Source organism: Lissotriton helveticus, chromosome 8, assembly GCF_964261635.1.
Source record: "Lissotriton helveticus chromosome 8, aLisHel1.1, whole genome shotgun sequence".
Lineage (NCBI taxonomy): Eukaryota > Metazoa > Chordata > Amphibia > Caudata > Salamandridae > Lissotriton > Lissotriton helveticus.
In genome coordinates this window covers 1,281,235,367-1,281,307,455 of record NC_136069.1, presented here as the reverse complement: position 1 = coordinate 1,281,307,455, position 72,089 = coordinate 1,281,235,367, and positions in this window count along the sequence as shown.

Here is a 72,089-nt window from a genome sequence, read left to right as displayed (position 1 = left end):
TAAGTTCTATTGAACTTAGTTGTTGTAGACCAAAGGGCCTACCACACCCTGACTACAACTCCTAGAGAGGTTCTAGTAGGAAAACACATAGTGTAGGTAGGTGCACACACCACACCTCACTAGAGTCATGTCTACCACAGGTGAGCCAAGTATGACCCTCCCTGTGGGGTCATACTACCCCCACCGTATTCCCGAAACGTTGTTAGTTATTTGGTGCAGTTTGTTAGGTTCTGCAAACTTAACTTTCTTTCCCAGTCTATTTATTTTGCTACATATTTTTTGTCTAGCAATGAGAAAAACGCGCCACTAGTGATGAACTGCAGCCCAGAAGTCTACCTCGTGACTGCATTTATTGAGATCTGGTCGATGCGACGCGCCTTCACATACTCACTTTAATTCTTTCAAGAAACAAAACTATTTCTTTGGACCGGTGTTGCTACTTCACTAGGTATATAATTCTCACCCTTCAGTCACGCTCAGACTTATGTCATGAGGTATTCTTACATCTTACCTTGTGTTTTTATTTTTTATGTTTATCTTTTCATTTGTTTCTCTAGGGAATCTGTTATCTCCTTTTAACTGACCGCTACAACAGAATTAATTCTGCTTACTGCTATTTATCCTGATGGGTCCTTGAACAGAAAATAGGACCATCTAAAGTCAGTCCTGCTCTATTATTACTTCAGGTAATTCTTAGACAGTGAAGCCTCCTCTTATCCCATGGATAGGGTATCTTGTGTTTATCTGTTGTGTTCTGCACTATGTCACTCTTTATTAGTTTCACTCGATGTCTGTTTCTTTTTTATAAAAAAAATGTTTTCTATGTAGGTATATTGTTCATGTTAGTGCTCTCCTTGATTGCCTAGGTTTCATCATTATTGGGCCTTCTGGATGTCATGTTTCTCCTTTTTTAAGTATCTGATTATCTTGTACCCTGAACCCTTGTAAGGATTAGCTTTAAATTCAAAATTATTGTTTTTAATATATATCATTACATTACAGAGTACGTCCTTACTTCGTGGTTCTTCCTGCTCCTCCTCACTCTGCCCTGATGAAGGTGTAGCCCCGGACGGGGCCACACACCGAAACGCGCGTTGGCGTTTGTTCCATCTGTGGAACCCTCCGAACCTATCCGGATCTCCCACCATCGGTTCCTATTCCACCAAGAACCATCTCTGCATTGTGCTGTGTGATGTATGAATGTTGTAGTATGATTGGAGGTTTGTTATGTGTGTAGTTGGAACCACTATTTATTGTGCCCTGCTGCTCTTTTCGTCATTTTTGTATATATATTTATTATTATTAACATTGTCTAAAAGCCTATATAAGAAAAATGAACTTAAAAATAAAAAATAAAATACCACGTTTATAAATCAGAAGCTATGGATTCTTGAAGTGTCCTTCATGGGTTCTGGGTACTATTTAGAATATAGCGGACCTCGTTGAGCCCCTTTTTGAGATTGTACTGGGCAGGTTTCCTCACCTTGTTTGAGCTTTTTCTTTCCCCGTCCACCTGCCTTAAATTGATGTGGGGTCCCCCTTTTGATTTGAAAAATCTTCTCTCCTGGTCGCCTGCAGCATCTTTTCTCCAAGGATCCATAGAACTCCACGACGAACCCTACACACTTTGGGACCTATGCACCCGCTTCCTGTGTGTGAGGTAACGCGAGTACTGTGGTGCTCCTGTAAAGATTAACTCGCCTAGTGTCCTAGTTTCAAGTGGTTAGCTTCTAGTCCAGTCGGAAGACTCCTAAACCTTTAACTTTCTAACTTTACGCACCCATTGACTTCTATGTGTGCACGCGTGTGCATTTAGACACTGCACCCACATCCCGTGGGCCTCCTGCTTCCTAACAACTGTTAGTCCAGTGTAGTCCCAGCGATTCCCAAGGCCCTAGGCCTTTCCATTGTTCGTGACGTGGTTCTTATACCACTATTTTAGTATATGGTTTAGCGGGCCACCAGGGCCTATCCATATTGTGCAACTTATTGTATGTTATATTGAGTTACTTGTTATGCGCTTGTGCTTCTGTGCTCATAAAGAGTTCAGGGGATTGATTTAGAAATAAATACACATATATTTTGAATATATAACCTGTGTGGTGTCCTTTCATTTGGTATTAAAAGGTTTGCATTTGGTAAAACAGCTGGCTTCACATGCCCTCTTGAGTTTAGCCTAAGACTGCTTTTGTCCATGCTACCCCTAGGATAGCTGGTCTATAAGGTTGACTTTACAACCATCACCATAAGGGTTGTTTGGACTGGTGCAAGGTGCTCACTAGAATAGTGAACATCATATACCAGGCCAACTTCTCACATTGGTGTGCAGCGGTTGGGATTAGAGCTTGCTGTTGTTTTACCAATTGTAATCTTTGACATATCATTTGAAAGATCACATTAGATACCATAGGTACATTAGAATACATAAGTTCTATTGAACTTAGTTGTTGTAGACCAAAGGGCCTACCACACCCTGACTACAACTCCTAGAGAGGTTCTAGTAGGAAAACACATAGTGTAGGTAGGTGCACACACCACACCTCACTAGAGTCATGTCTACCACAGGTGAGCCAAGTATGACCCTCCCTGTGGGGTCATACTACCCCCACCGTATTCCCGAAACGTTGTTAGTTATTTGGTGCAGTTTGTTAGGTTCTGCAAACTTAACTTTCTTTCCCAGTCTATTTATTTTGCTACATATTTTTTGTCTAGCAATGAGAAAAACGCGCCACTAGTGATGAACTGCAGCCCAGAAGTCTACCTCGTGACTGCATTTATTGAGATCTGGTCGATGCGACGCGCCTTCACATACTCACTTTAATTCTTTCAAGAAACAAAACTATTTCTTTGGACCGGTGTTGCTACTTCACTAGGTATATAATTCTCACCCTTCAGTCACGCTCAGACTTATGTCATGAGGTATTCTTACATCTTACCTTGTGTTTTTATTTTTTATGTTTATCTTTTCATTTGTTTCTCTAGGGAATCTGTTATCTCCTTTTAACTGACCGCTACAACAGAATTAATTCTGCTTACTGCTATTTATCCTGATGGGTCCTTGAACAGAAAATAGGACCATCTAAAGTCAGTCCTGCTCTATTATTACTTCAGGTAATTCTTAGACAGTGAAGCCTCCTCTTATCCCATGGATAGGGTATCTTGTGTTTATCTGTTGTGTTCTGCACTATGTCACTCTTTATTAGTTTCACTCGATGTCTGTTTCTTTTTTATAAAAAAAATGTTTTCTATGTAGGTATATTGTTCATGTTAGTGCTCTCCTTGATTGCCTAGGTTTCATCATTATTGGGCCTTCTGGATGTCATGTTTCTCCTTTTTTAAGTATCTGATTATCTTGTACCCTGAACCCTTGTAAGGATTAGCTTTAAATTCAAAATTATTGTTTTTAATATATATCATTACATTACAGAGTACGTCCTTACTTCGTGGTTCTTCCTGCTCCTCCTCACTCTGCCCTGATGAAGGTGTAGCCCCGGACGGGGCCACACACCGAAACGCGCGTTGGCGTTTGTTCCATCTGTGGAACCCTCCGAACCTATCCGGATCTCCCACCATCGGTTCCTATTCCACCAAGAACCATCTCTGCATTGTGCTGTGTGATGTATGAATGTTGTAGTATGATTGGAGGTTTGTTATGTGTGTAGTTGGAACCACTATTTATTGTGCCCTGCTGCTCTTTTCGTCATTTTTGTATATATATTTATTATTATTAACATTGTCTAAAAGCCTATATAAGAAAAATGAACTTAAAAATAAAAAATAAAATACCACGTTTATAAATCAGAAGCTATGGATTCTTGAAGTGTCCTTCATGGGTTCTGGGTACTATTTAGAATATAGCGGACCTCGTTGAGCCCCTTTTTGAGATTGTACTGGGCAGGTTTCCTCACCTTGTTTGAGCTTTTTCTTTCCCCGTCCACCTGCCTTAAATTGATGTGGGGTCCCCCTTTTGATTTGAAAAATCTTCTCTCCTGGTCGCCTGCAGCATCTTTTCTCCAAGGATCCATAGAACTCCACGACGAACCCTACACACTTTGGGACCTATGCACCCGCTTCCTGTGTGTGAGGTAACGCGAGTACTGTGGTGCTCCTGTAAAGATTAACTCGCCTAGTGTCCTAGTTTCAAGTGGTTAGCTTCTAGTCCAGTCGGAAGACTCCTAAACCTTTAACTTTCTAACTTTACGCACCCATTGACTTCTATGTGTGCACGCGTGTGCATTTAGACACTGCACCCACATCCCGTGGGCCTCCTGCTTCCTAACAACTGTTAGTCCAGTGTAGTCCCAGCGATTCCCAAGGCCCTAGGCCTTTCCATTGTTCGTGACGTGGTTCTTATACCACTATTTTAGTATATGGTTTAGCGGGCCACCAGGGCCTATCCATATTGTGCATCTTATTGTATGTTATATTGAGTTACTTGTTATGCGCTTGTGCTTCTGTGCTCATAAAGAGTTCAGGGGATTGATTTAGAAATAAATACACATATATTTTGAATATATAACCTGTGTGGTATCCTTTCATTTGGTATTAAAAGGTTTGCATTTGGTAAAACAGCTAGCTTCACATGCCCTCTTGAGTTTAGCCTAAGACTGCTTTTGTCCATGCTACCCCTAGGATAGCTGGTCTATAAGGTTGACTTTACAACCATCACCATAAGGGTTGTTTGGACTGGTGCAAGGTGCTCACTAGAATAGTGAACATCATATACCAGGCCAACTTCTCACATTGGTGTGCAGCGGTTGGGATTAGAGCTTGCTGTTGTTTTACCAATTGTAATCTTTGACATATCATTTGAAAGATCACATTAGGTACCATAGGTACATTAGAATACATAAGTTCTATTGAACTTAGTTGATGTAGACCAAAGGGCCTAGCACACCCTGACTACAACTCCTAGAGAGGTTCTAGTAGGAAAACACATAGTGTAGGTAGTTGCACACACCACACCTCACTAGAGTCATGTCTACCACAGGTGAGCCAAGTATGACCCTCCCTGTGGGAGGTGGCCCTCCCAGGGCACCCTCTAGATATGAAATGCTCAATTTCCAAGAGATGAGACACTTGTGTACCTCAAGGAGATTGAAACAGGGTTCCAACCCTACCATTTCCCATCTCATAGAAGTCCTAGAGAGGGCTAATGCTGAGAAGGCCTCTAGACAAGGTCCCTCAGTTCATGCAGAAGAGGTCTTGCCATCTACAGATGATGCATCAGACCCCACTATAGTAGGTTAAAAAGGAGATGAACAAGAGGAAGAATCTGAAGAAGACGTTTTCCAAGATAGCCAGGTCCAAGTTGGGAGGCTTAGCCAGGCTAACCTAAGCCTACATGGGGCTGACAATGGGCTAGCCCCATACAGACCTATTAGTAGACTTAACCAGGGGTATGAGAGGAGGAGGTCTCACTCGGGTGACTCCCACCACTCTAATGCCTCTAGGGGATCTAATACCCTTGCTCAGAGAAGAATGACTTCTCCTGAAAGGAGAGAGCACCAGGCTAGGATGAGGGAAGCTAATCTAAGGATTGAGAGGCAAGAACTAGAAGTTGCCCTTGCCAAAGAGAAGCTTGCCTGAGCTAGAGAGCAGAAATTGGGTGGGTCAAAACACACTGGTGGCAGCAACATCCCTAACGATAAAGACAGGTCCCATGACAATAGACACCTGAGTAAGATTGTGCCCCCCTACAAAGATGGGGATGACATCCACAAGTGGATAACTGCTTTGGAGAGGGCTTGCAAAGTACAGCAGGTACCGCAAAGTTAGTGGGCAGCAATCTTGTGGCTTTCCTTTTCAGAAAAAGATGAGATAAGCTCCTCGCAGTTAGTTATGAGGATGCTAACAATTACACTGTCCTGAAGAGTGCTCTGATTGATGGGTTTGGCTTAACCACTGAACAGTACAGGTTGATGTTCAGGGATACCCAGAAGACACAGACTCAGGACTGGACTGATTTTGTAGATTGTGCTACTAAGGCTCTGGAGGGCTGGTTATTGGGAAGCAAAGTACAGGACTTTACAGGATTGTATAATTTGATTATGAGGGAGCAGATCCTTAGTAATTGTCAAAACCAGCTTCTACACCAGCACCTGGTAGACTCCGATCTGACCTCTCCACAAGAATTGGGTAAGAGGGCAGACAAATGGGTCAGAACCAGGATTAGGTCTACAAATCAGGGTGGTGACCAGAAGAAAGATTCTACCAAGCCTCAAGAGAAAGGTGGGGATAAATCAAAAGACAAGTCATCCACAGGGCCCCAAAACTCAAATGGTGGGGGTGGGTCCCAAAACACTTCCTCTAACCAAAAGAAACCTTATTGCCATGTCTGTAAACAGCCTGGCCACTGGAAGACTGACAGCAGTTGCCCAAGGGCCAACAATAACGAAAACATTCCCCCAAGTAATACTCCCAGACCTCCTGTTACTGTTAGCAGTAATCCCCCAGGTGGTGGGAGTGCCCCCAAGAACTTGGCTGGGTTTACTTTGGGTACTCAGGTGGACTCTGGCCTAACCAGGTCCCACTACCACAGCTACTCTTGTCTGTGAGGATGGCATGGGGTTTGCCAACTTCACTGCGTGTCCCAACACTTTGGGCAAGTACAGACAGGAGCCCCACATCAATGGCCAGAAAGTTGAAGCCTACAGAGACACAGGGGCTAGCATCACTTTGGTGACTGAGAGTCTAGTCCCCTCAGAACAACTTTTACCTGGGTTCACCTATCAGGTGACCAACATTGATGGAGTGCAGAAAGATCATCCCATGGCAGTAGTAAATCTGAGCTGGGGAGGTGTCACTGCCCCAAAGAGAGTGGCAGTGTCTACAAACTTGCCTGTAGATTTTCTACTGGGAAATGATCTAGAGATCTCAGCCTGGGCTGGGGTAGAACAAGAAACCCATTCCAAAATGGTAGGCCTTCCAGAAAAGGTTAGTGGGGCTGTGATGGCTACAGCCCCAGCTCAAGCAGAATTCCTTCCTGCAGAGGTTGGAAGGGCTGTGATGGTCACAGCCCAAGCTCAAGCAGACTTCCCTGAAAAGGCTGGCAGGACTGTGATGGTCACAGCCCACACCCAAACAGAGTTCCTTCCTGAAAAGGTTGGTAGGGCTGTGATGGTCACAGCCTAAACTCAAACAGATTTTAGTGTTGTGAAGCCTGAAACTATGGATCACTCCACTCAGACAGAGAGCATTGGGGAGGAAGAAAAGTCTCCCTCCCACCAGACATTAGGTGAGAGTCAGCCTCCTCAGGGAACTGACCCTACCCCTTGTGAAGAAACTGCCCCAGAGGTAGTCAGGCCTAGCCTGGCAGAGCCCCTGATGCCAGTGGACCTTCCAAGGTGGGACCCAGTCTGGAGCAGGTAACCTGCCCCTCTCTACCCTGCCTCAGTCAGCCCAGGGCTGTGGAGGACAGGGAGGTCAGTGGACCCCAAAGGGCCCCCTGTCCACAAGAACACCCCCCTCAGCAGATTAGGGGCAACAAAGCTAAAAGCCCTAGCAAGGTGACAATGTCAAAAACTCCTGAGGGATCTCCCTTACACCTAGTTAGGAACCTCCGCAGATGGACACTGTTGGGCACAGCCAAACATGGGACCCAAAGGCCCCAAACCTGACCTGTCCCTCCAGTAAGCCAACCAAAGGGACCCAGCCTCCAGCTGTAGGCAGTCAGAGGTTGACCCTGAGACCACAGTGCAACTCAGTCATGGAAAGAAAGGCACACATGGTGGATAGTGATTGGAGGAAGCTGAGCCCTACATTAGTGGAGCCTCACTTCAGTACTCCATCTCAACACCAGCCTTTTACTTTGCCAAAACACACCACAGGTAGAGATTCCCTATGGTGGAGACCCTCTGATACCCCTAGGGTGAGGGATTGCTTAGTGGACCATGAGACAGGGGGTAACCATGCTGCTAGTGCAGGTACTTCCTTATATGGCCACTTAGGCAATATAGGCTTACCTGGTCAAGGATAGCCTTATCTCCTTTCTTTGGGGGGGGGGGTTGTGTAGGAAGGTGGATACCTGACTATGGTTTTCGACTTAGTTGGCCTGGGATCCTGCTAATCAGGGCCCCAGGCTATCTACTCTCTCTATAAAATGGACTCCATGTACCTTAGGTACATACCTAATTGTATATTGGGTCACCTTATGAGCCCCTGTATAGTGTACTATAGGTACCCAGGGCATAGGTGCCTCCAAGGCCTACCAGGGGCTGCAGCATATCTTTTACCACCCCTGGCTGGCCATCCAAACTGACACAACTGGCTGATCACTCAGCTGGGGCAAGGCCGTGTAATCACCCCTTGCTTAGATATAGTATTCCTATGTCTAACCTTATATCTAGACACATATGCACCTATAAGTCACTCCTATGGCAGGCCTTAACAATCCTGAAGGCAGAGTGCTTGGTTTTATGTGAGATGGTGCTCTAGCATGAGCTGAGCCTGTCTGCAGCTTTCGGAACCATGTCCTTATAGCTGATCTAGGATAATGCCATACCATATACTCTTAAGTGCATTATGAATAGGGCTCCCGGTTCTCCGTTTATACGGATTTTTACATATAAATACAGACGGAAAACTATGTTTCCTTTGTCTGTATTTATATGTAAAAAACGGCAAAATACTAGTAAAGTTTGCCGCGTTTAGCCCAGAGTTGGCACACCCCTGTTCCTTTTATTGCTGCCCCCAGCCTTACTTTTGAATTGAGCATCTCCAGGGCTCCGCTGCTCGAGTGAACTCTGCGCCAGCCGTCATGTCACCATTTCACAAGATAAATGTATGTCTGTGGCCTCAGGGGGCAGATTAATAGCGACCCCTGGAATGCTGCTTTTCACACTGTCTGTCCTGCTGCAGCCTCCTCTGGATCCAGCACCCCCCCACCACGTATGAGACGGGCAACACCAGTGGGTCTGAATCAGCAATTAACCCTCACTGAGCTGAAGGATTAGGATAACTGCAGCTCAGGGAGTGTGCATTGTTTTCTGCGAGCTGTGCTTTCAAATAGTCGTATTTGCATGTTGAAAGCACTTGTTTGACTGATCTTAAAAAGATAGACTTTCCTGAAGCGAGGTGATGATGGCATCTCAGCTTTCGATACCTTTTGCTGAAAGCCTGCACGCTTTTAAAAAGAGTATGTGTAGGAGTGGTAAAAGAAAGAAGCGAGTGGTATTGCGAACCCTCCCCCCAAACAAAATGTTACTTGGGAGCAATAGGTGAGTGGATATGGCTTGGAAAAGAAGGCAGCGCATAAATGGAGAATGTGTGGACTGAGTAGAGAGCTCTCTCCATGGAAGTGCAAGCTCCAAACGCTTTCTGAGCAGAACCTGTTTTCCAATTCCTCTAATGTTTTGTTTTAGATAAAGTGACATGTTGGACATTATACTCGTTGTAAAAATTAGCACCCCCTCTGAAAAAAACAAATGCAAACCAAACCAGCATTATGGCTTTAATTTTACCATCCTTTGAAAGATGAATGACTAAGGTGACTGCTGACATTTGAGCTTACGATATGTCAGAAACCACCACTAAACTTGCTGAGCGATCTGATAGAATGGCATTACAGCAACAGTGCGGGGCTTGGAATAGATAACTGGCATATCAGCAGGTTAGGCTTCAGTGTGCAGATTCAGGCAAACTGCATTTGTGCTTTCCTTTGCATCCATGCACTATTAAATTCAAGACTGCCCGTTGGTTTCTATTTTGTTTTAAACAGCTGGATGCTGCACCCTTACTCGTGTGTGGTTGTTTGTAAGCCTATTTTGATGCATGGGTGTGTGACTTGCATATGATTCCTCATGTGGGAGGGGGGGACTTGTGGTGGCCCTTTTGCATTGTGATCGGTATTTGTTGAGTTCGTTGCCATTTAGTTTGTTGTTCCCTCAGCTCTTGTGTCCGTGTACAAGCAGTTGCACATGTGTTTTTTGGGACTGAAATAAATGTGGAAAAATACTAGCTGTAGCATCGTCTTTTGCTTGTGGCAAAAATAAATGCGGATAAATACAGAAAAAAAGCCCCAAAAATAAATATGGATAAATACAGACGGAAATGGCAAAAAAATAAATACCATAAGACCGGGAGCCCTAATTATGAACCTCGCGGTTAAATGGTATCTTTGGTTTGGCTTTATCAAAACATGTTGTGTAAGGTGTCATACGCTTTGGAATACTACCCCCTCGCCGGTTCTGGCGACGGGGGTAGCATTCCACCCTTCTAGAGGGAGAAGACATGTTACTTCCATTAATCCCAGTTAAAGTTAACCAGAGCCTCAGCATCACAAAATGGATGCTGCTGCCACAGACACGAGTCTGACCTCCTGCTGCTGGGAGTCCTTCCAGCGAGGGAGGTTTAGACAATTGGTTTCCTGTCACAGGGAGGTGCTAGCACCACCCCGGACAGGCTGTAGTGTATTGGGGCAGGGAGGGCTGAATGAAAGGAGACACTGCCTGGGGCACACAAGGTGTCCCATGCATAGTCCAGTTCAAACCGGTGCTGGGACACTCCAGCCTCAGCTCTGGCATGAAACTGGACAAAGTGAAAGGGGTGTAACCACCCCCTTCCTGGGTCCCACCCATAGGAGGGACCTAGCAGGTAATCCAGCCCCTAGATTTGGTATATAGGTAGGAGCTGAGTCCCAAGACTTTAGATTTATCCTGACTGAAACTCTGATACGAATCTCTGGACCTTCGACATCCTACTCGACGTAGAAGACTGAAGAATCTCCCTTGTGGTCAAGGAGTGACCACCCTGTGCAAGCAGGCACCATCAAGCACTCAACGGTTTGCTTTGTCGTTGCTCCCGCCGGAGCTCAAACACAGAGCCTGACAAGACCCGGACTTCCAGACTTTTTTTAGCCCGATCCACAGTCACAGCAAAGCTGAGACCCGTGGAGGCGACGCGAGACGTGGGACCGGCCATCTTGGAAAGAGAGCGACTTGCTTTCAGTGCAACTTCTGAGGCACCCTCGAAGTTGTGCATTGGGGATTGAGAAGCCCCTGCACGGAGCACCAACTGCACCGAAGATCACCTCTCCACACTCACCGAGTGCTTCGTGGGGCCCTTTTGCATTTTTCTGCTCGACGCGTCTGTCGGGTCACTGGCTAGTGGCCTCTGCAACGACGAAACCTTGAATTTCCAACGCTAGTCTGGTTGCTCCAGACTGGCCCTTGCTCCCCTGAAAAGGAGCAGCCCATCAGACCTTGCTGGTCTGATCCAGAAGCCATCTTTGATTCCTGCTTGGGTTGCATTTTCCAAAGCCTGTTGATTCCGAATCAAGAACCGACACCGCCAACTACGAGAGCCTTCGTGGGATAGTCCGTGCCCAGCTCCTGGTTGTCGTAGACCCCTCCTGGTCCACGTGGCAGCGGAGACAAACTTCACGACAGCACCTGATTGCTTCCCAACATCGCCTGGTTCCTTCCTGGTTCCTTCCTGGTCACTGGTTAGTGACCCAGACTCTGTCCCCTCTGCTTTCAGGTACTCTTCATCCTCGATCCACCCATGGATCCAACCGGACTCTTCTCTCCTTGTCGCCTGCAGCATCTTTTCTCCAAGGCTCCATAGAACTCCACGACGATACTCGACACACTTTGGGACCTATGGGAAGACTCCTAAACCTTTAACTTTCTAACTTTACACACCCATTGAATTCTATGTGTGCATGCATGTGCATTTAGACACTGCACCCGCATCCCGTGGGCCTCCTGCTTCCTAACAACTTTTAGTCCAGTGTAGTCCCAGCGATTCCCAAGGCCCTAGGCCTTTCCATTGTTCGTGACGTGGTTCTTATACCACTATTTTAGTATATGGTTTAGCGGGCCACAAGGGCCTATCCATATTGTGCAACTTATTGTATGTTATATTGAGTTACTTGTTATGCGCTTGTGCTTCTGTGCTCATAAAGAGTTCAGGGGATTGATTTAGAAATAAATACACATATATTTTGAATACATAACCTGTGTGGTGTCCTTTCATTTGGTATTAAAGGGTTTGCATTTGGTAAAACAGCTGGCTTCACATACCCTCTTGAGTTTAGCCTAAGACTGCTTTTGTCCATGCTACCCCTAGGATAGCTGGTCTATAAGGTTGACTTTACAACCATCACCATAAGGGTTGTTTGGACTGGTGCAAGGTGCTCACTAGAATAGTAAACATCATATACCAGGCCAACTTCTCACACTATCAACAAATGATTTATATTGTAACTAAAATCTGCTGTAACATTTCACATGTGCTTCTTCTTGTGACCCTCAAAACCTAGCATTCACCACAGTAAAATCCAATGGGGGCGATGTACCTGGATCTTGTAACAGCTGAAACAATGTGTTGTCCATGTTGTGGCCAGTCAATCTAGGGGATGGGGGTCTTTTTCTGACATCCCCACATGCCCCATGAGTAAGTATGCGCTCATTGTGCCCCCTTATACATTTATTTAATTAATCTCAGGACACAGGGAGTCCCTGAGTTCTATAATGGCTATCATAACATAGCATTCCTGTTTTTTTAATTGGCCAATCCAAGCGTATCTGGACACCATGAGTCCAGATATACCTAACTTTTTCTGAGCGTTAATCTCTTCATGCCCCATCCGAGCACCTCTTTCAAAGCTAATTTCTCAAAAACGGCTGTATAGATTTTCACCAAATCACAAAAGCAGACTTTGAGGCCAAAGTTGGAACCTTCTGCTAAATATGGTGTAATTCTGTTCAGCCAATTTTCTGTATTTGAGAGAAAAATATCCTGTGAGAGTTAACATGGGTAATCACCCTTTTGGAGCCCCCCCTTTTTCTTGGCCCCAGCTGGATGGATCAGCGTGAAACTTTCCATGAAAGAAAAGAGGTGGATGAACTAATTTTTGGGGAAAGTTTGGTGTAGATTTGCAAGCAACGCCAAAGTTATTAGTGTAAAAAAAAAGCTCTTCCTCATGAAAGTCTGACCTAATTAATAGCTACATAGTGGAGAATGTGTAAAAAAACATAAACAAATAAATATATATATATTCCATGAGAAACCCACAGGTTAAACGTTAGATACAGTTAGGCAAACTTTATGTATTCTTTCTGTACAAACCAAATTTGGTTTGAATACACTGTTTATGGAGCTATGCGAGATATAATAATTTGAAGGTGTTGCATAAATAATAAATTAAAGGAATAGATTTAAAAATGAGATTTATTGTGTACTAAAACTTTTGTTTATAGCTAAAGAATAAATAAAGCTATGTAAATATAATGGTGGTCAGTATTATAAATGTAACCCCTTGGCTGCGGCGCACATTTCGCCGCTGTGAGGGCAAATTCTACACGTACGCAAATCGGACAGCCCCCAGCCGTCCTACGCACACGCCCACCATGACGTAAGATGGCCGGGGGCTGTCTGATGGACGGAACGAGTTAAGGTTTAACTATACCTGAAGAATTTCTTATGTTTGTGCATTTTAAGTTTGTTTTAATATAAAGAATAAATAAAGTATTACTAACTATAACAAAGGTTTAGCGTGTGTTTTTTCATTAAATTTCAATGTTTCTTTTATTTTTAATTAAAAACATTGAGTGCAGTGTTATTAAGTGGAGTGTGGTACAGTACAGGAGAGGAGAATGTTGTGAAGTGTAATGTTATAGATTATAGTGTGGTTCAGTGAAATGTGGTACAGTGGAGTGGCGTACAGTTAAATAGTGTGGAGTAGGGTAGAGTGGCATAGAATAGAGAGTTGTACAGTGTAGTATGGTACAGTGCAGTGGTATATAATGGAGTGGCATACCGTAGAATAGCGTACATTGGAGCAGTGAAGAGGGGAGTGGCATATAATGTAGTGTAGTAGAGTGGAATAGCGTACTGTGGAGTGCAGAGGAGTGAGGTATATTGTAGTTGCGTATAGTGCAATAGTGTGAAGTGGAGTTAAGAGGAGTGTCCTACAGTTCCAATAGCATATAGTACATTAGAGTGCCATAGAGTGGAATAACATATAGTAGAGTGGCATACAGTGGAGTGGCGTAGAGTCTATTGGCGAGAGCGCAGTTGTGTACAGTGTAATAGCGTAGAGTGGAGTAGCATAGAGGAGGACCATCATAGAGTAGCTTAGACTGGACTGGTGTTGAGTGGATTGATGTAGAGTGAAGTAGCATAGAATGCTGTGGCGTATAGTTGAGGGGGTTAGAGTGGATTGGTGTAAATGTGTAGAGTAGAGTGACGCACAGCAGAGTGAAGTGGTGAGTTACAGTGTAGTGCCGTATAATGGAATAGCATAGACTGGAGTGACATACAGTAGGGTGGTAGGGCATACAGTGGAACAGTAGTGTTGTACAGTGGAATAATGTTGAGTGTTACTGGCGTACATTCTAGTAACATAGAGTGGAGAGGCGTATAGTTTAATAGCTTACAGCGGAGTGGTATACAATGGAGTGTAGCATACTGGAATAGAGTAGAGTAGGGTGGAGTGGAGTGGCATACAGTAGCGTGAAGTGACATAGTTTGGAGTGGGGTACAGTGAAGTGGCATACAGTGGAACAGCCTATATTAGAGTGGCATAGAGTGGAGTGGCATTGAATGGAACAGCATCAAGAGGAGTCTCATACAGTGGAGTCTCATACAGAGGAAAAGTAAACAGTGTATTGGTATATAGTGTTGTAGCATACAGTGTAGTGACATAGACTGGAGTGTCAAACAGTTGAGCTGCGTACAGTGGAAAGATGTGCAGTTGAGTGCTGCACAGTTCAATGGTGTACTCCGGAGTGTGTTAGAGCAGAGTAGCATACAGTGGAGTGTTGTAGAGTGGAGTGAGGTACAGTGTAGTGGCATAGAGCAGAGTGATATAGAGGGGAACAGTGTATTGGGGTAGACTGTAGTGGCATACTGTGGAGAAGCATTCAATGGAGTGATGTACAGTGGAATAAAGTTGACTATTAATGGCATACAGTGTAGTGACTTAGAGTGGAGTGGCATCTAGTCAAATAGCGTACAGTAGAGTGGCGTAGAATGGAGAGTTGTACTATCCATAGGGTAGAGTGGAGTACTGTAGAGTGGAGTATGGTTGAGTACAGTGGTGTAAAGTGGAAAGGCGTACAGTGGAATTGCATATCTTTAGAGTGAAGTGGCATAGAGTGGAATAGTGTGGGGTGTCATACAGTTGAGTTGCGTACAGTGGAATAGTGTAGAGTGTTGGCGTATGGTGTAATAGCATTCAGTGGAGTGGTGTACACTTGAATGTTGTACATTTGAGCAGCATACAGTGCAATACCGTACAGTAGAGTGATGTACAGTTAAATAGGGTGAAATAGAGGGGTGTACAGTGGAGTGGTGTAGAGGTGACTGTTGTAGAGTGGACTAACAGAGTGGAGTGAGGTACGGTGCAGTTGCATACATTGGAGTAGCGTAGAGTGGCGTATAGTGGCATACAGTGGAATAGCATACACTGGAATGGGATAGAGTGGAGTGGCATAGAAATGAGAGGCATAGAGTGGCGTACAGTGGAGTAGCGCAGAGTAGACTGGCGTAGAGTGGAGTGATATACAGTGTAGTGGGGTACAGTGGATTAGCAAATATATTGAGTGGAATGTTGTAGAGCGGGGTATTGTAGATTGGAATACCATTAAGAGTTAAACGTTGCAGAGTGGAGTGTGGACAGTGTAGTGGTATACAGTGCAACAGTGTGCTGTGGAGTGAAGCATTGCAGAATGGAGTGGCGTACAGTGGAATAGCATACAGTGGAGTAGTGTACAGTAGAGTGGAATAGCATTGACTATTACTAGTGTACACTGTAGTGACATAGAGTGGAGTGGCATATATTGAAAAAGCGTAGACTGGAGTGTCGTACAATGGATTAGCGTAGAGTGTAGTTTTATAGAATGGAGTGATGTATAGTGTAAAAGCATACAGTGGGTTTTAGTACAGTGGAGTGGCTTAAAGGGAAGTAGAGTACAGAAGAAAAGTGCACAGTAGGGTGAATACAGCAGAACAGTGTAGAGAGTAGTGTTGTAGAGTGGAGTTGCGTATAGTGGAATAGCATAGCGTTTAAGGGAGTACAGTTTATTGGCGTACACTTCAGAGTCATAAAATGGAGTGTCGTAGAGCATTATGCGTACAGTGTAGTAGTGTAGAGTAGAGTATAATGGATTATCGTAGAGTGGAGTGAAATATACTAGAGTGACACAGAGTGGAGTGACATGGAGGAGTCGCATACAGTGGTGTATGGTAATTGGAACATAACTATAGTGAAAGTGTGTTAACGGATGTAGACGTAATGTGGAGCAGGAAAATTATTATTTGGTGTCATTATTTTGGTCATTTTTGATAGCATGTTTGAAAAGTGTAAGTAGTTTATAAGTTATGATTCTTGTAATACCTTGTAATATATTGTGCAGCGGTATGCCACAGTAAGTGTTTTGGTATATAGTGGTACGTGCGCATGATAAGGCAATATGTGATTGGCTAATGGATGTGTTTACCAATGGTAAAAGACAGCCATGTTGTTTTCAGGACATTTTGTCTTCGTTCTGATTTTTGCTGCATTCTGGGTTAGGGTCTTAGATGTAGGGAAGAAATAGGTTTTATTGTTGTTCTCTGCCTATTACCACTTTATTAAAGTGCTAATATGTAGATAAATGTATTTATAATTTTCTAGATATTTTTACAGCAGTTTAAGAAAAACTATGCCTTTAAAAAAAAATATATGTACTGCTGTAAATTGTGTACATTACTGTAGTACAGCATAACCTTTTTGCTGAAGATTTAAATATGTTAAAAATGGAACATACACTCTAGTACACTATATAGTCAAGTCAAGTCAAAAACCACTTTATTCGATTAATTAAAATCATAAAAGTATGCTATACAAATGCCAAAACATTAAAAATATCATTTAAAAAATATAATATACAAGACAAAGGTACATTTTTAGATCGAATAAAAACACATATCATTCCCATGTTAGAGCAGTTAATAGAAATACATTGACTGAATATTAAGAGGATTCAGGGCCTAGAATAGCTTTCTGTCTAACTCTCTTGCTTCTAACAGACGCGGCAAGAAAGCTGGCAACACAAAACGTTGTTAGTGGGGATTCTAACAATTGTAGAAACAATAAAGCAGGTTTACACTGTATAAAATTCATCATTTTCAGTAATGGAAGAATAAACCTTTTCCTGGCATCTTGGTACAATGGGCAAAAAAACATAAAGTGCATAGTGTCTTGCGGGGAAAAATCATCGCATTTGCATGGGGCGACATCTTCAGGTCTACTCCACCCCTCCAAATCCCAGAGTACTGTGTAAATTTGGTTAAACCGAAGTTTCGTCAATAACCATCTATGAAAATAATTTGTCACGATGGTCAAATAAGGTGACATTGTCGTTGACTGGGTAACCAAAACATGTTCCCTAACCAAAGGTTTACACAGTTCTGCACCTTCCCGTTCTGCCTCCCTTAACTTAATAAAGTTTATTTTTACCCACTCAAGATCTGCCTTACAAAGAGATTCTGGATTGAAAAAGATCTCTGGACGCCCCATATACGTTGCTACCATTTTTATGTACGACAACCAATGGATTTTGTACATATTATCAAGCATAATGCAGTCCTTTAAGATCTTGTGATTTATGGAGAGGTTCGGATTTAACCAGGTTTTAATCCATAGCAGCATTGGGGCAATTTTAATTGTATCTGCTAGATAACAAATCCCCAATTCTAGGTGTACAGAGTGGGTGGCAGTAGATTGAGGGAGGCCAAGGAGGGACCTTAGGAATTTGTTTTCTTCAATTTGGATAGCGTCAGGTTTAGTGTAGCCCCAAATTGAGGCCCCATACCTTGCGATGGAAATAGTCTTGGCTTTGTAGATTGTTAGAATTGCCTCACGAGGTTTCCCCCCCAGCCTTTTAGCAAAGCCTAGCACTGCAGCTGAAGAATTTCTCACCAAATTTACCTTAATTGAGAGTTGGGGGGACCATGAACCCTTGTCATCAAAAACTACCCCAAGGTAGGTAAATACCTTCACTCTGGTGATTTCTTCACTACCACAAAAAAAGGTCTTAACTTTGTTTTTTGAAGGCCCCAGGGACATCACATGCGATTTGCCATTATTGACCACCAAATCCAGGCTTTTCATAAAAGCCCCGAACGAGTCCAGCAATCCTTGCAGGCCCAGAGGGGTCCTAGCCAACAAGACAGCGTCATCGGCGTATAGGAGTACCGGAACCGGTGTACCTCCCACTACACTATATATAAAGCACGGGTTGTATAGTCTATTTTTCATTTTCAATTTTTTTTACAATTGATGTTTGGTACTGCAGTACTCTCAAGGCAGCACCAGATTACTCTGTACATTTTTTTTATGTATAGGAACTTATAAATGTATTCCCCTACCTATTACCACTTTAACAAAGTGGTAATAGGTAGGAGAAAAATATCAAACCTAATACTTCCCTACATGTAAGGGCAAAAACGCAGAACACAGGCAAAAAGTACCTAAAACAGCATGGCTGCTTTTAACTTTTGTGAAAGCAGTCATTAGCCAATCACAATCATCAATGGGGAGAGGAGTTGGCCTAACGGCTAGGGCGCTGGACCTCGGACCTGGGGATCTGGGTTCGATTCTCGGTAACGACGCCAAAACCTCCTGTGATTCTGGGCAAATCACTTAATCTCCCCGTGCCTAAAATGAATGTGTGTCTGTCCTCATGTAACGTAACTGGTGCTATGTAAAGCAATCTGATACCTGATTCGGTTCGGGTCTAGTTCGCGCTATATAAAACTCTGCAAAAAAAAATTAAAAAAAATCACATAATGACTAGTCATTGCTATGTACCGTAGTGCTTCTATGAAATACCAGAAAATTTCATGACAATATTGCAACACCAGATATCATTAACGTAATTAATTACCACATGACTTAACAAATACTTACCCTACTTATCTGTAGTACCCAAAAGGATAATCTGCGAACTATAATGTTCTGCCAAATTTCATGTTAATTCATTCAGCTGTTTTTGTGCTATGCAAGATACAAATGTCTATGAAAAATGCATTGGTGGGAAAACATATTTTGGGAACCCCCCCCCCCCCCCCTTTCATCTATGCACCCCCTTGTCCAATTTCTGTGAAACATCCCATCCTGTGCCAATATCGAAAGAGCAATAGGTCTGGAACGTTTTGTGGAGATTTGCCGAATGGGGGCAAATTAATTATCAACCAAAATTCCATGGAATTCCTACGCCTGGAAATCCTAACCCCATAGCCTACAATTCGGGAAAATACACCTGTAAAACAGATTGAACAGGTTAGATGAACCAAGGGACACAACACACTAACCCTACAATATCACACAATATCACTCGGAGGGACATGTAACGATTGGATATTAAGGTAACACTCCCCAAATGCCAAGGACGTCACGGGGACAGACCTATGAAAGGCAGCATGAACATTTAGACAAGTATGGGGGCAGAGCAGATAATTTGATGTGTTGGGGAAAAAAGCTTAAAAATTAAGGTGGGCATATCCGATATGAATGAGACGGAAAAAATGCCATTGAAAACGTTTCTAAGCCTAAGCTCGACATGAGCAAAACAAATAATTGGTAAGTATTTGAAAAGTTTTATGCTACAGGGTGTAAGAGAGGGGGAAATCAGCAACAGCTAAAATAAATGTAAGGGTGGCACAGAGGAAATGTTAAAGGGAAGTATGAAGAATGGTATCCGATTCTTTTCTCCAAAATGGTCTCCTCCTCAACTGACATGAGGCCAGCCTGATGGAAGTATAATTAAACATTAACATAAGCAGCATTATCCATACAACGGAAATGAAACTGTAGGAACATGTGTTGCTGATAAGCAAAGCAGGAGGGAAATATACCTGACATGAATAAGCTTACTGTCTGAATGCATATTAGTTCTTGTTTTGTAAGCTGAAAAAACAGAAAGAATAAAAAAAATGCTTTATAAAGGGTTTTAAACAACGGCATTTATTTTCGTATTAAACACGGGTTAGAATCTTGAAATGTATTTGTATTGTCCTGAAATATTGTGACATAACCATGAGCAACACCTTTCATTATTGTTAATGTACTGAAATATTTCATTAGATAAAAAGGCTAGAATTTGCTGTTATGTTTTAGCAAACGATCAGTACATTGGTAAAATATGTGTCGATTGTCTTTAAACTTTAACATTGAGAAAACAAATCGTGTATTAATTACTAAAGAAGACGTTTTACATAATTTTGAGCCATGATGATATGGTATGCTGTGTGAAATGTAAGAAAGAAATGTCAACGTCAAATAGATTTTCATATTATTAACTGTAATATTTATGATCAACAGCCTTGTACCTTTCAACTAGTGCAGAAATTACGAAGAAATGAATCTCAATCCATTGATTTAAAGAAACTGTTGCAGTTATTCTGTAAATTGAAATCCAAAGGTTATTTGTTTGGGGGAAAACCTTTGCTTTTTTGATAAGACCAAAACTGCACTAATTTGCTTCAGCCAGACAAAACATATTGATCCACTTTCTAGAAGGGCAGGTAAATGTTTTATGTTCAACAAGTAGTTGCAGCCCGACTTTACAACCTGTGATCTCGGGGCCCCAAGGAGCTATTCGCCTGCTCTGGAATTTCCCTGGCGAGCTGCAGGTTAAGTGAATGCTTCCAGTGCAGGATTGACTGCCATGACCCAACCATGTCCCTATGGCCCCGTTCTAGTCAAAGCTTTCTGTAGTGTGCGTCTCCTTTGACCTTTTTAGCAAGAGTTGGTTTTGGTTTTCAGTACAGCACCGGAGACATCGGAAATAATCTCATCAGGACACACAAGCCGACATAAGTAAAAATATCGCCAGCCCCAAACAAATTGACAGAAAATTTGGAATGCATTGGGATAAAGTGGCAGTAGCATTGAAAAGTGGTGTGATTCAATCACATGGCGCAAAGAGACAAGAAATTCAATGTTAATGGCCATTGAGCCTACAACTTGTGACAGGGGCCCATCTTCAACCATGTTAACACAAGTTCGACCCAGAGTGGGTCCACTCAATCTTTCATCCTTCTATGGTTGATAACAAGTGAACCATCGAGCTTGGTAACAATAATTATCTTTCATCTGTGTGAAGACACTTATCGTGCAGTGAAAAAACACCTCGAAAATAGACTGGATATACTCAAAGGCCTTTTATATTTATAAAATTGTTCTACTTCCCAAACATCCGTGTTGTACCTGAAATTGAACATGAGTTATCTGCTGCCTGGATTCCATGTGAAATTGGATTTATTTGGTAAGAATTTACATTCTTAAAATTTAGGGTTTTATGTTTGCATGGTTTACGGCCGTGGCCCATAAAATCATACAACGACCAAATCGAAAGACCCCTGGGCCTCACACAAAGCCCATTTAAAGTATTCTTAGTTTGTCTGTTGCTTGAAACATAATCCCAAATCCTGATGCTACCATGCTTTTTAGGTTTGCTTAGACACTTATACATTTAACATTGAGTATGTGCTTTGGTATGGGGTCTTAAAAATGATATGCCTTAGACGGATGATAAAAAGCAAATGAAATTGGAATAAGTAACATTTCTAGGCCTATTTAGGTTGTCTATGCAATTGCACGTCAGAGCTTCTCAGACACAAATGTGACCCTGACAGTACCCAAGACTTTGGTGTCCATCAACAGAGGCAACCTTATTTACCGTCACAACATGGTACACAGCAGCAACAGCTGCTATGAGAACAGTGATCACAGCTGCTGCATCAGCAGCAACCACATCATTGATCTCTGCTGCCGCTATAGAACAGATGACAACAGCAACAACAGCTTCCAGCACAGGGACCGCAACAGCAACCATTGCTGTAACCACGTAGCAGGGGCCAAAACAGCAACCTTGTCTCCTACCATGGAAGAGACAGATGCAGCAACAATATCTGTTCTCAAAACATGGACAGCAACAGTGCCCACGGTTGTAACCAAACCAAGGAAAACAGCACCATTTACCTTAACAGCAGGAACCACAGCAGTGTGTCAACTAGTACCGTTGCAGCAGGGCTCACTGCAACCATCAAAGCAGAAATAACAGCCTCAACAGCAGCAACAACCGCAGCAAGCACACCAGGAATTAAAGCAGTGACCAAAGCCATTAGGACAACAGGACCCCTTGAGAGGGGAAACATCCTTTACAACGCAACTTTTACCACGCAGTGCCTTTACGACGCAACTTTTACAACGCAAACCATTACAACGCATTGCGCTGGGGGGCGCTCTAGGATAGGGAATAGGTTTAATGTACTATCCAACACCTTCCCTACTATCCACGGGGACTGGAGTTGGAATAGTAAATTAAACTATTCACTATCCAGCGCCCAAAAGCACTATGCGTTGTAAAGGCATGCGTTGTAAAAACAGCGTTGTAAAGGCATGCGATGTAAAAGCATGCGTTGTAATGTCATACATCCCTTGAGAGTGACCAAAGACACCACCATGGCAGGGACCTGTGCAGTGATACAAGAGAACAGGGTTTTTGTACACAGGAAGTGAAGGCGCTCAGCTGATTAACCCCTTCCATGCTCGTGACGGAACCATTCCGTCATGAGTCACGGTTGGGCTGTGCTGATGACGGAATGGTTCCATCACGACCACGCCCGCGTTTGGAATGTCCAGCACAGGGCTGGCATTCCTGCCGCACGCAAGCGGTTAACATTGGTGTGTTGGACAGGAAACAATTTGGTATGGTGCTGACATCGAAGGAGAGACCCTAATAACCCCTAAATCTGTGAAGGAAAATCCTACCACATATACAAATAGCAACAGTCCCATGCACCCATCATTGCTTGCTCTGTCGTTGCTTCGTCCATCTCCTCCTCTTCCCGCATTGTTACTAACCACTTGTATCTGCTTGCCTTATGCCTCTCCCACGTCATTTCTTGCCCCTTTGTTGCTTGCACTATTCTTCTTGCTTCCCCACCCGCCTTGTTGCTTGCCTTGTGATACCCACCAACACACCATTCCACCCCTTCCCACCTGTTTCTGCTTTCCCCTGCCCACCTGCTCTCTTCCCACCCATGGTTTCTTACCCCATTCCACGCGCACCCTCTCACCTCCCAAAAATATTGACAAATACAAATAGCTCTTGCATAGGCGAGAAGGATTTGGCTTTATCAATATGTTTTTTAGTCATGTTGTGCAGCAGCATGGTTAAAAGTAAACAAAGAAAAGTGATGCCCATGTCATAGTGCTTTTTTCCCCCCATCCAGCCATGCTGCACAGCAGCTGCACTACTGTCCAACATAGGTTTTAAAAAAAAGAAAATCATTGACAATGTTGATAGATATTGCATAGGCGAGATTTATTGCCTTTGCCAGTGTCTGTTTTCTTTCCCAAACTTGTGGTGGCTTCAGCATGCTACATAGTGGCGTAGCAAAGACAGATTGAGCACATTTGTAGATGACTGGACTTCCAGTTCATCGGCAATATTAAAAGCAGACCTGTTAACTGTATCAATGGTTGTCACTAATGTCATATGCTCATTATAGATGTATTTAATAGAAGAAAAATGCTGGTAATTTGTGTTTTGTGAAATACTTCCGTATTCACTGTGATATTCCCTTAAGGTACCCACCTAACGCATCGCTTTACTTCTGTAAATCGGCCTCGTTAGTTGTTTTCCTACTACAATGTGCTTAAGGAAGTTGCTCACATTCAAGTTTATTTAAAAATGAAAACATAATCCGGCTAAACCACACCGATGAGTTGGTGAGAAGGACCTTACCTCCCAATTTGATCCCACTGTTCAGCTATGAAATATTTTATGAATACAGCCAGGCAGGTATTTCGGGCTGCGAATCCAATTACTGTTCCAAGGACAACCCTTGTTTTATTTGAAAGTTTCCTTTCAGTAGAACATTGCGTGTTGTTAAACACAGGTAACGTGAGACCCCCTGCCTTGACATCATACACTTTGTATTTTCGCGTGGGCATCTCTGCGAGCTCATTTATGTATTCCCAGAGTCCCAAATGTTTTGACTTTTAAAAACCCTCAGATAAATACAAAGCTTAGCGCCACACAAGGGAGGAAATAAGATGACAACCGAGGCAACTGCTAGTGTTTAATTTTCATTTTTGTCTTTCGGGCCTCGTCGCAGGTGCTAGTTCCGGGCATCAGGATTCTTGCCTTCGGGTTCTCAGGAGACTTGTGCAGGCCCTGAGGTACAAATTACCCACAAGGCGACACGGCCTCGCGCTCAGCATCAGAAGGAACACCTGCTTCCATTATGCTGCCTTCGTGTTGGGCTGTGTACGTGGCGCGAGCACTGTCTACAGGCGCTGCCTAAGGACGGCAGCAAGCCGGAGACAGTACCAACTGGAAAATGCTGCAGGGGAGAACGTCCCCCGCAACAAGCAACAACATATAACTCGACAGAAGGGGGCAGATTTACAAGCCCGTGCGCCACTTTTGCGTCATTTTTCCCGTGTTAAAAATGACACAAAAGTGACGCAAGGTGCCTCAAAATTAACAGAGAAGCCTGTCGCCTAACAAACATGGAGTGTGCTCACTGGGAGCTATAAGGCTCTTCACAAAATGTGATCCAAACAACATGAGGGAAATTAAATTGGCTATTATATTTATATTAATACATTTTGAAAGGATTTGTATATATTTTGTGATGCTTTTTACTAACGTTCTTCATTCTAACTTGTTATTTGAAAAGAGAAACTAAAGTAAAACATAACTATAATTTAAATTAAATACAGAGACATTATTAGATAATGAAGCAGGTTATTTATTGATCTTTGAAGTTCTTTCAAAACGTATAGTTTTACCAGTCTTTAATATAAGGTGTCCTCTGTCACCTCTTTAAGGACCAACCACCTGTTTAAGATCTTAGAATGTCTATGCAAGGCCAACTTCAAAGAAAGACGATTAATTCTCATTGATAGTGACACGGTCTACCCTAAACAAAACACAGGGCCTTAGTCACAAAATGTGTTACCTTAATGGGAGCCAGTCACAAGGGGGATGGAATTCCCATTTTCAGTCAGCAACTCCCCTTTTGGGCCGAAACAACCAGTTGTTCTGCTGTTTCGAAGCAGATACCCATCTGCATAAAGCTGGTGGAAATTGGAAATATACACAGAAAATTGGTAAGAATTTAGGAGAACATATACAAATCAGTTTTCTAGTTTTCAGCGTGCTAATCCCCTTTCCGCAGTACCCAACATGGTCACTTGAACGGACGTGGTAATACCTCCCTGCACTGGTAATACTGGGTGCTGTACTATCACACCTTGTCGCTGAACAACTCGGGACAAGCCCTGTAGTGATTACCCACAGATGACATAAAATGGATTTTGTCGTGGGTGAATGAATGATACAATGTACAGGTAGCCAGGATGATGAGAACACACAAAGAAAAAACCCTGATTCATAAAAAGCGCAAGCAAAACTGACAAATCGCCAAAAGCCTGAATGGCAAGCCGAACACATTTTTCATTTAGCACCAGGATAAAAAAATCTAAGTAGCGTGGAACTTGAACACAAAGGTGAAGAGAGATGCATTTTTAATAGACTAAGAAGAAATATATGGTAACCCAGATAAAATGTTGGGCAACCCCATGAAGGACAAAAAGAGACAACTGAGTGGTGTTTCTTAAGGGAGATGAAAAGGGGCCAGTGTAGTTAACGAGCAATGGAAAGGGAGGATGGCCTGCACAATGCCAGCATGGGATCCAACTTCTGGTAAACCTGCAAGGAGGTACAGGTAATACCAACAATTGATCACAGCCAAGAATTGTTCAGGATAGCTCAGAGAGCTCCTTTAACAACACATCAGCACCCAAGTGGAAGGTGAAAAATTCTACACATATTTAGCAAAACTAAATTATGCTTGGAAATGAAGCGGCACTTCGGAAAGGGCCAGGACACAAGAACGGTGAAAATAAACCTGCAGAAACTGAATAGCAGTGAAATTGAAGGTCAAATGATATAAAGGATAATGGGCATACAATAGAGATATGGAAAATACAATTTGGTAGGAAGAGGATTCAAAGAAAAGGAGGCAAAGCGAGCATATGTTTACAGACAAGGACATGTGACGGGATAGGGAGTGAAACTTGGAAAAGAAAATTAAGGCCAGGTTCCTGAGACATCTCCATACAGTGGTATGGACATGCATATCAGAGGTGTGATGAAGCACTCTAGGCGGATCCCAGTTGCGTAATAATATAAAGTGCATAAAGTGTAGCTGGAGATCATGATTAAGGTGATCGCTAGGATGGTTGATGCATATTTCTGGTATTTGGTGGTCATCTGGGACCGAATTACAGATCAGACTCCGACCCTGTCTGTGCCACGGTACACTCATAGCTTGATGTACCTGGTTCAGACCTGGATAGTACACCTGATTACAGAAGAAGTATAGTACCCAGTGCCCGCACCAACGTGTGCCTGCATTGGGAACAGTGCATTTGTAAAAGGTGGATGGGCTGTTTGAAGTCATCAGCCTACCGTTCACTGCAGGTGGCTGGCCCAGTCTTATTTTCAAGGGAGGACAGGGATCTCCTACAATAGGGAGCAATGTATGACTGCTGCCTTTGGGGGCTTGTCTGTGGACTTCCCTGGACCCCATTTACCCTCACCCAATGGGTGCCTTGGGGGAAGGGAGGAGACTGAAATGAAATGAAATAGGGTTTTTTATAGAGCACGTATATGCTGTGGCATCTTAGTGCTAGCTAAACCTAGGTTACGTAAAGGGTAGGAGACTAGTGTGGACCGGGGGTAAATAGCCAAGTTTTTAGATCCTTCCTGAACCACAGTAAATTAATTTGACTCCTGAGATGACTGGGCAACAAGTTCCACTGCCTAGGTGCCAGGCAGCGAAAGCTTCTACCGCCCCATTTCTCAGCCTTACTCTTGGGACTACGAGTAAAGAAGCTGATGCCGATCTAAGGCTTCTCTTTGGTGTGTATCGCAGACTATGTACAACCACATACGTGGTGCACAATTTGTAATACCAAAGTGCCCAGGGTGCAAAAAGCGGGTAAAAACACCAATGTGCCCCAGGGTCACTTTGTATATTATGGCCTCTGCTAGCTAAGGTGGAAGAGGCAATATATGGTAGGACCTGAAGGACAAGTAGGTGGGTTGAGTTTTCAGTCCAGAAAGGCTGTTCAGGTCTAGATTCCGGAGCCGTATATTGATATGCTTCTCACTCCCACCAACCCTCACACATACAGAGTCTCCCATAACTAGATTCATGAAAGGTCATCAAACACATACACCACTTGCATCTAAACCACTAAGACGGCATCCATAAGTTTAATATTCTTCTTGCAAGGAACCATTCAGCAGCATGTGCAGATGCGCACAAATCCACAATCGGTTGCAAGAGGGTTATGTTGTACCACTGATCAAAACTGGGCAGGGCAGGACAAAGTGTGGGCTGATAGTCTGAAAAAAGATAGCAGTGTAAGGATTCCGTGTGCAAAAACTTCACTTAGGGACAAAAAGTGTCTGTCCTGCTCCTCATTGGGATGAGGTTCCAGAGATTGCCCTACATAGCAAGGAAACATGGGATCTGATTGTTTGTTGTCTCTTCTTTATGTTGGGTATTAATCTAGTTTCTAGGACATAGTTTTGGGACAAGCTTAAGGTAGCTTGGTTTCTCCTCCTTTTCTAAAATGACCTAAGGTACAGTTTCTGGGAAACTAACATATCATTCATTTAGAAAGTGTTCTGTCATTGGTACTTTGCCAAGGAGTGATCTATGTACTGGCACGTTTAACAGTGTAATTTATCGAACATCTGCTGCTTGGACAATAATTCGTCTTTCCTTCCACACAGAGGAGGCATAAATTGCCCTCCCAAAGGAAGTGAAGTAGTGGAGAGTGCACATCTTTGGTCGATTTGAAGGCCACTCTCATCCAGTCTTCCCTGGATAATCCTCTTGTTCTATATCTCCATTCAAGGCCAGATCTAACACCGTTTACGCCTAAATGTGCCATTCATCAAGCAAATCATATGCACATTTTAGCCATAGCTTTAAATATTTGAGTGTCATCAAACTTCTCTGCTACTTTGGTGTTCCACGAAAGGAATCACCATATGTAGCATTACTTACATCTACCATCAATTCTAGGTGGGAAATGGCCTTAGCAACGCAGGCTGTGCCACGCGTGCCGTTTCCCCACTGTATCATGATTGCCTTAACCAACCATGTGCCTTAACCACACATATGTGTGGTTAAGGCAGTGCGCTGTCTAGTTGCTGAACTGAGGCACAGGAAGGGGAAGACAGGAAGAGGAAGGACTATCGGGAATCGGGAGAGGAGACAGGGAGGTAAGTGGAGCTGGGGCTTGGTCTTGGGGGTGGAGCAGTAGTTTTTCAGGGCGGGGGACAGTTTTTAGGGCTAAGTGAGGTAAGTGGGTCTGAGCCTTGGTCTTGGGGAGTGGAGGGGAAGTTTTTCGGGGTGGGGGTAGGATTTAGGACTAAGGAGGGGTGTTATGTGTTAGCGGTCTAGTGGTGGGATGGGAGGAGTTAGGTGGGCAGGGAAGGAAGAGGAGGAGCAGGGACAGGATGAGGGCAGATAGTGTAGTGACAGGGTAGAGATAAGAAGTAGGTAATAAAGCTCCTTAAATACCTAGTACAGTGTCTGTCATCATTGGCCCCAGACACGAAAACTGGCGACGAAGGTGGGATGCGACATTCCCCACCGGCAGCAGAACTATAACGAGGCGCCCTGTCCCGTGTAGCGCTCAGAAGAGGAGCGCTGCTGTTGAAGCTAGCGCTGCCGCCCAAAGTGAAGGGCCAGCAGCCGGTGTCCCTGCTCCCAGCCTGGTCGTTGTGTGGGAGTCCAGAAGGGCCAAAGAAGCAAGCGCTGACGCGCCTGAGAAGCCAGGAGTCAGTCGATCGTTGGCGCCGAAATCGCGCCTCACGCCGGATGCGTGAGGTTTAGCACGGCAGCGCCGACCGAGCACGCAAAACTGCGGGAAGCGAGGCGGGGGGCCCGCCCGACCCTACCTGAGCCCAGCAGTCGAGGCCCTGAGTGTGGGCACCAAGAAAACTCTGATCACCCCTGCAGCCAGCGTCCGGTGAGTCCCCATGTGCTGATTGAAGCAGTATGAACCGAGAAACAGACCTCGTGTGCAATCAGTGACGGCGGCCATCTTGAAGTCAGGCAGCTGCGGGACAGACTCCATGGTCAGTGTGGGGCAGCCATCTTAAGGTCAGGCAAAGTCAAAAAACAGCAGAATAACAAAGAAAAACATAAAAGAAAGAAAACAAGCCACAGAACAACACAGTAACAAGCAAACAAGCACGAGCTAAGCCAAAGGGCAATAGACATTCTGAATTATATTGCACAGTTGCCTGACGTCAAGCAGTACCAAGTCAATCAGAAGTCACCAAGGCAGGATTTTGCGGCGCCACGATGTCGACATCGCCGCGACAAGATGAAGTCAAGCCCATCATCGCTGGAGGGTCCCATTTGAGGGCTCCAGAGCCCGTCACCCTGACGACTGGTGGAAGCATGGGCCCCAAGTGGTAGGAATGGCTCGAAGACTTCGAGGACTACATCGAGGGATCCAAAGTGACTGTTGATAAGGACAAATTGATTGCTCTCCGCAATCTGGCAGGGTGCGAAATAAGCAAGATAATCAAGGATCTCCCACCCGCAGATACCGGAACGTACGACAAAGTGCGGGATGCGCTGAACAGGAAATTTCTCTATAAAAGGAACGTGGACTATGAGCGTCACGCATTTCATCAGGCACGTCAAGGGAAAGACGAGGCAATGAGCACATTCATCACACGCCTGCGGCGACTGTCGAGACACTGTGAGTTTGACAACTTTTCAACGGACGCTGCCATCAAATCACAGATCATTGATGGGTGCCACTCGGACTCGCTCAGGAGGCGACTGCTGCGGAAGCCCCATGGACTTGACGACATCGAGGAAATGACTCGTGTCTACGATCAGGCCGAGGAGCATGCCGCCACCATTGAATCTGGGCGCAAAGTGAGTAATGAGCAGGCACATCGAGTTCAAGACCGTGGTGGTGGTCGAAGAAGCTCGAGGGACAAACAATGGAATTCCCGCCCGTTGTCTCGCTCGAGACGCTCGGAACACAGACGGCGAGAAACGGGTCGGAGAGAGAGGAGACCAGAGAGAGCGAAAAGATGCTACAGGTGTGGATATGACTATCCTCACGTAGATGTCTGCCCAGCCATGGGCCAGCGATGCAGAAAATGTGGTCGGACGAACCATTTCGAGGGAATGTGCGGCGAATACAACAAAGAAAGGCGGAGCGGAACCGGGAGGTCGTCTCGGTCGGACACCAGGAAACACCACATAAGAGCCGTCCAAGACAAAAATACAGGGTCCTCCAGCTCGTCTCGCTCCAGCAGAGAGTCGCGCAGATCGCGATGGGAGCGTAGGTCCCCGTCCCGGGTCTCCAGATCATCATCTCGAGACTCTGAATACACAACTCACTATGCGAACATGATCGCAGACCCAGACCAACTAAAGAAGTATCCTCGGTTGCACATAAAAGTGGGGAATCATGACACCAAATTTGTGATGGACAGCGGAGCCTCTCTGAACTACATCCCCATCACCGAGTATGAGAGGATGCGGCCCAAGCCCCCGCTTGCACATGCATCCGTCCGAGTCTTCACTTGGATGCCAAGGAAGCCGCTTCAATGTCTGGGCAAGTTCCCGACGACGCTTGAACATGACAACGTTACCATAGATGCAGTCATCCATGTCATCAAGGGCCCAGAAGCTGATTGCCTGCTCAGCCTGCCAACTGCGGAACGGCTCCGTCTTGTCGAAATCCTCTTCAAAGTCTGTGATGACCAGAACATCGTCAACCGTTTTCCTCATCTCTTCTTGGGGCTAGGGAAGTTGAAGGGCCACCAGATACATCTGCACATCAACAAACAGATTAGGCCCGTCGCCCAGCACCCTCGGCGTGTACCGTTCCATCTTCAGAAGGCCGTCGAAGACGAGGTCAATGACCTTCTGTCCGCCGACATCATTGAACGCACGGATGGCCCGACTCCGTGGGTATCGCCAGTGGTCGTTGTGCCAAAGAAGGGCACCACCAGCAAAGTAAGGCTGTGTGTTGACATGCGAGTACCCAACACTGCGATAGAACGTGAACGCCATCCAGGGCCACTTCTATGTGACATGATCTCAGGCTTGAACGGAGCCAAAGTATTCTCAAAGTTGGACTTAAACAAGGGTTATCACCAGCTAGAACTGGATGTCCAGTCGCGCCCCATCACAACTTTTGCGACTCATCTAGGACTCTTTAGGTATAAGAGATTGAGCTTCGGTGTTTCATCGGCGGCCGAGATTTTCCAAGAGGCTATTCGGCAGATCATCCAACATATCCCCAATTCGCTCAATTACAGCGATGACATCCTTGTGTATGGCTCCGACACCCGTGAGCACGACATCGCACTCAACCGCGTCTGCCACGCCCTGCTAGATGCGAACTTGACCCTGAACAAGGACAAGTGCGAATTTCACCAGTCCACTTTAAAATTCTTCGGCCATATCTTCTCGGGGGCGGGTATGAAACCTGATCCGGAAAAAGTGGCAACTTTGAACAACGCCAAGTGCCCTCAGGACGTCAGCGATCTAAGATCTTTCCTGGGGATGGCCAGCTATTGCGCCCGTTATATCCGGGACTACGTGACCATCAGCCACCCGCTCCACACCTTGACCAAGCAAGGACAACCTTTTGAATGGACTCCCCAGTGTGAGCAAGCATTTACAGAGATCAAGCGGGCAGTGGAGTCCGCCGACAACCTTTCTTACTTCAACCCCAGACGAATGACTGAAGTCACCGTAGATGCTAGCCCTGTAGGGTTGGGGGCCATTCTGGCGCAATACGACAAGGACTCTGACCAGAGACGGATAGTTGCTTATGCCAGCCGCAGCCTGTCAGATCCTGAGAAGGCGTACTCACAGCCTGAGAAGGAGAGCCTTGCGGTGGTCTGGGCATGTGAACATTTTCATGTTTTCCTCTATGGCAAGCACTTTACCCTGATCACTGATCACCAGGCGCTAGTCACCATCTACGGCAATCCACGATCTAAAATGTCCCCCAGAATTGAGAGGTGGGGCCTGAGGCTCCAGGAGTATACTTTTACGATCATACACAAGCCGGGAAAATCTGAAAACCCGGCGGACTACATGTCGCGACACCCGCCTGCATCAACCAACTCTAGGCCTTCAATTGCAGAGGAATATATCCATTTTGTAACTGATCAGGCACTACCTCCTGCCATTCCCATGGAGACGATCCGAGACGCCACTGTGCAGGACGCCGTCCTACAGAAAGTACTCCGCAACATTCGAACCAACAGGTGGAGTCATGACCCTCATGATGAAGACAATGATCTGGACACCAAGCAAGAGCTGCAAGCGTTCCGGCACGTACACGAGGAACTGTTGGTGTCCTCAGACGGCATCATACTGCGTGGACAGCGGATTGTGATCCCCAGCCAACTACGGCAAGGCGTTATCGATCTTGCTCATGAAGGCGACCGGGGAGTTGTGTCCACCAAGCGAGCCCTCAGGGAACGTGTGTGGTTTCCCCTCCTCGACCAAATGGTGGAATCCACCCTGAAGGACTGTCACCCGTGCCAGCTGACAAGCAAAGGTGATCCCCCGGCCCCATTGCAAATGACCACCTTACCGGCTGGAGTATGGCAAGAAATTGCTGTGGACTTCTATGGACCCTTACCTTCCGGCAAGTACGTGATAGCCATAATCGATGAATACTCGCGCTTCCCTTTCGCACAGTTCGTGCCTTCCACTGGTGCCTACAGTACCCTTAAGGTGTTGGACGAACTATTTGCAACCTAGGGTGTTCCCCGAGAGGTGAAGACAGACAATGGTCCTCCCTTCAATGGGCATGAGTTTGGCGCATTCGCAAGACACTTGGATTTCCATCACAGGAAAGTCACACCCCTTTGGCCACAAGCAAACAGCACCGTTGAACGCTTCATGGCCACGATCAAGAAGACATTCCAGCAGGCCAGTGCCGAAAAGAAGGACCTCCAAATAGCCCTCAACGAGGTCCTCAGAGCTTACAGGACAACCCCCCACTCAACCACCGGCAAGTGTCGTGCCACGCTGATGTTGGGTCGCCCCATGAGGAACCGCATCCCAACCTGGGATGGAGCGCTGCGAGCCGTGTCACCCACCCACAACCATCTCGAGATGGCGGAAACAGACAAGCGCAACAAGGACAAGATGAAGTCATACGCCGATGCTAAGAGAAGAGCGAGATCACCCTCTCTACAGGAAGGGGACTATGTATTGGGCAAACAAGACCAACAGAAGAAAACTGACTGTCGCTTTTGTGATGAACCCTTACTGGTCACTCAACAGAAAGGCACCATGCTTACGGCGGAGTCTGACCACCGGAGAATTACGAGAAAAGTGTCTCACTTCAAGAAATGCTCCAGAGACACGACAGGATCTTTGCTAGACACAACTGCGTTACTCGATCTTGAAACCCCTGAACAGGACACTCTGGATGATCTGGATCAAGTGGGTATACCCCAGACCACCGTGAACACTGAAGGAGTGAATGCAAGGCCGCGTCGAAGCGTCCAGCGACCAAACAGACTCATTGAAGAGATATGAATGCACACATCTTTTGTTTTGTTAAGAAAGGGGGAGATGTTATGTGTTAGCGGTCTAGTAGTGGGATGGGAGGAGTTAGGAGGGCAGGGAAGGAAGAGGAGGAGCAGGGACAGGATGAGGGCAGATAGTGTAGGGACAGGGTAGAGATAAGAAGTAAGTAATAAAGCTCCTTAAATACCTAGTACAGTGTCTGTCATCATTGGCTCCAGACACGACAGAGGGGGTGAGGGACAGTTTTTAGGGCTAAGGACGGGGGTAAAAGGGACAGTTTACAGGGCAGGGAGCAGGGTCGGATAGTTTAGGGATGTAGGGGATAATTTCGGGCTCGTGACAGGGGGGCTGGTGTCAGGGTAGTTTTCAGAGCGTAGGCTTAGTTTTTAGGGGTCAAGGCAGGGGGAGACAGTTTACAAGGCAGAAGGCAAGGACGGGGTAGTTTAGGGATGTAGAGGATAGTTTTTTAGGGTTGTAGGGGATAGTTTTTAGGGGTCAGCTCAGGGGACAGTTTTAGACCTCAGGGCGGGTGAGGGTACTTCATGGAGGTAGGGAACAGTATTTTAGGGCTAAGGGCGGAGGGCTGGGGTTTGGGTAGTATTCGGGGCATGGGGCTAATTTTTAGGGCTCAAGACAGGTGGAAAAGGGATAGTTTACACAGCAGGGATCAGAGTCGGGGTAGTTTAGGGATAGTTTTTAGGGATCAGGGCAGGGGGCCTGGGGTCAGGGTAGTTTTTGGGTTATGGGTTTAATTTTTAGGGCTCAGGGCCAGGGAAGAAGGGACAGTTTACTGGGGTGGGTCGGGTTAGTTTAGGAATGTATGGGATAGTTTAGGGCTTAGTGCGGGGAGGCTGACGGGGGTAGTTATTAGGGAGTGGGTTTCAATTTTCAGGGGCGGGGAAAAGGGACAGTTTACAGGGCAGGGGTATGATCTTTATCCCACATGCCCCTTTACCCATCACATATTTACCACAAAATTGCGTGGTAAAGGCTTGGGTGCTAAAGACAGGGTCGTGGAAGAGACCACGTGGTACAGGCATGAATTGTTCAAACACGCGTTATACCATCATACAACCATTCTAGGTAAATAAAATAACTTTTAATGTAATCAAGGCAGTGATGGCTGATGATCTGTGAAAGTTATAGATGTATTACTAGCTCTCATTCCAGAAAACGAGCCAAACAAGTAAGTCTGACTTATTGTAGGCAGGTTCAGGGGGTCTTTCCTGAGAAACATTTGAAATAATAGATTTGTGTATTTTAAAACTCAATTTTCAAATAGGTTTGCTAAAAGGACATGGACTCTGAACGGGCACTCATGAAATATTCCACTACTTTGATGGTGTGCCAATGAAGTATAATGCTTCCCAGGAGTTGACCCCATTTTTTAGAATTTAGTATGGGTGAAATATTACATCCATAGTGCCATTGTTAGTATTTTTTCTGATGGGTAACCCCTTTATGTTGAATTATATTCTATAGGCCAGTACCAGAATTTTTGCCATTCACGCTGCCATATATTGAGTGTGCTACAAGCCAAAAATGGCTCTAATGTGCAAGGGCCATTTTTCATAGTTGCCTCCTTCACCTCATAGGCCATGGTTTCCCTCCTTTAGGGCAAGAATTATTTCCAATATACCGCACCAGCATTTTGCCATTGGTGCCCCCATATTTTCAGAATTGCCCCTTGTGTGTCAGGTCCTTCATTTTGCCATGGGCGACCTCCCTAACAAGAATGAGCTGTCATTGACTATCCCTAGTAGGTGGCCATAGGTACCTCTATAAACCATACTCAAACACATACTTGCTCTTTCACCCCCTCACTCATTCTAACTCACCCATATTCAAACTCTGTTTCCCCACACTCTCTCATTCTATCTCATACTCACTCTCATATTCTATCACAAATATACAAAGGCATCCACTGACTCTCACTCACACCTTTGTCTCGCACTTTCAGTCATTGATTTTTACTCTCACACACATGCTCTCAGACGCTCACACATATTCACTCTCCTTTCTCGCTCCCCTCACTCACTCAAATTCTATCATACTTACTCAGATTACCTCACTCACTGCCTTACTCACCCTCACTCTCTCACTCATTCTCATTCATACCCACTTTCACTCACTCTCTCACAGTTACAAACTCACACACTCTCACTCACAAGCACATGCATACACACATTCAGTCTCACTGATGCTCATTCACTCTCCCTGATTCTCACTTATTTTCACCCGCTCTCATTCACACATGAATTGATGCCCCTGGGCTAAGTTCGCGCTTTACAGAGCTTATAATCATTCATTCATTCATTCATTCATTCATGCTCACAAACACATACACTCATACACTTACTTTCACAGATTTACTCTCATTGATTCTCCCCACTCTCTCACACACGCGCTCACATTCTCTCGTACTTTCTTACTCTCACTCACTGATTCTCACTCATTTATTGTGCACCGACAAAGACACTCACTCTCACCTTTTCACACGTCCTCTCTCCCATGCCTCTAACTCACTGATTTTCACATTCACTGCCACACTCGCCCCCTGTCATTCACGGTCTCATCCTCTCAACCTGTCACTGATATTTTATCACTCCTACTCACTTTCACTCTCTCACTCACTCTCAATCACACACACACACATTCACAAACTCATATACATACTTAACTCTCCTTGGGTTCTCACTCCTCACACGCACACACTAACTCACATACACTCTTTCACACACATTCACGCTTGCACGTTCTCACAAATTCACAGAGCAACAACTTTGGAACTATTTTTCATTCTTACCTTGATTCGTCTGCTGGTGATTCCTCCACTGTAGCAACAGGGTAGGAATACAGCAATGGGCACTTGCCCCAGCACTCCATCATTCATCAGAGCTATCTTGACATTTGAATTAGTTGCATGAAAACTCCTGGGCACACAAAGAATTCAGCTCCACTAACATTGGTTATAAACTCAAAACCGGGGCCACACTCTGCAGGTTGGCGGTGTGGTGGGGTATGGCGGTATGGCGCTCTGCTCGGTTCTGCTCTGTCACTGCTTCTGACTCCCCATTAAAAGTTTCCTCTTTTTTCAAATTTTGTGTTTATCAATTTTAGCGTGCAGCACCCAAATCGGTGTGCCGTTCCTTACGCACCGGGGCATAATATACTTGATGGTAGTGGCTCGCTTTGGTAGCAGGTCACAGCGGGTTGCACAGCTGTATGTCCATTGGTATTGCCAAATTAATACACATCCACCATAGTAAACCAGTGGTGGAGGTTTGGAAATTCGTCATGTATTCATATGTAGGCCTCGATGGGCAAAATAAGGAACTGGGGGATCCGAGATTGCTACAAGTGATGTGTCTTTTGGCTTGATGGTTTGAACAAAGTGGATGAAGTTTGGCAAAATAACGGAAATAATATATGAAAAAAATTGTAAAGCCCTCTGATATCCTTTGGGATCAAGTTCGCGCTATATATAAAACTTTATAAATAAAATAAAATAAAATAAATAAAAAATTGTGCTTGTATGAGGTGAGCATACTTGAATTGCGTCCCTCACACTTATGCCGTCCAGGCATCCACCTACTCTGTCCCCTTTTTCTTAAACAACACTTTGGAGAAGGAGCATGGCTCATCTCCTCCTCTCTCCTCAGAAACCTGGAAAGGCCAAGATAGCTGACTTGCACACTGGAAATTCAAGAAAACACAAAAGCCATGTTTTCATGAACATTGGCAACTTAAATAAAGAACAGTGTAGGCAGAGGCAATGACAGAGCCTGGTGGGTCACAGGTGGCAGGGCAACTCCCCCGCAGCCCTGTCAAAAAGCTGCCTCTAATCAAGGCACGATTTCTATAAGCCAAGCCTATGGAATACGTCTTGTAACGAAATGTGGCACCTGATGTTCATTTAATGAACTCTGATTCAGTTTATCAACTCTTGCAAAAATAACTACGAACTGAAACAATTCATTGCACATTCACAAAGAAGCCTCTGTGCTGGAATGTGTTTTCAGCCAAGTGTGATCTGTTTCCAGACACAGGTAGCATTGTAGAGTACATTCTCACCAGTGCCAAGATAAATGTGTATTTATGAGCTTGCTATCCAACCATGCATCTAATCTTCAGCACTCAAGAACATCTGACTGTACTCAAATGCTGCATCACACCCAGATCTTCCACTGATCAGAGCTCACAATCCAGGTATGTCGCCTGGGAGGGCGTCCAAGACAAATATGTCATTCTCTAGGAAATGTAATCTTTGCTCCCATATTTATGCGCGTCACACATGTGATTGGAATGTATGCAGTTGCCAGTTTCGCTAGCAGTCATGTGGTAACATTTGGCATCTGCTCTCTTCAGGCGCCTCTGGTGGCTGGTGCACATGCAAAGTGAAAGCAGGTGTAACAGATTTTGTAAGCTGCATCATAGTGCACAAGAATCATCACTGATGGAGGTACATTGTGTTTTTGGTTGGCCAGCCACACTTACTGATTTGCACCTATCAGTGTTCCTGGGGCCACCTTAGTAGTCACCCCCTAAGCACTTACAATCACGAAAGAGTCACAATTAATTTAAAGTGAAAGAACATGGTGTCAATCAAACGGCCAGATTGGTGACTACATAAGGGACACTCTTGCAGGGATTGTCTTGGTGCAACCAGGGGCGGTTTCTTTATATGGGCGTGGGGGCATCTCCCCCTGTTTCTTTGCCATATTTCACTGGCTGAAAGTGGACAGCAGAGTGAAATTTAAGGCGCTCAGTTATATGTATAAAATCAGGATGAAAACTTCTCCCAGCTACCTGCAAACCCTTGCTGACGCTTATGTTCCTTCCCACTCTCTTCGTTCCTCATCCCATATTCTTTTCAAGGTCCCCAAATTCAGACTGTCCAGAATGGGCGGTAGGTCCTTTGCTTATTTAGGGCCCAAGCTATGGAACTCACTTCCTTTGAAAATCCAGTCCGAGGACTGCTATGTCCGTTTTCACAAAGCCGTTAAGACCTGGCTGTTTAATCAATAACTATGCGTGTGTTTTCAGCCATTGCTAGCAGCTATTTCTCAGCGCCGGGAAACCCTTTCGGGTAGCTGTCGCGCTCAATAAGCTTAATAAATAAATAAATAAATAAAATATTTAAAATGTTAATGTTTACTCACTACGATGTAATCTTTTTTTTTTTACTGCAGTATATGGCAAGACCGTCACCCGGGCACAGAAGTTACATGGGAGGGGTGGAGGGGGACACTTCAAGCCTGCCCGTTGATTGGCAGATGCTGAGCCTCCTTGGGTGAAGTGCGCATGTTGAGTTGGACGGGTGCCTTGCTCAGACCAGCTTGACATGCGCACTTGAGCCCTCGCCAGGCTCTGCAATGTAGGAGCCCGGTGGATTCCTGCAGCAGCCCCCAATGCTCCAAATGAGTGAATGTAGTCCCTGGCCCAACCAATGGCTGGGTCAGGGGCTGCCAACGCTCAGCCTATCATTGCGCTGCTGGAGTTGTGGGGGTGGGACCAGGCCTGAGGGTGGTGAGCTACACATCCAGATGAAGCACGTCACAAGTGTTCTTCCCTGTGACGCCGAGCTAATATGCAGTGTATCATAAAATACAGCCTGCCCCCTCCTCTGCCCAGGAGGACAAGGACCCCAGGGTAGCAAGAAAACTCAGGACAAGAGGCTGAGCAGACCCGGGAGAGCAGAGCATGGAGCCAGGGACTGTCCCACTGCTGGTGCTGCTGTGTGTTGAGTGCAGCCGGAGACCCGAGTGGTTGTGAAGTGAGCTCTGTGGCACCTTCTGATTGATCACAACTCTCCTGGTGTCCACGATTGCTCTTTAAAAATGCCGGATTAAAAAAAGTGGTGTTCTGGTAGAGTGTATAAGCTTAAGGGTACATTTATTGCTTCTTCTGCACGAAGGTTACAGTGTGCACTACAAATGGCTACTGACATGCTATTGGTCACTTGTTTAGTGCTTTCTTTGCGACAAGGTTTTATTAAATAACTGAGCCCTTCGCCTTCTCCTTTGTCTCTATTGCAATGGCAGGTGGAACTTCTGTGTATGTGTGTGTGTGTGCACACACCGCAGTGCTCTTGTGTTCTAGACATGAGGCTGTGCAGAGGGTCTAGGTGTGTGTGTATGTGTGTGCAGACGCCACAGTGCTCTTGTGCTCTAGATATGAGGCTGTACAGTGTCTCCCGTGTGTGTGTGTGTGCACACATGTCGCAAAGCTCCTGTGAGTGGCTTCTTGCTGCCACTGCAGTAAAGTTAGAGCTTGTATTTGTCCAACGGCCCATGTCAGAACATCCTCCTCCTCCATATTAATAGAAAATGTAGTGGACAAAGCCAATTTTTGCCCCCATTGAAACCACCTCGTGTGGTCCTCTCCCACACTTCCTTCTCCTATCCTTGTCTGTGAGGCTCCTCCGTGGTTTTATGTGCCTGCTGAGACACGCTGTTTGTGTTGCCTTCTGGTTCAGATACTGGCAGGCCCAACTTAACATTTCAACCTTCCAGAATCGACAAAGAGTACAGTCGACTCTAGAAATAACAAACGTATAACAGGGCGATGAAGCTGTGAGCCCATGTTAGCAAGCTACCTATCAGGAAATGAGGCGGGTTGCACAATCCAGTTGAGCAGGGTAACAACCTTCTAGGACACTCACTGCCCATTAAATATAACACTTCCTCTTACCTGCACTGAGAGTTCTGGCACCAGCCAAGTGCCATTTCCAGCCGCAAAGTCATCTATTGCCAGGCTTGTGACTGACTGTGCCACCACCCTACGGTCCTTTCAGAAGCGCCAATACATAGGGAAATCTACCACCTTCTAGACTGTCCACTCCACCCGTATTCATTAAGAGAACAATACATGAACGAGTAATTCTCCGGAATAGCCACAAGAGCATGGACCACCTCCCTCCGGCCCGCTGTATGACCACATGCCATGCTAGCTTAAAAAAAGATCTCAAAGCTCTTCTCTTTGTAAGACACTTGGGTTAAATCATTTTTCTGCCCCTCACTCTCGAATGTCTGCTTTTAGTTTTTCCCTCCTTTGTTTCGGTTATGTACTCCTGCATTGATTGTGACCAAATCTTTCATAATGGGCAAATTCCTCTCCTAAAGCTCACACTACAATCACCCCCTCAACCTGACTTTACCTATCATCATTGCACTATTCCTTGGCTGCCTTCCTCTATGTTACCCACCCTGCACTTTGAACAATACTTCTGGGTGATGAGACTGCTTTTCTAGTTAATTGCATCGTTTTTGTTCCTATCCCTTATAGTAGTCGATTATTATGATTGTTTTGTGTTACCATATACTGTTTCTATTTGTTCCCTTATCCCTGGACTCTCCTCCCCCTTTGTTATATATTCCCCTGATTTACTGTAAAGCGCTCTGATACCCCCACAGGTCTGGTTCGCGCTCTGTAAAACACTAAATAAATAAATAAAATAAATATAAGTGTACATTTAAGTGCTTACAGTCCTCTGGACCAATATATGTGATATATAACATTCACAAAAAGTAGGCATTGTGGAGGTATCAACTTTAAGGGGTTGATTTAATGGGTGGGATAAGAAATAATCCACAGTAAACAGATCTACCGCAGTGCTTTTTACTTTATCACAATAAATGAATATGATGTAAAACAAAGCAAACCAGCTGAAAATTTCAGGTGAAAACATGGGGCAAAGTGAGAATGTAGCCGGAGAGAAATAGAGTGCCTAAATGACAAGTTGGGTTTTTGCACACACCAGTCTTCTACCAGGAAAACAACATTACTTTTCTTTCACTGTCTCTTCAACTCTCTCCCTCCCTCACACTTTCTTCCACTCTCCCACCCTCGCTCAGACGTTCTATGTTCCTGTGTCCCTCTCTACTTCTTTATCTATCTCTGATTCCAGGCCCACCAATTCTCCCCCTCCTCTGCTCTCCCTCTGCTTTCTCCATTCTCTCTCTCCCTCTCATTATCTCCCTCTCGTCTTTTCTCTCTCTCTCACCCACACTGCTCTCTCTGTCTTACTGTCTCTCTGCCTACCGCTCTCTTTGACTCCCTCCTTCTCTCTCGTGCTCCCTCCCCGCACCCCTACTCTGTTAAATTGACAAGCTAGAATATGCATGGCACCTTTGTTACACCACTGCTTGCAGAGGAGGGGTTTCAAAACTTTTCTGAGGGAAGCGGCATGAGCAGGCCATTCTAGTTCGCTCAAAGTGCAGTCTTGTAATATTTTCTCCACAAGATCCCACATGCATGGGCAGGCTGCCATTGGTCCCTCCATTACATGGGTTTTGGACTCTTCCTTACGATAGGACCGTGGATGCTCTTGGAATACAGAGGTCTTAAAAGATCACCAGAGGCTCCATAATATGCAAAGTAGTATCAGCCTTTGTCACGCGTTACAGGCTTAAATTCCTTTGTCCCCTAATGATGTCCTAACTACTGTTGCTTTATTAATATTCTTGCTTTCTCACATTTGCTTAAAAATACACCATTTGCCCACTGTTTTTAAAAAAAATTCTGGGCGGATAACCCCCCCTCCCCCCGAACCATCTTTATGACGGTCAGACTTGCTCGCTTGCCACAGGGCATTCACCCTGAACTTTTACGCCTCACTGCTTTCAAATGACACCAGCCACCACTGGGACAGGATTACATAGGTTTCACTGGTTCTGGTGCAATTTTTCACCAAGAAATTCAACAATGCAAAATTGCATTGGTACGAGCAGTAAGTAAACAGCTTTCCATTTCCATTCTTGCGTTCTGCTCATGGTTTAATTAGAGGGTGTTTTAAGCCATAAACTAAGGGATGCAAGAGGTCTATTAGTATCTCAACTGGTCAGTCAGCAGGTCCCACTGCTGTTCACGTTTGATGTCTGTGATCCACTAGAACCACCTCGGCCCTATTGGTAAAATATGATTCTTATCTCAACATATTCTACAATGATATATCACGCTATAAAGTTTCAGTAACTTTACAACACAGACACTGTCAACATCTAGATATACTTCCTCCTAAATGCCAAGGATATCATTTATATCATGGAGCCTAACCCTAACTGTTTTGTATCTGGACTCACTTCTCCACAGATATCCAAATGGCAGAGACAGCAATGAATATTAATTTAGATGTTGCTGTTAAATAGTGAAAGTTGTGGAGATTCACATGATTAGCATGCACATTCTTTTCTGTTTTTATGCCACTGAAATGCATTTGTGCTGCTATGACGGTTGAAAAACTGTGTAGTGGGATTCACTTTTTAAGAAGGTGATTTTGTCTTAGGTCAGGGTTTAGGACATGCCCACAATCAAGAAAACGACCTGGACAGGTTCCCCATAGTAGGGAATATTGCTTGCAACTTCCACTAAAGAAGGAATAGAAGCCCATGTCATGTGTGAGGTCCCTAAGACAGATAGGTCAGGCCATTCAATAGCAGACATATTTGTCTTTAGATCTCTTGAAACTCACCTTATTGGGCATCTGCAGCAGCAGAGATTAAATGGAAAGCTACAGGAGTTTGGGAGTGCAGGGCACCCTCCGGCCCCACACAATGGCAGCAGTTTATTGCCCCATGCGGCATTGCTCCCCAGCTAAAGGCCATGCAGTAGGAGCTCATCCTCACACCTAAACACCTATGACTCACTAGTAAAGACTGGCATAATGCTAGCTCAGCCCCCAGTAACTCAGGGTAGCACCAATACATTAATCAACCAGTTCCCATTTCTAAGGCCCTCACTGCGAGATGGTTGGGGTGGTGTTTCTGGGGGAACATCGCTTGGAGCAACTACAAGCTTTGCAGTGTCTCTGGGCCAGAATGATCAGATCCTTAAAATCTGGACCTGATAATTCTGGCACTGGAGACAGCGGAGTCGGAGACCTCTGAGAGGCTGCAGAGACTGTGAGCAGCTGTCATGGCCGGCCCCGTCCGCTCTTGTATTTCACCTAGAGGGAGCTAACAAAGCTCCCCTTCCCTGGCTGGAGTGAAAGATCTCTGCCGTTCCTCTGTACCCCACCCATAGAACACACCCCTATGCCAAAAAAAGCAAAATATTGCAACATATACCACCTTCTTCAAGCAGGTAGTACATATTTTCTTATTTAGGCATTTCGGTTGAAAGGGGGAAAAACATTCAGCACTTGACCAGATATAACTAAGTCTGCGTGTTATTCCCCATTCTGGCAGGAAAATACTTGTAATCCATGTCATACCAACTGGTCTTCTTAAAGCAGCACACAGTATCTCCCATCTGAGATAATGGAGAACTCGGACTGAGACCCAAACTCGGCTAAAGTGTATCTTTTTATTCACCAAACTTACAGAGAGATTCAGTGAGGACTGCCCCCAAGTGTTTGCTTTGGCAGACATGGTGTGCTTGCCCACAAACAAGTTAGAATCTGGCTAGTGGGGTTAAGCAGCAGATGTGATGTCCTCCGACACATTTGCTTAGATGTACATGTGAAAAACACTGCTTGCTGGTTCACTCTGGCCATACTCCTACCCCATACCACGCACATTACTCAAGCGTCTTTGTGATAATAAAGCTTCTTACCCAACAAGCCGCCCTCACAGATAACCAGGCTGAAGTTGGAGCAAATGCCATCGAGCACCTTTAGGAAAAGACCATTAGAATGCCGTCCTTCATAGAACGTTAAATAAAGATTTGGGGTCCAGATGTAGGTAATCCTAGATTACCGATTCTTAAATACCGAATCGTACCGATTCAGTATTTAAGAACAGGCAAATGGGATGTAGGTAATTTTTCCCAAAAAATTACAGAATCGGTAAGTTTCGGTAATTACCAAATCGGTATTTACCGATTCGGTAATTGCCATTCATTCCTATGGGCCTGGAGGCCCATAGGAATGAATGTTAATTACCGAAACGGTAAATACCGAGTTGGTAATTGGGGGAAACATTGAAGGGTGGCAGGGTGTCACTTTGACACCCTGTTGCACCCCTCATCAGGGGCGTAACAAACGCCCCCGCAGGCCCCGCAGTGCGGGGGCCCACTCTCCACAGATAATTAAGGGGGCCCCGGGTCCCCCTCAGCTCTTCAGTGAGAGAGGCTTGCGCTGAAGCAAGCCTCTCTCCCTCCAAAGCAGGTGCAGGCCATCTGCAGCCTGCTCTGAGCACCTCCCGCTGATTGAAGAGAAACAATGTATCAAGTTAAATTGTTTCTCTTCAGTCAGAGCGCTCGAGGCCGGAAAGAGGATGGAGAGCAGGAGGCACTGGGAATGACAAAGCACACACAGGAAACGGACAAGAGCACTCCCTCTCCCAGATCTATTATGAATCAGTATTCAGTATAGCGGCTAGGAGATTAAAGAAAGATAGCTCAGCTGCTAAAGTGCCTGCTGCAGAGTTCCATGCCTAACCCTTGTAAGTGACAGTTTCGAGTGAAGTAGGTAAAACGAGCACTACTGACTTGCAGAATCATCAAATATCAGTGAGGCATCCGCAGATAATTCAATATGTGCTCTATTTGGTATGTAGATGGTAGTCTTGTACCCGTCCAGGAGGGGGTGACTTTCTTCTCTAGCCTTCTCTCCCCAGAGGGAGGAGTCAGTCCCTCTCCCTGCGGAGGGTGATGTCATGCAAACAGTATTAAAACACCTCCTTTTGGTTTGGCGCTGTCATTTCTGCCTGGAACACACTGGGGTCATCCCCCCTTCCCCCGCCCCTTGGACTGTCACTGGCACATCCCTCACTCCTGAGTGCCTGCTTGTACATTCACCTAAGGTACTCACTCCAATCAGAGAGCAATGCAGGCTTTATCGACAGCTCTTCAGTGCAAGGACACCCCCCCCACACACACACATCCCTCAGGAACTTGATTCAATTCCACCGCCACTGGCAGGCAACTACTTTGACTGTATTCTCAGTCAGATATATTCATTTATTTGCGATTTTATAACATGGACTTAACGCAGCGAGTGGCAGAGCGCTTTTATAAGAGAGGAAAATGTATGCTGAATATACAAAGGCATTACAAAGCGAATTAATTGTATGAATTGTACAAAAAGTATATATATAACTGGCAAGAAAAGCTATTTATATACAGAAATGCAGAGTGTTCCTCCCAACAGATGTAGTACCTGTAGAATAAGTACATTGTGAAAAGAACCCGGAATTTTTAAACGGGTCCCCAGAGGAAGTGACGTTGGAACAGAAAAGATTTCAACTCTCTTTTAAAGGTCAGACTGGTTTTAGGTCAGTGCGACCAGTGCGGCAGCCCTGGGCGCCAACCTGGAAGGTGGGGCGCTGTGTTTAGCAATAACTTTGGATGTAAAAGCATTTGATGCAGAGTTCCTTGTGCGACCAGATTTCAGGCAGCAATAAAAATGTCGGGAGAATGGTGCAAGATAGAAAAGGGTGCAAGGCAGAGGGGAGAAGGGTGCAAGGCAGAGGGGAGAAGGGTGCAAGGTAGGGAAGGGTGCAAGGCAGAGGGGAGAAGGGTTCAAGGCAGAGAGGAGAAGGGTGTAAGGCAGAGGGGAGAAGGGTGCAAGGCAGAGGGGAGAAGGGTGCAAGGTAGGGAAGGGTGCAAGGCAGAGGGGAGAAGGGTGCAAGGCAGAGGGGAGAAGGGTGCAAGGCAGAGGGGAGAAGGGTGCAAGGTAGAGAGGAGAAGGGTGGAAGGCAGTGGGGAGAAGGGTGCAAGGCAGAGGAGAGAAGGGTGCAAGGTAGAGAAGGGTGCAAGGCGGAGGGGGAGAAGGGTGCAAGGCAGAGGAGAGAAGGGTGCAAGGCAGAGGAGAGAAGGGTGCAAGGCAGAGAGGAGAAGGGTGCAAGGCAGAGAGGAGAAGGGTACAAGGCAGAGGGGAGAAGGGTGCAAGGCAGAGGGGAGAAGGGTGCAAGGCAGAGGTGAGAAGGGTGCAAGGCAGAGGGGAGAAGGGTGCAAGGCAGAGGGGAGAATGGTGCAAGGCAGAGGGTTGAAGGGTGCAAGGTAGAGGGTTGAAGGGTGCAAGGTAGAGGGGAGAATGGTGCAAGGCAGAGGAGAGAATGGTGCAAGGTAGAAAAGGGTGCAAGGCGGAGGGGGAGAAGGGTGCAAGGGGGAGAAGGGTGCAAGGGGGATGGTGATGAAGTTAAAAATGTGCCGTCCCTGGAAACATTTCGGCGGACTCCCGTGGCAACGGACACTACTTTGTGAGAGAGAGTGGGAGAGAGTGGACAGAGAGTGGAGTGAGAGAGAGAGTGGAGAGAGAGCCAGTGGAGAGAGAGCCAGTGGAGAGAGCCAGTGGAGAGAGAGAGTAGAGAGAGAGAGTAGAGAGAGAGAGTAGAGAGAGAGAGGGTGGAGAGAGTGGAGACAGAGACAGTGGAGAGAGAGTGAAGAGAGAGTGGAGAGAGAGAGTGGAGGGAGACAGTGGAGAAAGAGAGAGTGGAGAGAGAGAGAGTAGAGAGAGAGAGTAGAGAGAGAGTGGAGAAAGAGTGGAGGGAGAGAGTGGAGAGAGAGTGGAGAGGGAGAGTGGAGAGAGAGTGGAGAGAGAGTGGAGAGAGTAGAGATAGTGGAGAGACAGTGGAGAGAGACAGTGGAGAGAGACAGTGGAGAGAGACAGTGGAGAGAGGCAGTGGAGAGAGACAGAGTGGAGAGAGAGTAGAGAGAGAGGGAGTAGAGAGAGAGTGGAGATAGACAGTGGAGAGAGAGAAAGAGTGGAGAGAGCGTGGAGGGACAGTGGAGAGAGTGAGCAAGAGAGAATGGAGAGAGAGAGAGTGGAGAGAGAGAGAGTGGAGAGAGAGAGAGTTGAGAGAGAGAGTGGAGAGAGACAGTGGAGAGAGAGTGGAGGGAGAGAGTGGCAAGAGTGGAGAGAGAGTGGAGAGATTGGAGAGAGGGGGAGTGGAGAGAGAGTAGAGAGAGAGCAAGAGAGAAGAGGTAGAGTGGAGAGAGAGAGAGAGAGTGAGTGGAGAGAGAGAGTGAGTGGAGAGAGAGAGAGTGGAGAGAGAGTGGAGAGAGAGAGTAGAGAGAGAGTGGAGAGAGAGTGGAGAGAGAGTGGAGAGAGAGTGGAGACTGACTGACTCAGAGACTGAATACTGACTGACCGAGAGACTGAATGGCTGAGAAACTGACTGAGAGAGAGAGAGACTGACTGATTGAGAGAGGGAGACTGACTGACTGACAGGCTGAGAGAGAGAGAGAGAGAGACTGACAGACTGACTGACTGAGAGAGACTGAATGACAGTGACAGAGAGAGAGAGAGAGAGAGAGAGAGAGAGACTCACTGAGAGAGAGAGAGAGAGAGAGAGAGAGAGAGAGAGAGAGAGAGAATGTGATGGAATGAAGGTATGGAATGCCTCTTAAGATTGCTATTGTCTACTAGCAAAAATGTATTATCAAAATGTGCTCTTTGTAGTTACATCTGCTTTTGAAATACTGCATTGTCGCATTGTCTAATGTTTTAAGACGGAAACAAGAAGGAGCAGTGGATGCACTTTTGTCAAAACTGAACGGTGAGTGGGCCCGATGTTGTATATCATGACAGGAGTCTGCATCAGGAAACCCACCTAAAAATGGGCAAACGTCCCCGGTCTAACGATGGCAGGGACCCTGTAATGAATGAACCACCACCTATGATAGCCTGCTGGCAGACTAAGCCCAACCTTTAACTCCACCATCCAGTGTTACTTACAAAGGCTGGATTGGTGACAGTGGCGTAACAATAGCCCTGCATCCCCTGCAGTATCGCAGGTCGCTGGCCTGAGAGCTCTAGACTGGCATGGAGAATGGGAGGGGGGTCCCTTCCACGTAGTTTGCAGGGGGGCGCCCTCAAGTTTTTGTACGCCACTGACACTACTTTGTGAGAGAGAGTGGGAGAGAGTGGACAGAGAGTGGAGTGAGAGAGAGAGTGGAGAGAGAGCCAATGGAGAGAGAGCCAGTGGAGAGAGCCAGTGGAGAGAGAGAGTAGAGAGAGAGAGTAGAGAGAGAGAGGGTGGAGAGAGAGAGTGGAGACAGAGACAGTGGAGAGAGAGTGAAGAGAGAGTGGAGAGAGAGAGTGGAGGGAGACAGTGGAGAAAGAGAGAGTGGAGAGAGAGAGAGTAGAGAGAGAGAGTAGAGAGAGAGTGGAGAAAGAGTGGAGGGAGAGAGTGGAGAGAGAGTGGAGAGGGAGAGTGGAGAGGGAGAGTGGAGAGAGTGGAGAGAGAGTGGAGAGAGAGTGGAGAGAGAGTAGAGATAGTGGAGAGACAGTGGAGAGAGACAGTGGAGAGAGACAGTGGAGAAAGACAGTGGAGAGAGACAGTGGAGAGAGGCAGTGGAGAGAGACAGAGTGGAGAGAGAGTAGAGAGAGAGGGAGTAGAGAGAGAGTGGAGATAGACAGTGGAGAGAGAGAAAGAGTGGAGAGAGCGTGGAGGGACAGTGGAGAGAGTGAGCAAGAGAGAATGGAGAGAGAGAGAGTGGAGAGAGAGAGAGTGGAGAGAGAGAGAGTTGAGAGAGAGAGTGGAGAGAGACAGTGGAGAGAGAGTGGAGGGAGAGAGTGGCAAGAGTGGAGAGAGAGTGGAGAGATTGGAGAGAGGGGGAGTGGAGAGAGAGTAGAGAGAGAGAGAGAGAGAAGAGGTAGAGTGGAGAGAGAGTGGAGAGATTGGAGAGAGGGGGAGTGGAGAGAGAGTAGAGAGAGAGAGAGAGAGAGAAGAGGTAGAGTGGAGAGAGAGAGAGAGAGTGAGTGGAGAGAGAGAGTGAGTGGAGAGAGTGGAGAGAGAGTGGAGAGAGAGAGTAGAGAGAGAGTGGAGAGAGAGTGGAGAGAGAGTGGAGAGAGAGTGGAGAGAGAGAGAAGAGGGAGTGGAGAGAGAGTGGAGAGAGAGAGAGTGGAGAGAGAGAGAGTGGAGAGAGAGAGGGTGTAGAGAGAGAGTGGAGACAGAGACAGTGGAGAGAGAGTGAAGAGAGAGTGGAAAGAGAGAGTGGAGGGAGACAGTGGAGAAAGAGAGAGTGGAGAGAGAGAGAGTAGAGAGAGAGAGTAGAGAGAGAGTGGAGAAAGAGTGGAGGGAGAGAGTGGAGAGAGAGTGGAGAGGGAGAGTGGAGAGCGAGTGGAGAGAGAGTGGAGAGAGAGTGGAGAGAGAGTAGAGAGAGAGTAGAGATAGTGGAGAGACAGTGGAGAGAGACAGTGGAGAGAGACAGTGGAGAAAGACAGTGGAGAGAGACAGTGGAGAGAGGCAGTGGAGAGAGACAGAGTGGAGAGAGAGTAGAGAGAGAGGGAGTAGAGAGAGAGTGGAGATAGACAGTGGAGAGAGAGAAAGAGTGGAGAGAGCGTGGAGGGACAGTGGAGAGAGTGAGCAAGAGAGAATGGAGAGAGAGAGAGTGGAGAGAGAGAGAGTGGAGAGAGAGAGAGTTGAGAGAGAGAGTGGAGAGAGACAGTGGAGAGAGAGTGGAGGGAGAGAGTGGCAAGAGTGGAGAGAGAGTGGAGAGATTGGAGAGAGGGGGAGTGGAGAGAGAGTAGAGAGAGAGAGAGAGAGAAGAGGTAGAGTGGAGAGAGAGTGGAGAGATTGGAGAGAGGGGGAGTGGAGAGAGAGTAGAGAGAGAGAGAGAGAGAGAAGAGGTAGAGTGGAGAGAGAGAGAGAGAGTGAGTGGAGAGAGAGAGTGAGTGGAGAGAGTGGAGAGAGAGTGGAGAGAGAGAGTAGAGAGAGAGTGGAGAGAGAGTGGAGAGAGAGTGGAGAGAGAGTGGAGAGAGAGAGAAGAGGGAGTGGAGAGAGAGTGGAGAGAGAGAGAGTGGAGAGAGAGAGAGTGGAGAGAGAGAGGGTGTAGAGAGAGAGTGGAGACAGAGACAGTGGAGAGAGAGTGAAGAGAGAGTGGAGAGAGAGAGTGGAGGGAGACAGTGGAGAAAGAGAGAGTGGAGAGAGAGAGAGTAGAGAGAGAGAGTAGAGAGAGAGTGGAGAAAGAGTGGAGGGAGAGAGTGGAGAGAGAGTGGAGAGGGAGAGTGGAGAGCGAGTGGAGAGAGAGTGGAGAGAGAGTGGAGAGAGAGTAGAGAGAGAGTAGAGATAGTGGAGAGACAGTGGAGAGAGACAGTGGAGAGAGACAGTGGAGAGAGGCAGTGGAGAGAGACAGAGTGGAGAGAGAGTAGAGAGAGAGGGAGTAGAGAGAGAGTGGAGATAGACAGTCGAGAGAGAGAAAGAGTGGAGAGAGCGTGGAGGGACAGTGGAGAGAGTGAGCAAGAGAGAATGGAGAGAGAGAGAGTGGAGAGAGAGAGAGTGGAGAGAGAGAGAGTTGAGAGAGAGAGTGGAGAGAGACAGTGGAGAGAGAGTGGAGGGAGAGAGTGGCAAGAGTGGAGAGAGAGTGGAGAGATTGGAGAGAGGGGGAGTGGAGAGAGAGTAGAGAGAGAGAGAGAGAGAAGAGGTAGAGTGGAGAGAGAGAGAGAGAGTGAGTGGAGAGAGAGAGTGAGTGGAGAGAGAGAGAGTGGAGAGAGAGTGGAGAGAGAGAGTAGAGAGAGAGTGGAGAGAGAGTGGAGAGAGAGTGGAGAGAGAGTGGAGAGAGAGAGAGTGGAGAGAGAGAGAGTGGAGAGAGAGAGAGTGGAGAGAGAGAGTGGAGAGAGAGAGTGGAGAGAGAGAGTGGAGAGAGAGTGGAGAGAGAGTGGAGAGAGAGAGAAGAGGGAGTGGAGAGAGAGTGGAGAAAGAGAGTGGAGAGAGAGAGAGAGAGAGTGTAGAGAGAGTAGAGAGAGAAGGGAGAAAGAGAGAAGAGAGAGAGTGGAGGGAGACAGTGGATGGAGACAGTGGACAGAGAGTGGAGAGAGAGAGTAGAGAGAGAGAAAGTGGAGAGACAGTGGAGAGAGAGACAGTGGAGAGACAGTGGAGAGAGAGTGGAGAGATAGAGAGTGGAGATAGAGTGGGCAGAGTTGAGAGAGAGAATGGAGAGAGAGAGAGAGAAGAGTGGAGAGAGAGTAGAGAGAGAGTAGAGACTGACTGACTCAGAGACTGAATACTGACTGACCGAGAGACTGAATGGCTGAGAAACTGACTGAGAGAGAGAGAGACTGACTGATTGAGAGAGGGAGACTGACTGACTGACAGGCTGACAGAGAGAGAGAGAGAGACTGACAGACTGACTGACTGAGAGAGACTGAATGACAGTGACAGAGAGAGAGAGAGAGAGAGAGAGAGACTCACTGAGAGAGAGAGAGAGAGAGAGAGAGAGAGAGAGAGAGAGAGAGAGAGAGAGAGAATGTGATGGAATGAAGGTATGGAATGCCTCTTAAGATTGCTATTGTCTACTAGCAAAAATGTATTATCAAAATGTGCTCTTTGTAGTTACATCTGCTTTTGAAATACTGCATTGTCGCATTGTCTAATGTTTTAAGACGGAAACAAGAAGGAGCAGTGGATGCACTTTTGTCAAAACTGAACGGTGAGTGGGCCCGATGTTGTATATCATGACAGGAGTCTGCATCAGGAAACCCACCTAAAAATGGGCAAACGTCCCCGGTCTAACGATGGCAGGGACCCTGTAATGAATGAACCACCACCTATGATAGCCTGCTGGCAGACTAAGCCCAACCTTTAACTCCACCATCCAGTGTTACTTACAAAGGCTGGATTGGTGACAGTGGCGTAACAATAGCCCTGCATCCCCTGCAGTATGGCAGGTCGCTGGCCTGAGAGCTCTAGACTGGCACGGAGAATGGGAGGGGGGTCCCTTCCACGTAGTTTGCAGGGGGGCGCCCTCAAGTTTTTGTACGCCACTGCCCCTCAATTGTGCATGGGTGCACATGTTGCAGACATAAATGTCCTAAGGGCATGTATGTCTGCAACATGGCACTGTTGGAAAAGCAAATAAAATGCCTTTTCAAAGGTTTTCATTATTTACCACCAACTTCTAGTTGGTGGTAACTAATGAATCCTTAACTGAGGAATGCACTAACTTGAGTGCTTCCTACATCCTGGATTCGGTAATTTACCGAATTGGTATGTTAAGAATTCGGTATTTTACCAAATCCTTAAATTACAGATTCAGTAAAATACCGAATCCTTAAAAAATGCCACCTACATCTCAAAAACCCAATACCGGTCGGTAACAACCGAAATTCAGTCATTTCGGCCGTTAGCGACCGGTATTGGGCCACCTTCATCTGGCCCTTGGTGTTTTAAAAGTAAGAAAAATGCTGAGGGGAATTCCTTTAAGGAAAGCTTAACGAAGGCCATCAACAACAAAATGGGAGGAGAAAGAAAATCCCCAAGAGCCAGCAAGAGAGAAAGGGTAAGTACAAAAGAAAAGCCCATTAACAAAGGAATTGTTTTCGTTCCTTTCTTATTTGATCAGGTGCATTAGAAGAGGCTGAGATCCTTTCCCTTTTAAAGAACACACATTGTTTCATGAGTAAAGAAAGAGGAAGAGAGAGAGAGAAAGCAAAAGATGGAGAGAGAGAGATACTCTTAATGGATAGAAAGGGGAGGAGATCGAACTTTCTTAGCATGGGGAAGCATTCTGTGATTCCACCTGTTCGAAAGAAATGCTTCATAAGACTTGGCTGCTGCTGCAGCTGCAGCCAAAATCACATGTAATGTTTTCAGGCATTTTTTCAGCCAGAAAAAAATCGCATCAGGTTCTTCCACACCCGGTACATCCAGATTTAGAAACACTGAACCAATAATAATGTGATAGAACCTAATGAAAGCATACAAGCATGCATTCATTTTGTTCCACTTGACTTGTAATCAAGCTTTATTTAGAGAAGGCTCTTTTGGTCTGGAATACATTACACACACAGAAATATTGCCAAAGGTATGGGATATGTCACACCTGTTCCTTAGTGGGAGATCCCATGACTCTTTATGAGCCATATTTTATCATTGGAAAACCTTATGAACATATTGTCATAGATATCATAGGTTCTTTATAGCCCTCTTTGAAATGATTTAAATGCATTCTATTCGTTGTAAATTTGGAACGCCGTCTTACAGAAGCAGCAGCTCTTCTACTACCATAGCAACTATTATATCGACTTTCCTCCAACATTTGCCCAAACAGGATTTCCAAAGAAAACTTTGAAGGCCAGGGAATACCTTTTATTTAACATAGACTTCCAGAACACTTTACACCATATCATCCCAAAACTGATAAACTGGTAGAAAGTTTCAGTCACACTTTAAAGAAAATTCTCAAGTTGGCAGCTGTAGATCAACAACATTCGGAAGATCTTGTATTGACCTTTATGGCCCTTTATGCTATCATGAAAACACTACAAACTTTTACGTGATCCGGCCTTTGGAGCAGTTATATGGGTGGCAGTCTTAAGATTCATTAGAACGCATGAGAGAGGAACTGGAACACTAGGCCCATCCTCAGAATCCATCCTTCAACATTCACATATGAAAGTTAGTTACTCAAAGCATACTCAAAACATAAAACCAACACAAAGAAAATTATAACCTAAGAACTTTGTAAGTCAGAGAAAAAGTGGTCTTACTTTCTACACAAGAAAACAATTTCTTGACACAATGGAAAATACCTTACAATATCAGTAAAAACAATGGACACAACCTATAAAGTAAAATACAATGACCAATATCCAGGATGACAACTATACCATATAAACCATCTAAAGAAATGGTATGGTTGCAGTCCATTCATTCTGTAAGCATAGATCTTTATCCAGAGGAAAGTTCTCACATATCCTTTCCATTACATAGTTCTAATCCAGACCTGTAGAGGTACCTAATACTCACCTTAACATAAAAAAATAGAAGAGAGAATCAAATGAGTTGGCTCAATCATTTCAATCTATGTTTCAGATATCCAATAGGAATAGAACATGCTATTACCACAGCTCCTGTAAAACACAGTGAGGCTTAGACAGTATCAAATTCCTGAACCTAATGAAACAGCAGTTGATCAAGAAGTAGAAGCAATGCTACAAACGAGAAATATAGAGGAATTAGAAAGCAAGTAAATGTCTAAGCTAGATAATGGTTTTTGACTTTGTATAGACTTTCAAAAAGTAAAAGAAATATTTACATTTAAAAACTACTCCGTGCCAAGGCTACATGGTTTACTGGATAGTTTGGAGCAAAAAATATACATATCCATGCTAGATCTCACCAAGGGATAAAATGGTATACAACCTTTACAACGAAACTTTTACAACGAACTACCATTACAACGCAACTTTTACAACGCAAACTATTACAACGCATAGCACTGGGGGGCGCTCTAGGATAGGGAATAGGTTTAATTTACTATCCAACACCTTCCCTACTATCCATGGGGACTGGAGTTGGAATAGTAAATTAAACTATTCACTGTCCAGCGCCCAAAAGCATTATGCGTTGTAATGGTATGCGTTGTAAAACTTACGATGTAAAGGTAGGCATTGTAAAAGTATGCGTTGTAACGTCATACATCCGTGGAAAATACCATGGTAGGTGGAAGACAAAAATGTAATGGCTTTCCCAATGCCTCTAGGGCTTTTTTAAAATTGGTATGCCAGAGCTTACTTGGATGATGTAGTCATCTACAGCCCAACACAAACAAACAACCCAAATATTTAAATTATGTTATGAAACTCTTTAAATTGGAGTTTTAACCCCTTCGGGGCTGATGACGAGCTCAGCTCGTCATGGACGTAACCTGCGCTACGCTGATGACGAGCTGAGCTCGTCACGTAACGTGGGTTTTTTAAAATCGCAGCGCGCAGCGGGAAAACCGCTAGCGCGCATGCGGTTAATAGACAATCCAAAAAATGATGTCTAGCCTGAAAATCAGTTAAGTATTTGGGACGTATAGTGGGAGTTGTAGAATTATGTCTCCAAGTTACTAAACACAAGTCGTTCAGTTATACCACTAAAACTAAGAAAGAAGCCAAGTAACATTTATTTCGAATTTTTTTAAATATTACGGATGAGTCATTCCTTCTTTTTCTCAGTGATCTGACCATCTACCGATTTACTACAAAAGAAAAAAGCCTATCAAGTCAAGTGGAATCCCAAATATGACAGTGCTTTAAGACCAAAAACATCCCACATGTTTCTGCACCTCCTTCAAGAGTTCAAACTTGAGGTCCTTTTCGTAGTACATACTAATATTTCTTTCATTGGGTTTCTCATTTCCTTCTGGGGCGAGAATACTCCTTGGTGTATCAAATCAGGAAATTGCTATCCAGAGAAAAAGCTTATGTAAATATTAAAAAGGACTGTTTTGTTTTAAAGTGGGCGGAGGCAGGAACAGGGGCCAGAAAAAAATAGGGGTAAGAAACGCTTTCACAAAAAATGGTCCAACGTGACCGATGCAAAGGAAAAAAATAATAGAGTTAAAAGGAGAAAGGGACGCAACAAAAAATTTCACACAGCAAACTGGCTATTAGTTTATCCTATTTCCAAAATAAACACTAGGGAGACACCCACAAAGTAAGTCCCCCTTAGATCAGTTGATATTCCTAACCTTAGTTCCGGTAGTAGACCAAAGTACAACAAAAGACAATGAGAGGTCCAAAAGGCAAATTAAAAGAAGGGGGGCACGGCTCCAATGCAGATCCACACAAACAGTTAACACGGGTAATGACAACAAGTAAAAAACCAACATCTACAGGGCCTCCCTCTTCCTCAAAGGGGTCCAATACCCGGCAGAGGCCACTCAAAATCGAATCTTCTAAAACAGATTCCAAACAAACACAACATGGATCGGACTGTGGATACAGTCGGTTCAGGGACAGAGAGGGCATCCAGCAAAGCAACAAAGGAACATGAAGGTGGGATCATATGGCCTCCGGGGCTACTGAAAACAGGAAACTGACAGATAGTATGCAAATCCATTGCCCTGGAAGCAAACAGCGTGACAGCGAGGAAACAGCAATAAATCAAAACTGAAGAGCCTTAGGGACCCCCCAAACAGTGAAACATGCAACAGAGGACATCCTTCACTTTCCTTGTGAGAACAGCCATTTAATGTATATGTGAAAGACCTACCATGGGAAACAACTAGTATTGGGACAGGTAGGGCATCCTGCAAAATCGTAAAGGAGATGGAAAGGGGACCCACACTGACAATGGGTGCGAATGGGAACCTAGCCCAAATAGCATACTTGCAAGTTCATCGACTTGGAAGCTCATACCCAACAACGCCACAGGCCACTAAATTCCATGATTCAGAAAAGGGGGTGGTGATGAACAGAGTGCCTGAATTAAGCAGACCACTCTTACCCAGTCCAAAGATCAGGGCTTGATCCATCACCGTTTTTTAGCTCACTGCACCATCCCAGCTCAGAACTTGGCTATATGCAAATTAGTCTGTTCCTGTCCCAGTGCATGATGGGAACAGGGCAAACCAAACTACCAAGCCAATTCTTGTACTGGGAAGGAAACAAGCTTCCGGGGACCGGTTTCTGCCATTTCAGGCGTCGTCGGCCCGGCTTGCTTGAATCCTGATGGTGCAATGAGCAAGGGACTCACATCTGAGTATACCCTTCCACGCTTATGGTGGACAAAATGATTCAGAAAAGGGGGTGGTGATGAACAGAGTGCCTGAATTAAGCAGACCACTCTTACCCAGTCCAAAGATCAGGGCTTGATCCATCACCGTTTTTTAGCTCACTGCACCATCCCAGCTCAGAACTTGGCTATATGCAAATTAGTCTGTTCCTGTCCCAGTGCATGATGGGAACAGGGCAAACCAAACTACCAAGCCAATTCTTGTACTGGGAAGGAAACAAGCTTCCGGGGACCGGTTTCTGCCATTTCAGGCGTCGTCGGCCCGGCTTGCTTGAATCCTGATGGTGCAATGAGCAAGGGACTCACATCTGAGTATACCCTTCCACGCTTATGGTGGACAAAATGATTCAGAAAAGGGGGTGGTGATGAACAGAGTGCCTGAATTAAGCAGACCACTCTTACCCAGTCCAAAGATCAGGGCTTGATCCATCACCGTTTTTTAGCTCACTGCACCATCCCAGCTCAGAACTTGGCTATATGCAAATTAGTCTGTTCCTGTCCCAGTGCATGATGGGAACAGGGCAAACCAAACTACCAAGCCAATTCTTGTACTGGGAAGGAAACAAGCTTCCGGGGACCGGTTTCTGCCATTTCAGGCGTCGTCGGCCCGGCTTGCTTGAATCCTGATGGTGCAATGAGCAAGGGACTCACATCTGAGTATACCCTTCCACGCTTATGGTGGACAAAATGATTCAGAAAAGGGGGTGGTGATGAACAGAGTGCCTGAATTAAGCAGACCACTCTTACCCAGTCCAAAGATCAGGGCTTGATCCATCACCGTTTTTTAGCTCACTGCACCATCCCAGCTCAGAACTTGGCTATATGCAAATTAGTCTGTTCCTGTCCCAGTGCATGATGGGAACAGGGCAAACCAAACTACCAAGCCAATTCTTGTACTGGGAAGGAAACAAGCTTCCGGGGACTGGTTTCTGCCATTTCAGGCGTCGTCGGCCCGGCTTGCTTGAATCCTGATGGTGCAATGAGCAAGGGACTCACATCTGAGTATACCCTTCCACGCCTATGGTGGACAAAATGATTCAGAAAAGGGGGTGGTGATGAACAGAGTGCCTGAATTAAGCAGACCACTCTTACCCAGTCCAAAGATCAGGGCTTGATCCATCACTGTTTTTTAGCTCACTGCACCATCCCAGCTCAGAACTTGGCTATATGCAAATTAGTCTGTTCCTGTCCCAGTGCATGATGGGAACAGGGCAAACCAAACTACCAAGCCAATTCTTGTACTGGGAAGGAAACAAGCTTCCGGGGACCGGTTTCTGCCATTTCAGGCGTCGTCGGCCCGGCTTGCTTGAATCCTGATGGTGCAATGAGCAAGGGACTCACATCTGAGTATACCCTTCCACGCTTATGGTGGACAAAATGATTCAGAAAAGGGGGTGGTGATGAACAGAGTGCCTGAATTAAGCAGACCACTCTTACCCAGTCCAAAGATCAGTGCTTGATCCATCACCGTTTTTTAGCTCACTGCACCATCCCAGCTCAGAACTTGGCTATATGCAAATTAGTCTGTTCCTGTCCCAGTGCATGATGGGAACAGGGCAAACCAAACTACCAAGCCAATTCTTGTACTGGGAAGGAAACAAGCTTCCGGGGACCGGTTTCTGCCATTTCAGGCGTCGTCGGCCCGGCTTGCTTGAATCCTGATGGTGCAATGAGCAAGGGACTCACATCTGAGTATACCCTTCCACGCTTATGGTGGACAGAATGATTCAGAAAAGGGGGTGGTGATGAACAGAGTGCCTGAATTAAGCAGACCACTCTTACCCAGTCCAAAGATCAGGGCTTGATCCATCACCGTTTTTTAGCTCACTGCACCATCCCAGCTCAGAACTTGGCTATATGCAAATTAGTCTGTTCCTGTCCCAGTGCATGATGGGAACAGGGCAAACCAAACTACCAAGCCAATTCTTGTACTGGGAAGGAAACAAGCTTCCGGGGACCGGTTTCTGCCATTTCAGGCGTCGTCGGCCCGGCTTGCTTGAATCCTGATGGTGCAATGAGCAAGGGACTCACATCTGAGTATACCCTTCCACGCTTATGGTGGACAAAATGATTCAGAAAAGGGGGTGGTGATGAACAGAGTGCCTGAATTAAGCAGACCACTCTTACCCAGTCCAAAGATCAGGGCTTGATCCATCACCGTTTTTTAGCTCACTGCACCATCCCAGCTCAGAACTTGGCTATATGCAAATTAGTCTGTTCCTGTCCCAGTGCATGATGGGAACAGGGCAAACCAAACTACCAAGCCAATTCTTGTACTGGGAAGGAAACAAGCTTCCGGGGACCGGTTTCTGCCATTTCAGGCGTCGTCGGCCCGGCTTGCTTGAATCCTGATGGTGCAATGAGCAAGGGACTCACATCTGAGTATACCCTTCCACGCTTATGGTGGACAAAATGATTCAGAAAAGGGGGTGGTGGTGATGAACAGAGTGCCTGAATTAAGCAGACCACTCTTACCCAGTCCAAAGATCAGGGCTTGATCCATCACCGTTTTTTAGCTCACTGCACCATCCCAGCTCAGAACTTGGCTATATGCAAATTAGTCTGTTCCTGTCCCAGTGCATGATGGGAACAGGGCAAACCAAACTACCAAGCCAATTCTTGTACTGGGAAGGAAACAAGCTTCCGGGGACCGGTTTCTGCCATTTCAGGCGTCGTCGGCCCGGCTTGCTTGAATCCTGATGGTGCAATGAGCAAGGGACTCACATCTGAGTATACCCTTCCACGCTTATGGTGGACAAAATGATTCAGAAAAGGGGGTGGTGGTGATGAACAGAGTGCCTGAATTAAGCAGACCACTCTTACCCAGTCCAAAGATCAGGGCTTGATCCATCACCGTTTTTTAGCTCACTGCACCATCCCAGCTCAGAACTTGGCTATATGCAAATTAGTCTGTTCCTGTCCCAGTGCATGATGGGAACAGGGCAAACCAAACTACCAAGCCAATTCTTGTACTGGGAAGGAAACAAGCTTCCGGGGACCGGTTTCTGCCATTTCAGGCGACGTCGGCCCGGCTTGCTTGAATCCTGATGGTGCAATGAGCAAGGGACTCACATCTGAGTATACCCTTCCACGCTCCATCAGGATTCAAGCAAGCCGGGCCGAAGAGGCTGAAATGCCAGAAACCGGTCCCCGGTAGCTTGTCTCCTTTCTGGTGAAGAATTGGCTTGGTAGTTTGGTCTGCCCTGTTCCCATGATGCACTGGGCCAGGGACAGACTAATTTGCATACAGCCAGGTTCTGAGCTGGGATGGGGCAGTGAGATAAATAACGGTGATGGATCAAGCCCTGATCTTTGGACTGGGTAAGAGTGGTCTGCTTAATTCAGACACTCTGTTCATCACCACCCCCTTTTCTGAATCGTTTTTGGCCACTATAGGTGTGGCAGGGTATACTCAGACATGAGTCCCTTTCTCACTGCTCCATCAGGATTCAAGCAAGCCGGGCCGAAGAGGCTGAAATGCCAGAAACCGGTCCCCGGTAGCTTGTCTCCTTTCTGGTGAAGAATTGGCTTGGTAGTTTGGTCTGCCCTGTTCCCATGATGCACTGGGCCAGGGACAGACTAATTTGCATACAGCCAGGTTCTGAGCTGGGATGGGGCAGTGAGATAAATAACGGTGATGGATCAAGCCCTGATCTTTGGACTGGGTAAGAGTGGTCTGCTTAATTCAGACACTCTGTTCATCACCACCCCCTTTTCTGAATCGTTTTTGGCCACTATAGGTGTGGCAGGGTATACTCAGACATGAGTCCCTTTCTCACTGCTCCATCAGGATTCAAGCAAGCCGGGCCGAAGAGGCTGAAATGCCAGAAACCGGTCCCCGGTAGCTTGTCTCCTTTCTGGTGAAGAATTGGCTTGGTAGTTTGGTCTGCCCTGTTCCCATGATGCACTGGGCCAGGGACAGACTAATTTGCATACAGCCAGGTTCTGAGCTGGGATGGGGCAGTGAGATAAATAACGGTGATGGATCAAGCCCTGATCTTTGGACTGGGTAAGAGTGGTCTGCTTAATTCAGACACTCTGTTCATCACCACCCCCTTTACTAAATTCCATGAGGCACAGACTGTGACTAATAATGAAGGGGCAAGCATGCTTTCTATCTGGAACACATCTTGAAAGGCCCATTCGATATCTTAAACCGAAGTAATATTTTGTGGCTCACTCTCTTAAATTCCACCTCTGGAGAATTTTTAATCAAAGCACATTAGCTCAATTGAATTTTTAAACACAGGTCAAGGGAACCCCAGCAAAGACACCAGAGTGATTTGGGTCAGAAGAACTCTCTGAAGAACTGGCACAGAGGGTACTAAAGGAGGAGGAAACCTTTAAGAACTGAGGTATCTCAATATCTGTCCCCAAGACTACCGGATATCCTCACTTACTTGAACAATCTAAAAACAAAGAAAAAAGAATAAACCAGAAAAGAAGAGCTTACTCGGTCCTGAGGAATGCCCTGAGCAAATCTGTGGGACAGACAGAAAACCTGGTTAGAGAGAATGCCCCGTAACACCTCCAGTATAATAGTATCAAACCAGAATGGGGCTGGCTAGCAGGAGCTCTAAAGACAACCAGAATGCTGCAATGACATGGAGAGGTTAAAAGTCTACTGGACAACAACTCACTCAGAATATGTTCTTGGAACAGTAATGGCGTCACCTGCAAATTTGATGATCCACACACCATGTGGTATCTATGGTTCTTCCATGTGGTGTTATTGCAGAAGACTTGGGCACTGGAAACCGTGCCACCGGTGAGATACACACATTTTTTCATCCCAGCTACTGATGCACTAAACCATTGGCACCGGAAAGGGGGTCTCACAACATATTTATAAACAACTTCCAAAATGGAGGGCAAAGAACTTGAGGGTAATGTGGAGTGACTGCAATTTGTGGAACTAGCCCTAAAAACATCTGCTGGTCTTCCTGTCACCATTGTAATAGTGAATGTTTACATCCACCACAATAAACAAGCGAGATTGGAGCTCTCATTGTATTGTAATTGTATTGTAATTGCATTTGTATAGCGCTTACTACCCCTGAAGAGGCGTCAAATCGCTTTTTCGGCGAGTAGCACGTTAATCCGGGACCCATAGAGGATTAGTGGTGAATTAGTACAGTGAAACATGCAAGTAAATTTTAAGTGGTGGATATGTTAGTCAGTTATTTGGATTCGGAACGATAGCAGAAGGATCGAAGAGGAAAGAAGGTTTGTATTTATATAGTGCTTCTAACCCCTAATGGGGTGTTGAAGTGCTTTTTTGGCGAGTAGCACGCTACTACGGAAATCCATAAAGGATCAGTGGTGAATTAGTATGGTGCAATATGAAAGTTATTTGAGTGGTGGATTTTAGTCAGTTATTTGGAGTGAGAAGGATAGCGGAGGAATGTAAGGGAAAGAAAGGTTTGCATTAATATAGAACCTGTTACCCCTGATAGGGAGTTGAAGAGCTTTTCTGGTGAGTAGCAGGCTACTCCAGAACCCATAAAGGATTAGTGTTGAAAATTAGTATAGTGAAATATGAAGTATTTTGAGTGGTGGATATGTTAGTCAGTTATTTGGCTTCAGAAGGGTTGGGGAGGGGTAAAAAAGGTAAAAAGGTTTGCATTTATATAGCGCTTGTAACCCTGATGAGGTGTTGAAATGCTTTGTTGGCGAGTAGCAAGCTACTCTGGAACCCATAAAAGATTAGTGGTGAATTAGTATAGTGGAATATGGAATTAGAGAAGCGAACATTAGTCTGTTATTTTGATTGGAAAGGATAGTGGAGGGATAGAAGAGTGAAGGATTTCTCTCATCAACCCTGACGGAAAAGCTATCACTGAGTCTGACATGGCACAAGAATGACAAGAAAGGACAGCTGTAGTTAGGGAATCTCGAGCATTTCGGACTTCGAGTCCTGAATGGTCACTTCACCAGTGACAAACCCCTTGGGATGTCATATCACCCAAGTGCTGGTGCATCCCTGATAGATTACACTTTGCTATGCTTACCCCTAATGCAACATATAACCTCTTTTTGCCTCAATGAAAAAATTGACAGCGACCACCGTGCACAGGAGATAGATCTATCAATCTCCTTTGGAGAACACATGCCTGTAGTTGAGTGAGAAACAACATTTTACACAATTAACAACACAAGGATTAAATGTATGCCATGCTTCCTGCTATACCTTAGTCAAGGTGCTAAGGAAATACTTGACACAGCAAATGCATTGCAGGATCCCCCGCAAGTGGGGATCCTGCAATGCATCCGCAAGGGGACAAACTGAAGTCGTTTGGCCCCTTATTACATTTGTATTGGGCACAGACGTCTTCTTTTAAACCACCTACACTAGCACTATTCACCACTTTTTTTCACATAAAACACAAAAAACCAGCTCCGCTCTAATACAGGCGTTGTAGCACACTGGGGGGACATTCGGCCCCCCCCAGTGGGAACCCGATGATGAAGCATTTCACCACTTGGTGGTGAGTGAGGGTTCTTTTTTTTTAAAAGAAAAATTTTCCTTTCCTTTTTTCTTTTCTATCATCCTTTTTAGGTCTCGCCTCTCAATGCGCATGTGCATGCGCATTGAGCGAGACTATAGGGGATTAAACAAGGTTTACCTAGACTGGCGATTTGATGCTGTGCCCATGCGCTTTTAGGTCAATGCGCAAGCGCATTGACCTAAAATGCGCGTGCACATCATCAAATCGCCATCTGTTCCCCAGCAGCACTCCTCCCACTCCTTTGAAGTGAAGCTTAGCTTCACTTCAAAGGCCCCTGCTGCTTCACACTCGCCGCTCTCCCTGCTCCGCCCCGTGTCGCATTTCTCCTCCCCCTCCCCACAGCAATGCCCTCCGTCTTGTTCTCTGTTACTTCCTTCTGTCTTTCTATTTCTGTCTCTCGCTCCTCAAACTCTGCCTCTCTGTGCCTCTCTCTGTTACTTCCTTCTGTCTTTCTATCCCTGTCTCTCGCTCCTCCAACCCTGTCTCTCGAGTCTCGATGCCTCTCTGTTACTTCCTTCTGTCTTTCTATTTCTGTCTCTCGCTCCTCAAACTCTGTCTCTCTTTGACTCTCTCTGTTACTTCCTTCTGTCTTTCTATCCCTGTCTCTCGCTCCTCCAACCCTGTCTCTCGAGTCTCGATGCCTCTCTGTTACTTCCTTCTGTCTTTCTATCCCTGTCTCTCGCTCCTCCAACTCTGTCTCTCGATGCCTCTCTCCGTTACTTCCTTCTGTCTTTCTAACCCTGTCTCTCCGACCGCCTCACTTTCCTTATCTGCGCCCTGGCGTGTCAATATCACATAATGTAATTATATGAAACAACGCGATAGGTTTTGCTGACGCGCTTATCCGAACGAAGTAGAAACAGAATGCATCTCCTTCTTGTCTTTTATTTTAGATCGCTTAATTTTTTGCCCCGCATGGTATGTAGGGAACACATGAAATTAGAGTGCTGTAATGGACAAGAAGCACACACGTCACCTGATTTCATACCGTAGACTGGGCGAATATATAAAATAAATAAAGCCACAAAATTTAACGTGATCTGAAAAGTATATACTTTTTCTTTAGTGGAACAGAAATGTAGGTATATTAAGTAAAATGATGTTATGTCTACAGAGTCGCTATTGCTTGTTCCTCCTGCTTCTCATTCTGAGCCCTACAATGCCACCAGCCGCCTGCCTGCCTGCCTCACATTACCAAATCAAAGGCAGCCCAGCCTCCCTCCCACAAGCTTATCAGCGTGGGCTCACACATCAAAGCCATCATCCTCCCTCCCACCTCCCCCCAATTGCTTTGCTTTCACTTTCATGGCCGCGAGGCCGTGCGCTACTTTAAAGGGATCCGCACCCCGCCCCCCCGCCGCTTGCATTTCCCATACTTGTTTCTCTTTGCTCATATTTCACTTTCTCCTGTGTGTGTCTTCTTCTTCCCTCTTTCTCTCTGTTCCACCCTCCCTCTTCTCCCTCCCACTTCCCTCTCTTCCCTCTATCTCCCACTCTTTCTACCACCCCTCTCTCTCCTTCCCTCCCTCTCTGCTCTCTTCCCACCCTCTTCCTCCTCTTCTCTCTCTCCCCTCTTCACACTCCCTCTTTCTCTCCCTCTTCCAGCGCTCTCCTCATCTTCTTTCTCTCCCACTACCCTCTCCCTCTTGCACTCCTCTCTCTTGCACTCCCCTCTCTCTCCCCCTTCCCTCTCTCTTGCACTCCCCTCTCTCTCTCATTCCCCCTCTCTCTTGCACTCCCCCTTCCCTCCCCCTTCCCTCTCTCTCTCTTGCACTCCCCTCTCTCTCTCTCTCCATTCCCTCTCTCTCTTGCACCCCTCTCTCTCTCCCCTTCCCTCTCTCGCTTGCACCCCCCTCTCTCTCCCTTCCTGCTCTCTCTTGCACTCCCCTCTCTCTCCCCATCCCTCTCTCTCCCCTTCCCTCTCTCTCCCCCTTCCCTCTCTCTCCCCCTTCCCTCTCTCTCTTTCACTCCCCTCTCTCTCCCTCTTCCCTCTTTCTTGCACTCCCCTATCCGCCCTCTCTCTTGTACTCCCCTCTCTCCCCCCTCTCTCTTGCACTCCCCTCTCCCCCTCTCTCTCTCTCCCTCTTGCACTCCCCTCTCTCTCCCTCTCTCTTGCACCCCCTCTCTCTCCCTCTCCCCCTTGCACTCCCCTCTCTCTTGCACCCCCTCTCTTTCTCTTGCACCCCCTCTCTCCCCCTTCCCTTTCTCTCTTGCATCCCCCTCTCTCTCCCCTTCCCTCTCTCTCTTGAACTCTGCTCTCTCTCCCCCTTCCCTCTCTCTCTTGCACTCCCCTATCTCTCCCTTCCCTCTCTCTTGCACTCCCCTCTCTCTCCCTCTCCCCTCTCTCTCTTGTTTGAAGTGTCACTCACATTCTAATCACCCCACAATATATATCAAGAGGGGCAGTGTTTCTGCCTTCTTCAGCCATTGCCTTACTTAATGTCAATGAACCCACACCACACAATTACACTCTACTGAACACAACATACACTCCACACAATACCACTCAGTGCCACATAATTATATTGTACATAATTACACTGCGCTCAACGCAACATACACTCCAAATACCACTGAGTGCCACATAATTACACACCACATAATTACACTCTATTGAATGCAACACACACTCCACACAATACCACTCAGTGCCACATACTTATATGCTACATAATTACAATGCAACATACACTCCAAACAATACCACTCAGTGCCACCTACTTATATGCTACATAATTACAATGCAACATACACTCCAAACAATACCACTCAGTGCCACATAATTAAACGCCACACAATTAAACTCTACTGAATACAACATGCACTCCTCATAATACCACTCAGTGCCACATAATTACACGCAACATAATTACACTCTACTCAATGCAACATACACTCCAAATACCACTCAGTTCCACATAGTTACACGCCACATTATTACACTGCACTCAATGCAACATACGCTCCAAATACCACTCAGTGCCACATAATTACACGCCACATAATTACACTGCACTCAATGCAACATACACTCCAAATACCACTCAGTGCCACACAATTACACACCACATAATTACACTTGACTGAATGCAACACACTCCACAAAATACCACTCAGTGCCACATAATTACAAGCCACACAATTAAACTCTACTGAATACAACATACACTCCTCATAATACCACTCAGTGCCACATAATTACACGCAACATAATTACACTCTACTCAATGCAACATACACTCCAAATACCACTCAGTGCCACATAATTACACCCCACATAATTACACAGCACTCAATGCAACATACACTCCAAATCCCACTCAGTGCCACATAATTACAATCCACATAATGACACTGCACTCAATGCAACATACACTCCAAATACCACTCAGTGCTACAACGCATATTGTGTTACAATAGGTGTCACATTTGCGAAAGATAAAACTATTGGCATTGTAAATAACAAAGATATTAATTTTTGAAACATTGTGATTTGTCAGATCAATACATGTAAAATAGGGGAAAACTAAACATGTACCTTTACTAATGCTATAGATGTCACATTTGATAAATTTATAACTATTGGCATTTATAATAACAAAAAAAAACTTTTATAATTTGCACAACATAAAAAAATGTAAAAAATATTTAAATTTACCACACCAAAAACTCAAACTTTTCTATTGCGAGACCTATTGCATTTCCAATGCTTGTTGTGACTTTGGTTTTATCAAACACAATTGATTTATATCTTTGTGTTTTCTGCACCGTAGGTCACTCTTTAGTTGTTGTTATTGAGTTAATTGAGCGGTTGAGGAGTGACCCTTAAGGAACCCTGACTCTCTTGTTGTTGATACATAAAATAAAAATACACCAGAGCGCTAGAAGGACTGGTCATCAGGTCGTCCGTTTGGCAAGCAAGGTGTGTTTGCCCGGTATTTCTGAGTCCTGCATGAGGAAAGTCAGTAAGCTGAATCTAGCACATCAGAAACACCTAATGGGACAAAATGGCAGAAATGAAGGTTGCTGCCACATTTACTTAGATGCCCACAAGTCTGTACAGGGAAAACCCCAGCTTGGTGGTTTGCTCAACCCTTTCCCCCTACCCAAATCCAACTACGTCACTCAGCCTCCTTCCTGATAGCAATAGTTCCCCTTCAAGGAGCACACCTCACAGATAACATGACAAAGCCAGAGCAAACCCCTTAAAGAAATATCAATAAAAGAATGACATTTTCCATAGAAGGAAACCTCTAATGGTAATTAATTTAAGGAAGGTTTAGGGAGGCCCGTCAACTGAAAGGGGTGGAAAGGGATAATCTCCAATCACCAAAGTGAGCACAAGGGCACCTACAAAAAAGCCCAACAAAATCTGGGGGTGTTTCCTGTTCCTTAGTTCTCTGAGCATTCTTCCACACACAGACAACACACATACATGCAGTATCCATGCCCCGCATGGATGGTCGGAGGTCACTGCTGCAGGGCACTGGCAGACAATTTAAAACACCGGAGCTGCTGTAGGCTCCCTTGCAGGCAAAAGGTAAAAGCTTGCCCTGCTGACTAGAATCAGTGTATAAGAAGAAAAAACATTTCTTTTTTACTGAAGAACACACCTGAATTGGTGCACCAAGAAAGAGGAAGCAAGGGAGAAAAAAAGAGAGAAAAAGAGCTCGAGATAGACAGTTTTGCAATCATTCACGTGCTGGTGCTGTATTGCTGGAGGTAAAATTAAGGTACTTGGTATGGCGTTTGTGTGCTCGAAGGGTTGAAAAGCATGGTTTGTGTTTTTTTCTTTTCTTTTTGAGTTATATGGACATGATCTGAGATGCACATGTAACATATATATTTGAATGACTATGCACTTTGCGACCTTGCCAGTAACAATACAGCCATTCCTCAGTACATAAGGGATTGTGAATTCAATGAAACGGATAATGCTTCAGCTGACAGTGTATTTCACGGGCTGCAACTAGGTCACTCGCGAGGCTCTTAAAAACAGATGTTTGCAAACCAGTCACCAAGGCAGAACGGGAAGGCTTGAATGTCTGTGCATTGTGTGACACACAGCAGATGAGCAACCTCTCCTGAGCGCTCCCTGGAAGAAACACAACAAGTACCTTACAATACCCTGAAAGTATTGCAGTTGCACAGCTTGTTAATTCATGATTCCATGTTTACACCAAATTTTAATTGATTGATGTCTTCGCAACATGCATTGTAATCCTAGATTCCACATACGTATGTTGCGGTGTACACCCTGGAGCAGATTTACAATGAAAGTGACTCCATTTAGCTGCGCTGCACTGAGTCACTTTCAAAGCACAGGAATGCAACATATTTACACAATGTGTTGCATCGCTGTGCTTCCCCCCTGCGCTGCCGCACAAACTGCAGCCATGCGCTGGCACAGGCACCCTTGCACCATGGTGCAAGGATGCCTGCGTCTTGGGGAGATTGTTTTTGTGCAGGAAGGGGCACCTTCCTGCAGGAAAAACATTCACTACAGGCATTTTCTTCTTTCAATGTGTGCTGTAGAATGCAGCACGCATTGAAAGAGGAAAGAACAAGGAGAAATGAAAAATTTCTCCTCGTTGCGCCTCCCTATGCCTCCCCTGGGGAGGCGTAGCATTCAGACGCATTTCCAGATTTACGATTCCTCGTAAATCTGGAGATGTGTCTGGTTCCATGGGTGTTGCGTGGGAACACCCACAGCAACACCCATGGAACGCCTCTTCCACGCAAAGTGCTGAGTGTAAAGGGGTCATATTTACAAGGACAGGAAAAGTCACGCAGGGTGGCTTTTCCTGTCCTTGTCAATATGGAGCACTAAAATGCGCCACCAGTACGTCACAAAAAGTGTTGCAGGGGGCTTGTAAATCTGCCACCCTTTCTCTAAGGTTCACTCTACTGGGGGTGCAATGAACAGATTATCAAACAAGCATTAGCAATGCAATCGGTCCCGCATTAGGAAAGTTTGAGCTATTGGTATTGTAAATGACACATTTTTTTTTAATGTTTTGTTTTTGAAAATAGCGAAATTAATAGCTTTGTCATTTACAATGCGAATAGTTATAACTTTCGCAAATATGACACCTATAGCATTTGTAATGCAATATGTGTTGTATTTACGTGACTTACATGTATTGATACTACAAATAACAATGGCTTTTAATTTTTTTTCAACAATTAATACTTAAATAAAAGTTCTTGTAATTTATAATGGCAATAGCTTAAAGTTTTGTTAATAACTTTTGTGAAGATTATGTTCAGTGTATTTTATTGTGACGAAAATCCAAGAACAGAAGTGAAATATTAACATCTTTTTCTTACATTTGTAATAAAGCTTGAAACATTGAGAGAACATATTTGAACCAGGTGTTGTTGAATAGTTGCACAGATTGATGCTGTGGTGGCGCTGAGTGATGTTGTGATGGCGAACGAGAGATGCTGTGGCGTTCAGTGATGCTGTGGTAGCACATAGTGATGTTGTGGTGCCCCTGAGTGATGCTGTGATGGTGCGGAGTGATGCTGTATGCTATGTTTTGTTTTGTTATGCTATGCTATGTTTTGCTATCCTATGCTTTGATTTGTTATGTTATGCTATGCTGTGTTTTGTTATGCTATGCTATGTTTTGTTATGCCATGCTATGTTTTGCTATGCTATGCTATGCTATGCTTTGTTATGCTATGCTATGTTTTGTTATGCTATGCTATGTTTTGTTGTGTTTTATTATGCTATGCTTTGTTTTGCTATGCTATGCTATGCTATGTTTTGTTGTGTTTGGTATGTTATGTTTTGCTATGCTATTATATGTTTTGTTTTGCTATGCTATGTTTTGTTAAGCTATGCTATGTTTTGTTGTGTTTTGTTATGCTATGTGTTGTTGTGTTTTGTTATGCTATGTTTTGTTATGTTATGCTATGTTTTGTTATGCTATGCTATATTTTGTTTTGCTATCCTATGCTTTGTTTTGTTATGCTATGCTATGTTTAGTTTTGCTATGCTATGCTTTGTTTTGTTATGGTATGCTATGTTTTGTTGTGTTTTGTTATGCTATGCTATGTTTTGTTGTGTTTTGCTATGCTATGCTTTGATATGCTATGCTATGTTTTGTTATGCCATGCTATGTTTTGTTGTGTTTTATTATGCTATGCTTTGTTTTTCTATGCTATGTTTTGTTATGCAATGCTATGTTTTGTTATGCTATGTTTTGTTATGCTATGCTAAACTTTGTTTTGTTATGCTATGCTAAGCTTTGTTTTGTTATGCTATGCTATGTTGTGTTGCGTTTTGTTATGCTATGCTATTTTTTGTTGTGTTTTGTTTTGCTATGCTATGTTTTGCTATGCTTTGCAATGCTATGTCTTGTTATGTATGCTATGTTCTGTTGTGTTTTGTTATGCTATGCTATGTTTTGTTGTGGGTTGCTATGTTTTGTTATGCTATGCTTTGTTTTATGTTATGTTATGCTATGTTTTGTTATGTTATGCTATGTTTTGTTCTGCTGTGTCTTGTTGTGTTTGTTATGCTATGCTATGTTTTGTTCTACTATGCTATGTTTTGTTTTGTTATGCTATGTTTTGTTATGCTATGCTATGTTTTGTTGTGTTTTGTTATGCTATGCTTTGTTGTGTTTTGCTATGCTATGCTTTGTTTTGTTATGCTATGTTTTGTTTTGCTATCCTATGCTTTGTTTTGTTATGCTATGCTATGTTTTGTTATGCTATGCTGGTGAGGGTGTGTGAGTGTGTGTGAGGGTGAGTGTGTGTGAGGGTGAGTGAGGGTGGGGGTGTGAGGGGGTGTGAGGGTGAGGGTGAGGATGAGAGGGTGTGAGGGTGAGGGGGTGTGAGGGTGAGGGGGTGTGAGGATGAGGGTGTGTGAGGGTGAGGGTGTGTGAGGGTGAGGATGAGGGGGTGTGAGGGTGAGGGGTGTGGGTGAGGGGGTGTGAGGGTGTGTGAGGGTGAGGGTGTGAGGGTGAGTGAGGGTGTGTGAGGGTGAGAGGGGGTGAGGGTGTGTGAGGGTGAAGGGGTGTGAGGGTGAGGGGCTGTGAGGGTGAGTGAGGGCGTGTGAGGGTGAGAGGGTGAGGGGGTGAGAGGGTGTGTGAGGGTGTGTGAGGGTGTGTGCGGGTGTGAGGATAAAGGGGTGTGAGGGTGAGGGGTGTGAGGGTGAGAAGGTGTGAGGGGGTGTGTGGGTGAGGGGGTGTGAGGGTGTGAGAGGGTGTGAGGGTGAGGGGTGTGAGGGTGAGGGGGAGTGAGGGGGTGAGGGTGAGGGGTGTGAGGGTGAGGGGGTGTGAGGGTGAGGGGGGGTGTGAGGGTGAGGGATGTTAGGGTGTGGGGTGCGAGGGTGTGGGGGTGTGAGGGTGAAGGGGTGGGGTTGTGAGGGTGAGGGGGTGTGAGGGTGAGGGTGTGAGGGTGAGAGGGTTGCGAGGGTGAGAGGGTATATGAGGGTGAGAGGGTGTGTGAGGGTTAGGGTGTGTGAGGGTGAGGATGAGGGGATGTGAGGGTGATGGGGTGTGAGAGTGAGGGGGTGTGAGGGTGAGGAAGTGTGTGAGGGTGAGGGGGT